This window comes from Sorex araneus, chromosome 1 (assembly GCF_027595985.1).
Source record: "Sorex araneus isolate mSorAra2 chromosome 1, mSorAra2.pri, whole genome shotgun sequence".
Classification (NCBI taxonomy): Eukaryota; Metazoa; Chordata; class Mammalia; order Eulipotyphla; family Soricidae; genus Sorex; species Sorex araneus.
Window position 1 is genome coordinate 440130123 of NC_073302.1, and position 66319 is coordinate 440196441.

Consider the following 66319-nt stretch of genomic DNA (forward strand, 5'->3'; position numbering starts at 1 on the left):
GTTCCTAGGGCAGTTTGTTGCCCCATTTGGTGACAGAGTCCTGCCCAGTGGTAGGTCCTGAAGACATCTTTCAAAGCAGTCAAGTAGTTACAAAGGGCTACTTCAGCGGTTAACCCTTAACCTGCCCTTCAGTTCTTGACTCTTAACTTGCCCTCTGCTTCAACTTGACGGGGAGTAATATTAGCAAAGTCAAATCCTAGACTAGAGGAGAAGGCCTCAATCACATTGTTTCCCTCCAAACCTGTGTTCCCTTCACCATGCATCATAGTCAGACCCTACTCTTCTTTTTTCTATAGCCAGAGAGGGTTTGGAAATATTATAAATCTTACACGATATCCCAGCTCTGTCCTTGACATTAAGGACCACACGACTCAAAGCAAAGGATAGCCACTGATGGCCTTACTTCAGGAATGTAGTTCCCTGCACTGCCATCGCATGGAGCTGGCCAGCGTCCACCCAGGAAAGAGACTATCTGGTTTTCAGATGTGCTTTCTCAACTAACATCTGAGAAAACAAACAAAAACATTAACAAATTTGCATGAAAAGGTGCTTGATTTGTGCGTAATATAATTACCGTGAAGCAAATGAACATGAAGAAAGATTAACATTTTAGTCATCTGTCACACAATGTTTTGCTAATAAAGTAGAACAAGGCCTGGGAGTGGGGTGAAGCTGGTAATCCTTGAGGGCTTCTCCATGAGTCTGCGGGATGTCAGTCACCAGGGGGCGCTGTGCACCCACTTACTGCCAAACACCCTGGGAGGGAGACAGGCTGTGGCAGAGGAAGTCACATCTTCTCAAGGTAGGAGTGGTTTGAGTCAATGCTGGTGTCCTGGGGCTAGAGGGGCTAAATCACTGTTAGCATCTTCCCCGGACAATGCAAATATCTCCAGCATCTCAGTCTGCAGGAAGCCGATCACCTCTCTGGGCTGCACAGGAGCTGGAAAGAGGAAGACTGGATGAGCAGAGTAGGTAAGGAAGGCTGTGCAAGGGGCAAGCAGAGGAAAAGAAGTGCATAAAGTGATGTGGAAACCAGCTGGAACCCAGCGTCCACATGGTTTAGGGCTGGTTAAGGCAGAAAAAGGTACTGAGTGGTCCTTACTGTCCTGTCTAAGGTAGAGGAAGTCTGCAGGCAGGGAGCATCACACAGTGACATCACACAGTGACATCACAGCACAGGCTCCTATCAGCACCAGGAGGACAGAGCTTGGAGCCTGCCCTGGCCTAGGGCTGTCTGGGCCCTGAGGCTGCCATGGGCTCCAGGCTCCTCTGCTGGGTGGCCCTTGGTCTCCTGGGAGCAGGTGAGTCCTGGGCACAGGGTGGGCCTGGGCTGTGCTTTGCCAGGCCTGGCAACCCCCTGCCCACCCTGAGGGCTGCAGCAGGAGGCGCCCCTGGGTCTGCCCTCAGCCCTTTCTCTCTGCTCCCCAACAGGCCCTGTGGATGCTGAGGTCACTCAGAGCCCCAGACACCTGGTCACAGCAAGGGGTCAGCCAGTGACCCTGAGATGCAACTATGAATCCGGGCACGACTCTGTGTACTGGTACCAACAGGCCCTGGGCCAGGGACCCAAGTTCCTCATTCAATATTTCAATGAGGCAGTGGGAGAAAGAGGAGACATCCCTGCGCACTTCTCAGTGCAACAGTTCGGTCAGGACTCCCGCTCGGAGCTGAACATAAGCTCCGTGCAAGGGGCCGACTCTGCCCTGTACCTCTGTGCCAGCAGCCTCACAGCCCTGCCTGCTCAGCTGCCTCCTGCACAAAAACAGCCCTGGCCAGCCCAGGAAGTGGCAGTGAGGGAGGGAGGCTGCCAGCCAGTCACTCTCAGACTATACAGAGGAAGGTCTCTGTGTTATGTACAGAAACCATAATCATGTAGGACACTTGTTTCACCTGTTAACATGCTTGATGAGGAGTAATATTAGCAAAGTCAAATCCTAGACTAGAGGAGAAGGACTCTATCACATGTTTCCCTCCAAACCTGTGTTCCCTTCCCCATGCATCATAGTCAGACCCTATTCTTCTTTATTCTATAGCCATATTGGGATTGGAATATTATCAATCTTACACGATATCCCAGCTCTGTCCTGGACATTAAGGAGCGCAGGACTCAAAGCAAAGAATATCCACTGATGACCTTAATTCCAGAATGTAGTTCCCTGCACTGCCGTCATATGAAGCTGGCTAGTGTTTACCCAGGAAAGAAGCTATTTGACTCATTTTAGATGTGCTTTCTCAACTAACCACTGAGAAAAAAAATAACAAAATTACAAAAAAAGGTGCTTGAAAACTACCACACCCAAAAGGAGAGAGAACAAAGGGGAATGCCCTGCCACAGAGGCAGGGTGGGGTGGTGGGGGATGGGGTGGGGGTGGTGGGAGATATACTGGGATCACTGGTGGAGGTGAATGGGCACTGGTGGAGGGAAGGGTAAATGATCATTGTATGAGTAAAATTCAGACACAAAAGTTCATAAGTTTGTAACTGTACATCATAGTGATTCTCTAATAAAAAATTTTTTTAAAATGAAAGAAAAAAAGAAGGTGCTTGATTTGCACATAATATAATTACCAAAAAGAAAAGGAGCATGAAGAATTATTATCATTTTAGTCATCAAACATTTCTGTTCACACAATTTTTTGCTAATAAAATAGAACAAGGCCGGGGCTGGAGCAAAACCACGGCGGGTAGGGCATTTGCCTTGCACACAGCCCACCCGGGTGTGATTCCCAGCATCCCATATGGTCTATTCAGCACTGCCAGGAGTGGTTCCTGAGTGCAAAGCTGAGAGTAACCCAAAAAAATCAAAACAAAAACATTTGAACAAAGCCTGGGAGTGGGGTGAAAGAGCTGCTCTGGGCACACACTCAAGTCTAGGATAACAGTGGTTTGTCCTTTCTCCTCCACCCTTTCTCCTCCAAGGCAAGGAGCTTAGGTTTACTGAGTAACACCCATCACAATGCTCCTGAAGCACTCCTATTTTCTCATTACTCATCCTTAGCTTCTCCTTTGGTTCTCTGGTCCCCCTATCTGTTAATCACTCATTTCCCCTAATCAGAAACTCTAACTTGTAAAGTCAGATTCTTCAGAGGTTTGGATTTTTTATTTGTAAGTGAAATATTGCTTTTTTCTTTCCCTTTTTGTATAGACACCAGAAGACAATTAATGCTATATGCTTTGGAAACTTGGGAGTTAATTGACTCTGAATATTTATTCCTGGGCATGTGTCATATTTATTCAACTTAAACCTCAGTTGCCCTTAATTCCTAGCACCCCCAAAGCAGGGTCCCGACAAAGGGACTTAGATGGACCAAGAGCAAGCTGTAACCTACCCTGTCATCAAAAATGGGACAGGCCAAGTGTTAATAATAAGTTAAGAGCTTGGTCATGGACAAATACTGTCATAACCCAAAGAGAAGTGACTGGACAAGGACCCTGTAGGGATTAGGAAGGACTAATCTGGCTAGGAAGTACTCAGGTACTGTGGTCTGGGATCTATAGTGAGATGTCCCCAGGAGAGCCACCCTCTAAGCTTCATATATCTCTTACTGTGCCATACAAGATGGCTAGAAAGATTATTAAGTAAATCTAAGATGATTGTTTATGGACTAAGGGAAGGAGAAGTAGGCCTTACATGAAACTCTACCCTCGAGCTGGTCTCCTAGCAGGATGAGATATTTGTCTTAGAAGAGCTTCCCTGGAAGGAAGGGCTTTATAAATGTTGATTGTGCTATCCGACCTATCACTATTTGCTACCTCAAACTCCAGGGGATTGGGTCTTTGACTAAGACTGTGAGACTGTAGGCACAGAGAGACTAGCATGGGGGGAGGTAGAAGACGGGAATGCGGGGCAGTGTGAGACTGGAATTGGCGACCAGTGAGATTGGAATAGGAGTGTGGGGAGAACGGAATCAATGGTGGGACAGAGGTTGGAATAAATGCAACTGATTACCAACCAGCCTGGAGGCCCTGTCACTCCTTCATGTGTCTGTTGGTGGTAGCAGCAGGCTGGAGTGGGGAAGTGGCTCATGGCCACCAAACGCACGTGGCAAGCCCCCCACACAGCTATTATTACACACACACACACACACACACACACACACACACACACACAGACCAGTTTCCACGGCAGAAACTGTGCTTGTAGGGACATTCTAGGTCCTCACCTGTTTCTCACATTCCTGTCTCTGTTTTTCCTCTCTCTCTCTCTCTCTCTCTCTCTCTCTCTCTCTCTCTCTCTCTCTCTCTGAAGGAATGAATGCTACATTCCCAGACAGACACCCAAGGAATAAATATTGGGTCACACACACATCACACATATACACACATACACACACACACCAAACACCCAAGGAACAAATGCTGAGTCTCTCTCTCTCTCTCACACACACACACACACACACACACACACACACACACACACACACCAAAACCCTAGGAACAAATGCTGAGTATGTCTGTCTCTGTCTCTCTGTCTGTCTCTGTCTATCTCCCTCCCTCCCTCCCTCCCTCCCTCCCTCTCTCTCTGCCTCTCTCTCCCTATCTCCAAGACTATTCCTTTAGCTAGTCTGGGATCGAAAGTTCTGCCCAGGGGTACCAGTGCATGGGAGTGGGACTGCTGCTTTGAAACACAGGCCCGTCTTCCCTAGAGGACATGACAAGTGGACACTCCCGTGGACACGGTTTCCAAGATTATAGTGACTTTGAGGGATGCAATGGCAGAATATTGAACCAAGCACTGTGTATATTTGCAACCACATTCAGTATTTCTGGATTCCCTTATATTTGTATATCATTTGTACCATGGATTTTACAAGATGTAGAAATATGATGTCGCTAATAAAACCAGCATTTTTCACTGGGCTACCACTGTTTTCCTCATCTTCCCACCTCTTTTCACCAGCAAATCCTTTGCATCCGCACATCCTCTGCTTCTGATGCATTGCACAGTATTCTTCTTCCTCGAACACAGCAGACTTGAAGAACAGTGAGTTCTCATATGGAGATCACCCATGTCTGAGGCTCAGAAGGTGATGGATACCCGGAAGGAAATCCACAGCAGGTGCAGGGACAGTTTCAACCCCATGCTCAGTAATCAAATCAGAAGAGGACTCGAGCCCTGGGACGCAGGAGTCAGGGCACTGGGAGCACATATGTTCCTTACTAAGTTGAACAAACGAGACATATTTGCATGAAGAAATCTGGGGCGTTATGAAAATGACACCATGTGATTGAGATTGCTAAGTCACAAATTGGCAAAGAAAATGACAAGGCATCTTATTTCAGACAAATGTATTCTTCACTGAAAGCAGAACATTTGTGCATGAAGTTTTACCTTCTGAGAAAAGGCGGGGCCTTGGCACGGGCTGGGGAGGGAGGGACCAGACCAGGAAGGTGACACCTCATGGTGTTTCTGTGAGGAGACCATCCCCCCTCACCACCCCACACACAGCAGACCCTCCTCTCCCTGCCCCTGCCATGAGCGCCCCCCAGCTGTACTGTGTGATCCTCTGGATGCTACAGCCAGGTGAGTCCTGGACAAGGTCCCTTCATGGTGAAAATATCCCCCTCCCCTGCTCAGCCCTCTGCTGTGTCTGCAGGATCAACTTCTTCTTCCACAGGTCTGGGCCAGGCTGGTGTCACTCAGACCCCCACATTCCAGCTCCTGAAGGAAGGACAGAGTGTGACACTAATGTGTGCCCAGGATATGGATCATGACTACATGTGCTGGTACCGACAAGATGAGGGACAAGGGCTGAAGCTGGTCTATTACTCAATCACAACTAAGAGCGTGGAGAAAGGAGAAGTGGCTGATGGGTACAGCGTCTCTAGAGAGAAGAAGAAGAGCTTCCCCCTCACGCTGGAGTCGGCTGTGCCCTCCCAGACATCTGTGTACTGGTGCGCCAGCAGTCTGTCCACAGCGCTGCAGGGCTGCCTCCTCTCTGCACACAAACACAGGGCGCCCTGCCCCCATGGGCCCCAGAGCCTTTGCAGATTCTCAGCGGCATCAGCCTGGAGCCCTGCATTTTCAGCCATGCACTGGGAACTCACGTTGCTTTGGTTCTGTGGGGAATCTTAGCCAGACACGGCTAAGAGGAGAGCTTGGCAGGGAGATGGCTATAAACCGTTTTCCCTTTTCCAGTATTGCTCCTTTGGACACCTTTGGACCTGTCACTGGTTCTCACAGTCTGAAATCAACCTTCAGGAATAAACTGTGATTCCTTTGCTTTTTTTTTATATTTCAAATTGCATAGCAATGTCTCCTAGACAAACAAATGAACCAGGCCCTGAAAGGAAAGGGTATTCTAGGAAATGTGACTCTATTTTCTCAGCCAGGTAAGTTTCCAATCTCGAACATCATGGATTCATGGAATTGGAGCTCACCAACTCTGACCAGAGGACAAATGAGAGTTTCATCCTTGGAGTTGAGGGATTAACCATAATAACTGGGGTGATAGCAGAAAAGAGTTATAAAGATACTTGCCCCAAAAGTATACCTGAAAGGCCAGAGAGATTTATGGTGACTATGGCACTTGCTTGCATGAAGCCAACTTGGGTTTGATCTCCAGCATCTTGTATGGTCCCAGGCACTGAACCTGGTACAAAAGTGATCTCTGACTATAGAGCCAGGAGTGAGCCCTAAGCAGTGCCAGGTGTAGCCCCAAACAAAACAAAGTTTTTTTAAATAAAGAATATACTTGATTCCTGACAAAATTTGAGCAGAGAGGGGCCGGAGCGATAGCACAGCGGGTAGGGCGTTTGCCTTGCACTCGGCCGACCCGGGTTTGATCCCCGGCATCCCATATGGTCCCCCAAGCATCACCAGGAGTAATTCCTGAGTGCAAAGCCAGGAGTAACCCCTGAGCATCGCTGGGTGTGACCCAAAAAGCAAAAAAAAAAAAAATTTGAGCAGAGAGCCAAAAGAGTAAAAATCATGTCAAAAAATTCCCCCCCAAAATTATCTTAGATATTCTTCCCCTCTACTGGAAACAGCTTGTTCCCTTGAGAGCAGATACTCTCCATCTTTTTACAACTAAGAGCTCAGGATCTCAAGTCTTCTAGGATGAAGTTACAACACAGCAAATATGAAAATCCCTGGTCCTGTCCACTCTGTGATCACATCTGGAAAAATGGCCTTCCTGTACATTTTCTCCTGAGCATGTCTTATCTAGCAGAATCAATTTATGAATCATGGAGCATTGTAAAGAATAAGATCCAGAACATTTGATTTTAAAATAATATTGCTGCTTTGTAAAAGTCAGAAAGACGTATAAGAGAGAACTGCTCCCCGCTAGTCTTCAATTGGCTGGTGATGGAAGGTAGCTGGTTGGTGTCCTGTGATGGCATATTGAGTTCCGTGGTAGGAATTCAGAACACTTGAGGGTGAATTTGTCCCTCCACAACTGAGATGTCAGTCTTAGTTTATAAAGGAACATTCACTTGTTGATCAAACATCAGAAGTTGTGTGACGTCATAGTTAACTGCTATGGGACTAACACTAATATAGTTTATTCTCCAATCCGGATAAGTATAAAGTCAATATATAAATTCCTGATAACTAGGATATTTTAAGTTCTGCATGAAGGGAAAAAGGGTCAGAAGAGGAGATTTTTAATATTAGTAATATTGTCTATTCAGGCAAAGAGAACAAAAGGTCAGTGCCGAATGAATTTGCCTGAACTCTAACAAAAGCCCACTAAGTCCGCTGATAGGGATTTAAGAATCTATGAATTCAGAAAAATAAATGAAAAATACATGCTTATTCTTCATAGAGTGAACTATCTGAAATGTAGAAATGGCATAAATATATAAATGTGACATTTGTAATTGAGAGATTGGGAGAAGCTTTGGAAGAAAGGAATCCTACATGCTCACAATTGAGAAATTTTATTTTCATGGTTTGAATGTCTTTTCAAACCCGCTGTTTGGTGTCTTTCCATCCTGCAAAGGACTAACAATGATGCATCAATTAATTCCATTATCAAAACATTCCTTTAGAAATCTTTGGTTCCAGAGACTTAAAGTGGATTTTGAGATGGTCCAATTGGGAAAGCAGAAAAATGATCCTTGAAAAGGAGTAACATAAGGAGTTGGTGGAGAGGGACTTCAAGGAAATTTCTGTGCTGGAATTGGACACACGTGAATCAATCAGGCTGAATGCAGGCCACTTGGAGGTGCTATACACCCACAAACTGCAATTTGATTTCCTCCTTCCATGGGAGGCAAGTGTCACAGGCTCAGGAGGAAAACAGATTCCATAGCAGACTAGGCAGGTGCTTTGGCTTCACCAGAAGATTCTGGAATGTACATGGCTAACCCAGACTCCTAAACCCTGGGAGTGTAAATGCATCAAGAACGTCAGTCAACAGCAGAGAAGCTGGATCAGAAATGGAGGGAAAAGGAACCGGGGCAGCTGGAATGAGAAACTGGGCTCAGACAAAGCAGGTTCCAGAATGAGGTGCATGGAAGGAAAGCACCCACCTTACTTTGAAGGACTTCACAGTAGGAAATGACACCTAGAACCTCCTGACAGGCCAGTGGTGCCCCAGACCAGGACCCAGCCTGCAGGCAGGGCACATCACACAGAGACGTCACACAGTGACATCCCACAGTGACATCACAGCAGAGGCTCCTATCAGCACCAGGAGGACAGAGCTTGGAGCCTGCCCTGGCCTAGGGCTGTCTGGGCCCTGAGGCTGCCATGGGCTCCAGGCTCCTCTGCTGGGTGGCCCTTGGTCTCCTGGGAGCAGGTGAGTCCTGGGCACAGGGTGGGCCTGGGCTGTGCTTTGCCAGGCCTGGGAAGCCCCTGCCAACCCTGAGGGCTGCAGCAGGAGGCGGCCCTGGGTCTGCCCTCAGCCCTTTCTCTCTGCTCCCCAACAGGCCCTGCGGATGCTGAGGTCACTCAAAGCCCCAGACACCTGGTCACAGCAAGGGGTCAGCCAGTGACCCTGAGATGCAACTATGAATCTGGGCACTTGTCTGTGTTCTGGTACCAACAGGCCCTGGGCCAGGGCCCCAAGTTCCTCGTTCAGTATTACAGTGGGGAAGAGAGAGAGAAAGGAGACATCCCTGCGCGCTTCTCAGTCCAACAGTTCAAGGACAGCTCCAGCTCTGAGCTGAGCGTGAGCTCCGTGGAAGGGGCCGACTCTGCCCTGTACCTCTGTGCCAGCAGCCTCACAGCCCTGCCTGCTCGGCTGCCTCCTGCACAAAAACAGCCCTGGCCAGCCCAGGAAGTGGCAGCAAGGGAGGCAGCCAGGTGGCCAGGCCCAGCGGTACAAGGACATTCTCTCTGGGCTTATTTATGAGACAGAATTTAATGTCCAGAGCTACTCAGGGAAAATGGTTGGGCACTAATTCAAACTTTTCTAGGATCATACTTTAAACTAGAGTAGCCGGGAATCAAAGATGCTTCGTCCCTCCACCAGTGCGACTCCGCCTCACCCTGGAGAGAGTCCTCACCTCCTCTCATTCCTTCCAGGTCCAGATGAGCAAAGCTGGAAACCTTATATGTTTTATGTGGTTTTCACAGGACTTCCCTGAGAACCCCAAGAAACATGACTAATGGATACGAATAGTCACTGATTTCTCCTTGCAGGTAAATGGAATCTGAAATTTCCACATCTTTTTCTCCTGTGAAGGCGGCCAAAGGATCACTTTCCTAAAAAGTTTGAATATGAGGCTTTCAGATGATCATGGTCATTCTAGGCCACAAAACAAAGGGATTGGGCTGTTGGGGGAAAAAAATAGTGTTTGTATGTGGTACTATTTGCAGGAGGAAAGGAGAAGAAGAATTTGTATTCATTTCTCTTATCCTTAAATGACTGCACTCATCAAAAAGAAAATAAATGTGTTGCTTCCTTTAGAGAATTTAAATGTCTTCAATATTAAAATTTTGGTGTTTATTCAAATATTTATCTGGAAACCACCCATTACTGTGTGTGGGATAAATATAAATAACAAATGCTGAGTATATTAAAGCACATGTTGATTCTTCTCCAGACAGATAATTCATAGGAAACTAGGGCTATGTTTATTGGCAATTAGTTATGACAAATAAAACCATACTTTTAACTTTAATTACCAGAGTAGCACTGTAGTACTGTCTTCCCGTTATTCATCAATTTGCCTGAACAGGCACCAGTAACGTCTCCATTGTGAGATTTGTTGTTACTGTTTTTGACATATCGAATACGCCACAGGTAGCTTGCCAGGCTCTTCCGTGTGGGCAGGATACTCTCGGTAGCTTGCAGGGCTCTGCCAGATGGCAGAGAAAACGAACCCCGGTCAGCCGCATGCAAGGCAAACGTCCTGCCCGCTGGGATATTGCTCTAGCCCAACAAGTCTCACAATGGAGAAGTTATTGGTGCCTGCTCGAGCAATTACCAGAGTAAAGCCCAAAAAGATAGTTTTACTGCTTTGAAATCTAAACTGAAAAAATTTGTTCTTAGGTAATTAGCAACTGTGAACAAATGCAACTGTGACTGGGTCACAGAGGTTGATTCTAAGCTCTCTGTCGGCCTCGAAGTACCACGGATAGATATAACTCTGCCCTCACACACACCCACAGAGAGAGAAACCCCCTCAAAGTCAGACATGTTCCCTGTGAGCCTGTGGTGAGAAACAGAGGCAAAGACAGCGCCATGACAGGCTCATAAAGAAGCCAGAAGAAGCTAGGCCTAGGATTCGGTTCCAGAATTCCTGGAATTGAGTATAGATTCCTGGAATTGAGTCATGATTTCCCCAAAGTGAGATTGCCATAGTGAGAGCAACTAAAGTTACCAATCTGGTGCAGGTAGAAAAGCCCCAGCTCCATACGCCTTAAGTAACTCTATGCAGCTCTGACTTACAACCCATCAGCTACGTACAAGTAGTGAACAGCCCCTCAGACTGTGGCCAAAAGGGTGGTCCACCAAAAGGGTGGTTCAGGGAAAGTCCGTGTTATATAACGCTATGGTACATAAAACCCCTCACTTTCGAGACTCAGGGCTGCTTGTTCTGAGAAGGCTCCTGCTGTGTCGGTGAGTTGGACGAGGGCCCTCGCTCCAGCTAGCCGATAAAGACCTTTTGCTTATTGCATTGCAACCTGTCTTCATGTGACTCCTTCAGTGGGATCTTGGGCCGGTTTAATGGTGACCCATTGCTCCAAGAGTCACAGACACAGGTGGGCTCACCCAGGAGACCGTGGGGCAAGGAACAGCTTTCTTCTGCTCTGCCTCTGCTGCTTCCCACATCCCTGAGGAGCACCCAGCTGTCTCCCAGAGCAGAGAACCCCAGACAGGCAGGCTGCAGAGCAAGGAAAGTGTTTGTCAGGAAAGCTCAGGATCCTCCCTTGGTGCTGATTTCGTCGATGTCCTTTTTGTTGCAATTGTTATTGATCGGGTGGGGTCACACCTGGTGATGCTCAGGGTGTATTCACCATGTGTTGCTTCAGGGTTACATCCAGAAAAGAACAGTCTGTCCAAAGATGCATCACATGGAGGGGAGACTGATGACTGGAAGCATAAGGCCCTCCTCAATTTGAACATATGATTAGGGGACATTGTTTCAAATATCCTAATGGGTTTGATCATCCCAGCAGTCAGGCATGTACAGTGATTTCCCAAGTGTTTGATTCTGTGTCCCCAGACACAGTGTTACTGAGCACCCAGGGTCTTCCAGTGTGTGACAAGAGTGATGAAGATATCACCCTGGCAAGTGTAATCGTGAGGACACAGTTGCTAATTAAAACAAAGAGAGATGACTTCCAGTAAAGCATACTTTGATTTCAGAGTTGAGGGTGATTGGTACCTAGATCATGTTGCTGCTCTTAATTTTTGCTCTTGTTCCTGAGACCACACTCAGTGGTTCTGATGGGTGTGAGCTCAGTGGTCACCCCTACACTGCTCAACATCCGACTGTAGGCAGTGTCAAGGACCACGTGAGGGCCTGGAACCAGTGCTCTGCCTCTTGAGGCATCACCCCAGTTCACTAACCTGAGTTGTTCCTCTGCACTGTTCCAAATCGACTGATGGAGAACAGAGCTTTCATGCAACACTTGTGGATAGTTTTGGCATCCCAGTCCCCCAGTTCAGTGTCCAGATTAGATGAGGGGAAGTGGGGCTCCAGGTCTGACAATGTCAGCTTTGACTTTAAAAGAGAAGATTTCTTGCCAAAGATCAAAGCAACATCTTCTCTGTAAGCTGGCGGTCAGCAGAGTTTCCAGTTTATAATACGTTGTGTTACTTCTGTACATTAACCTGCAGCAGATTAATTTGCAAAATAAAAAACTCATAACTCATATATTTCTAGACGTGTTTTGCTAGAAAAAGCAGTGGGGGAGGGTGTGTCTATAGGCAGAGAGATGTGACCAGTTATTTCTAGGTAAAGAGAGAACATGTTGATCTATCTCTAGATGCTGATATTATATTTACCAATTGATTTCAAAAAATTATAAATTAAAGGGAAATATTTAAAGTACATAAATTTTTAAAAATTAAGCACACTCTTGGGATCTTTTATAGTTGCTTTATGGGCAGGAAAGATAGTACGTCTGTAAGGTGTTTGCCTTGCATGTGGTTGACCTGGGTTCAATCACTGGGACCACGTATGATTCCCAAAGCCCCTCCAGGAGTAATGCCTGAACACATGAGTAAGCCCCATGCACAGTCTGGTGTGTAGCCCCAAATGCTCCTCAAATAATTGCTTTATGTTCAAGATATGGAAGTGTTTTATTCTGCTTGATCCAAAAGAGCTATGGAATATATAACATTTAATACAACATTTCTAAAACTCTGGACCAAAAGACCATACGTGGTCTAAAGGGTTCTGGTACTTTCACCCATGTTAAAGTCACAATTTCAAGGGTGCAACAATGAATCACTTGTCAGTGGAATTCTGGCTTGGAGAATCTTTTCCCTTCTCGGTCAAAGACTGAATCTGAAAATCAACCTAAATTCAATAGGTAAGAGAACCAGGAGGCGGCTGGCTGGCATCTTAGGGGCTGGAGGGAATTCCTGTTATAGATCAGACATCCATGAGGAGGCGTTGTGGGCCGAGGTGCTCGGGAGAGAGGAGAGCATGTCCCATTAGGGAGTTGCAAAACTCTTACCCAGGAGTTGATGCTGTGAAAAGGGAAGCCGACACATATCCACAGTGCGGGAGAGTGGAACAGCACCCAGCACCTGACTGGTCGAGGAAGCCATGAGGGTGCACTGGAAGTAGAGGGAGAAGAAGCTGGTACCGGAGGCAAGGGAAGGCAGAGACACAAGGTACCCGAGGGTACTTGGGCACAGAACATTGACCCTTGGTGGAGGGACCACACAGCAGGAGATGGCTCCTAGAGTCTCTACTGACACGCCCAGGGAGAGCCGGGTAGGGACCATCACGGCAGTGACTGTAGCACGCAGGGAGAAAGGTGGATCCCGGAAGTGCATGTTGGGGAAAAGCTGTCAGAGACTTGAAGGAGGCATAAAGATGCTGGGTACTGCAGACCCATCCGCAGAGCCCAGAAAGCCACTGAGAGGCAGAATTCCGGACCAAGTCCAAGAGAGGAGAGTGGGCTGGACCCCCAGGGAGACGCTCCAGCACTAGAGTAAAGAATATCAATAGAAGACCATGAACTGCTCTCCCACCCCTCGGCAACCGCCCTAGCATTGGAGGCGCGGGGGGACGGCTGGAGAAAGCGTCTATAAACCAGGCAGAGGAGGAAGCGGGAATCACTGGGCATGCAGCCGCCCGCACCACCCCTCCACACCACATGTGAAGTTTCAGACTTTGACTTCGGGATGTTCTCTCTGCTCTAGAGAAGCCTGTGTTCGCTCCTGAGCATGTACTTCAACCTTCCTCTCCTTAGCTCCCTGAAAAACTTGCCATACCTGACTATTATCTCCTCCTGAACTTCTTTTTTATGAGGGAAATGCAACAAAGGCAGAAGGCCTGGGGAAGAACAGGACTGACTTTCCTGCGAAGAGTAACTCCTTGTCCCCGTCTTGGTCTGGACTTCCGGTGCAGCTTAGAGGCTGGACGTGAGCATCTGTGTCATTCAGGGGTTCAGAACTGACTGACTCATCCTTCCTAAATCTCCCGCACTACCATGGATGACGAGCAGAGAGAGAAGACAGTAGATTCCTTTATTTATTTATTTTTTTGGGGGGTGACACCCAGCGATGCTCAGGGGTTACTCCTGGCTTTGCACTCAGGAATTACTCCTGGCGGTGCTTGCGGGACTATATGGGATGCCGGGGATTGAACCCGGGCCGGCCGCTTGCAAAGCAAATGCCCTACCCTGTGCTATCACTCCTGCCCTCTAGCTTCCTTTATTGAGGCTGCTAAAATGCCACCTCCCTTGTTCACATAAACCACCTGAGGAACAAGATGACAGTGTGACATCACAGCAGAGGCTCCTATCAGCACCAGGAGGACAGAGCTTGGAGCCTGCCCTGGCCTAGGGCTGTCTGGGCCCTGAGGCTGCCATGGGCTCCAGGCTCCTCTGCTGGGTGGCCCTTGGTCTCCTGGGAGCAGGTGAGTCCTGGGCACAGGGTGGGCCTGGGCTGTGCTTTGCCAGGCCTGGGAACCCCCTGCCCACCCTGAGGGCTGCCGCAGGAGGCGCCCCTGGGTCTGCCCTCAGCCCTTTCTCTCTGCTCCCCAACAGGCCCTGTGGATGCTGAGGTCACTCAAAGCCCCAGACACCTGGTCACAGCAAGGGGTCAGCCAGTGACCCTGAGATGCAACTATGAATCCGGGCATGAGTCTGTGTACTGGTACCAACAGGCCCTGGGCCAGGGCCCCAAGTTCCTCATTCAGTATTACAGTGGGGAAGAGAGACAGAAAGGAGACATCCCTGCGCACTTCTCAGTGCAACAGTTCAAGGACAACTTCAGCTCTGAGCTGAGCGTGAGCTCCGTGCAAGGGGCCGACTCTGCCCTGTACCTCTGTGCCAGCAGCTTATCACAGCCCTGCCTGCTCGGCTGCCTCCTGCACAAAAACAGCCCAGGCCAGCCCAGGAAGTGGCAGCAAGGGGAGGCTGCCAGGCAGCCGGGCTCAACCTGAACCGGGAACTCCTTACCCCTTCCTCACCCCAGAGGCAGCCCTGCCTCTGACTTCCTCTTTCCAGGTTCAGATGAGCATAACTGGGAACATCATTTGCCTTTCATGATTTGACAACATGTCTCCTGAGAACTCCAAGGAGCCTATGACTCAGGGCAAAAAATACCCACAAATTTTGTTGGGCCAAAAATGAACCTGCAATTTCTTCTTCTAGTTGCTTTTTCTTTTATCTTTCTTCTTCTTCTTCTTCTTCTTTTTTTTTTTTTCGGTGAAGGTGGCCAAAGGGCAGTTTTCCTAAAGTCTTGTCGAATGAGATCATCAGATGGTCTTTTCAGGAAAGGCTGTTAGCAAGAAAAATGCGATGTCCTGCACATGCAATTAGCACCAGTGAAAGAGCCGGAGTACCTCCGATATTAATCTTAGTCAACAGATATTGGGTCCCATCATTGTAAATTTATACATACACAATATAGAACTGAAATAAGTGTGCTTCTTGCTTCATAGATTTTCAGTTTCTCAAAATTCAAATTTATTTGCTCACCCAAATATTCAGCCAGTTCTGTGAGTGTGCAGGTGAAAATAAAGAAACAATGCTGACACATTAATGCACATTCATACTTAATTTTCTCCAGGCAGATAATTCATAAGGAAGAAAATCCTATTTTAATGGACAGTTATGGCAAGTATAAACTATTCTTTATGTCTAAGCTAGCACATAAGTTGATGTGCTTACTAGTTGAATTTTTTTTTGGTTTTAGGGTCACACCTGGCAATGCACCTGGGTTACTCTTGGCTCATGCACTTAGGAGTGCTCCTGGCAGTGCTCAGGGGACCATATGAGATGCAAAAACTCAAGTCAACCACATGCAAGGCAAACACTGTACCCACTGAACTATCACTCCAGCCCCTATTAGCTGAATTTTTAATGGAAAGAATTGAAGACTGCAGCAAGGCTATAGCGGATAGGGCGCTTGCCTTGTGGGTTGCCAATGGGTTTTGATTTTCCTCACCATATGTGGTTCCCTAAGCATTGACAAGAGTGATTTCAGAGCACAGAGCCAGGAGTGAGCCCTAAGCATTGCTGGTTGTGGCCCCAAATCCAGATATAAATAAAATGGGGGAATTTGTCCTTATGGACCAACGTAAACAAAGAAAATAGCTATGAGGGCACAGAGGAGAAATCGAACCCTGCTCTGTCTGTCTCTAACTCTGATGTCACACATTTCCACAGGTGAGAACCCACCTTCACACCAGACCTTCTCACCTCTATCCTGTGGCCAGCTGTCCCAGTGTAGTCACAGGCAGGGAATGGCTTACCCAGGACACCACTTGTTTCTGACGAACCCTTGCTGGGAGAAGGACCAGGACCCAGGGCCCTGCTGTGTGTCCTTCTGTCCCCAGGTACCATCCTGAGCATACATGGACATCCTGAGCATACATGGACAGGTAGGTTCCAGTGCAAGGAGGACGTTTGTGGGAATAGTTCTGCGTCTTCCTTTGGAGAATGTTTGTGTGTCCTTTTTTGTGTGTTCTATTTTAATAGTCATATAAAAGTGCTCGTGGACTATTCCTTGTTCATTGAGATACTCAAACTTTATTTGCAGGACCAGGATCCTAATGCTTGTCTCATTCCCTCTAATATAAGAATTGCAATGGTGCAACCAATAATTTCTGACATCAGAATGATGCTACGTATGTCTCTGACGCTGGACACAAAGAAGGTACTATAGGATCAAGCACATGGGACAGCATTAGGAGCAGGTGTGATTTATTGCAAATCACAACATCTAATTAGAGAGAGAGAACAAAAGGGAAGACCCTGCCACAGTGGCGGGGGGGGGGGGGGAGATGGGATTGGGGAGGTGGGAGGGATGCTGGGTTTATTGGTGGTGAAGAATGGGCACTGGTGAAAGGATGGGTTCTCGAACTTTGTATGAGGGAAACATGAGCACGAAAATGTATAAATCTGTAACTGTACCCTCACTGTGACTCACTAATAAATAAATTTAAAAAATATATATTATTGACCAAAAACAAAAGAGAGGGGTGTGAGAGAAAGGATCTTGGGCATTGCCTGGAGGGCACAGAGAGGATGTGTGCCCTTCATTGGAAAGAGAAATCCAGAAGAATGTTTGGTGGCCACTTGGAGGCGCTGTACACACTCTAACTACAAGACATCTGGCAGGAGGGGGACCTGGCTAGGGAATGAAGCTCTTGAGGGGGAGGGGGCAGGGGGTTAGACTTCACAGTGATCTTGGCATAGACAGAAAGTATTCTGGCCACCTCTGCCCGGGAATGCAGCTGTATATGGAGCCAGAGTCGACCCCAAAAGGCACCTCCCCAAGGCTTCACAGGAAGAGATGGGAAGGGGCCTGGGGCAGCCAGAGTGAGAGAGGGTCAGGGAAGGGCACATGGGGCCCTCCTATGTGCATCCTTTGTTAAAGGGCATACAATTGAGGAAATGGTACCCAGAGTCTTACTGACATGCTTCACGTGGTCCAGGGCCCAGCCTGTAGCAGGGGAGCATCCCACAGTGATGTCACACAGTGACATCACAGCACAGGCTCCTATCAGCACCAGGAGGACAAAGCTTGGAGCCTGCCCTGGCCTAGGGCTGTCTGGGCCCTGAGGCTGCCATGGGCTCCAGGCTCCTCTGCTGGGTGGCCCTTGGTCTCCTGGGAGCAGGTGAGTCCTGGGCACAGGGTGGGCCTGGGCTGTGCTTTGCCAGGCCTGGGAAGCCCCTGCCCACCCTGAGGGCTGCAGCAGGAGGCGCCCCTGGGTCTGCCCTCAGCCCTTTCTCTCTGCTCCCCAACAGGCCCTGTGGATGCTGAGGTCACTCAGAGCCCCAGACACCTAGTCACAGCAAGGGGTCAGCCAGTGACCCTGAGATGCAACTATGAATCCGGGCATTATAATGTGTACTGGTACCAACAGGCCTTTGGCAAGAGCCTTCAGTTCCTCATTCAGTATGACAGCGGGGAAATGAGAGACAAAGGAGACATCCCTGCGCGCTTCTCAGTGCAACAGTTCAGTCAGGACTCCCGCTCGGAGCTGAACATAAGCTCCGTGGACGGGGCCGACTCTGCCCTGTACCTCTGTGCCAGCAGCTTATCACAGCCCTGCCTGCTCGGCTGCCTCCTGCACAAAAACAGCCCAGGCCAGCCCAGGAAGTGGCATGAGGGAGGCTGCCAGGAGGCAGGGCTCAACCTGTACAGCAGACAGGCTCTCTCGGGATGTAAGGGAAGATTTATTGCCCCAGAATCATGAAGGAAGCATATTCATTCACTTGCTTATTCACATAAAGCATATCTATTTCCCCGGGTCACATTTTCAAGTAAAGGATCTGGGAGTCACACACATTCTGTTCCCTCAAGCTGGTGTACCCCTTCCTCACCCGAGAGACTCCCTCGCCTCTGACATCCTCTTTCCAGGTTCCGATTAGCATACGTGGGAACACCATTTGCCTTTCGTGATTTGACAACATGTCTCCTGAGAACTCCATGGAGCCTATGACTCAGGGCAAAAAATACACACTGATTTTGTTGTGCCCAAAATGAACAAACCTGAAATTTCTTCATCTAGTTTTGTTTTGTTTTTAAAGGTGGCCAAAGAGCCGTTTCCCTAAAGGTTTGTCATATGAGATCGTCAGATGGTCTTTTCAGGAAAGGCTGTTAGCAAGAAAAATGCTATGTCCTGTACATGCAATTAGCACCATGGAACGAACAGGAATACCTTCTGTATTAATCCTAATCAACAGATATTTGGGTCCCATCATTGTAAATTTTTAGAAAATTTTTTATTGAATCACCATGTGGAAAGTTACAAAGCATTCAGGCTTAAGTCTCAGTTATACAATGGTCGAACACCCATCCCTTCTCCAGTGCCCATATTCCACCACCAAGAATCCCAGTATACCTCCCCTCTCATCCCCATCCCCTTGCCTGTGTAGCTGATAATTTTCACTTTAATTTCTCTTCACTTTGATTACATTCAATATTTCCACCAAAAAAAACTCACTATGATTGTTTGGAGTTCCCCACCCCCAAAAAATCAGACCTGCTGAAAAGGAAGTATTTGATAATTTATTTTCCATGCTGAGAATGAAGAGATATGAGGCCGCATCGCAGCTGTGCGGCTTTTGGATTTCTGTATTTTAGTATTTTGGTAACTAAGTCCAGGGAAATACCTGCCAGAAATTGCATCATTGCAAGCTCGTACCTCTCTTTAGTGGTCCTTATGAGATGGTGGTCACCATGCCTTTCTCCCCTGGAAAGGAAAAGCAGAGAGAGAAAAACCTTTCCCCACTTGGGGTGGCATGGGGCCTTGACTTAGTTCACAGTCTAGAGACATTTCTGCAAGAAGCTACTGGTACCAAAAGTACTTTAGCTGGCCTCCAGGATCATGGTCATCTAACAACGGAGAGGCCGCACACGTGTGGCCACACGGGTCACATCTCGGCGAAGAGCCACATCACTGTGAATTTTTATGCACACCAAATAGAAATGAAAGAAATGTGCTCTTACTTTAGAGATCTTCAATTTCTCAAAATTAAAATTTATTTGTTCACCCAAGTATTCAGTCAGTGTGTTAGACCCACTAGCTGTAGAACTACCATGTCAGGCTTTGGGGCCTTCTGAGTGACCCTGGCTTCTTCCAGGAACAAGAAAAGCAGAAAAGCCAGATGCTTTTGACAAGATTACATTTTGTCAAAGACAAGGTCGACTCTGGAATGTAACTGTCAGGTGGGCCAGATGTTGTGGGCCAAACAACAACAACAACAATATATGTGTACTCTGTAGGTAATAAAAATCTGCTGAGTAATGCTGACCTTCCAAAATGAAAGTATAAGAACTTGCTGAACCGAGTGCTCAGATTTCTTTTTGAACCCCGCAGCGTTGGGGGGACACTTGGACCCCAGCAAGCTGGAACAAAAATTAAACTTCACTATGTGATTTGCATAATTGGTTCATTTCTCCCCCCTTGAGGGTGGTCGACTCCAGACTCTAACAAGTTCTGTCAGTGTGCGAATAAAATATAAAGAAATAATGCTGACATGTTAATTCACGTGCATGCTTAATTATCTACCAGGCAGGTAATCCCTAGGGGAAAATCCTATTTTTAATGGACAGTTATGGCAAGTATAATCTGTTTTAAGTCTAAACTAACCCATAATACCCTGAATGTTTACTAGTTGAATTTTTAACGGAAATAATTGAAGACTGCAGCAATGGTACAGCAATAGGATGCTTGCCTTGAGAGCCGCCTCTGGGGTTTGATCCTCCTCACTATAAAGTGATTCCCTAAGCATCAATGAGAATTATTTCTTTTTAAAAAAAATCATTTATTTATTTATTTATTTATTTATTTATTTTATGAATCACTGTGAGATACAGTTACAGAATTACAAACTTTTGTGATTATGTTTCAGTCATTCAAAGATCAAGCACCCATCCCTCCACCATTGCCCATTCATTCACTAGCAACAAAGTTCCCAGTATCCCTCCTGCCACCCCTCCATTCCCCACCACACCCCATGGCAGACACAAAGCCTTTTACTCTCTCTCTCCTTTGGGGTGTTATGCTTTGCAATACTGGTATTATGTGGCCTTTGTGTTTGGTCCATAGTCTACTCTCAGCTCGCATCTCCCATCCCGAGCAAGCCCTCCAAGCATCATTCACTTCTGGTCCCTTCTCTATATAGCTGCCTTTACACTCATCATGTGAGGCTGGCTTCTAAGCCATGGAGAGATCCTCCTGGCCCTTATCTCTACTATCTTTGGGTGTTAGTCTCCTATTATGCTACTTAATATCCCACAAGAGAGTGCAGTCATTCTAAATCTGTCCCCCTCTCTCTGACTCATTTCACTTAGCATGATACTCTCCATGTAAGAGTGATTTCTGAGCAGAGAGGCAGGGGTGAGCCCTAAGCACTTCTGGGTGTGGCCCCAAATCCAGAAATAAATAAACTGGGGGAAAATGTCCGTATGGATCAACGTAAACAAAGCAAATAGCTATGACGGCACAGAGGAGAAATCGAATCATACTCTGTCTGCTTCTAACTCTGCTGTCAAATGTTTCCACAGGTGAAAACTCACCTTCAAACCAGACCTTGACCCTCATGTGCTGTGGCCAGCTGTCCCCATGTAGTCACAGGCAGGGGATGGCTTACCTAGGAGACAGTGGAACAGAGGAAGAGCATGTGTCTGATCAGCCCTTGCTGGGGACCCAGGGCCCTGCTGCATGTCCTTCTGTCCCATGAAACCGTCCTGAGCATACATGGCCAACTGCTCAATGACAGGCAGGTTCCAGTGCAAGGATGATGTGTGTGAGGAAAGTTCTGCATCTTCCTCTGGGGAATGTTTGTCTCTGTCTTCCTTTCATGTCCTTTTTAATGGTCATACATAAAAGCACTCGCTGATTATTCCATGCCCATTGAGATACTCAAACTTGATTTGTTTGGCCTGAATCCTGATGCTTGTCTCATTCCCTCCAATATAGGGATTGCAATGGTGCAACCAATAATTCCTGACATCAGAGTGATGCTACCTTTGTCTCTGATGCCAGATGCAAAGCATGTGTCATACGATTGAGCATCTGGGACAGTAGTAGAAGGGGGTGTGAGAGAAAGGATTTTGGGCATTGCCTGAGTTGGCGCAGAGAGGATGTGTGCCCTTCATTTCTATCACTGGGAAGATAGAAATCCAGGAGGCTGGTTGGTTGGCCACTTGGAGGCGCTGTACGCCCACTAACTGCAAGGTTCCTGGCAGGAGAGAGACCTGGTTTGGGAATGGAGGTCTTGATGGGGAGGAGGCAGGAGCTTTGACTTCACAGGGATCCTGGTAGAGACAGAAACTATTCTGGCCACCTCTGCCCGGGAATGCAGCTGTATATGGAGTCAGAATTAACGCCCAAGAGGCACCTCCCCAAGGTTCACAGGAAGAGATGGGAAGGGACCTGGGGTAGCCAGAGTGAGAGAGAGTCAGGGAAGAGCACGTGGGGTCCTCCAGGGTCACATGCATCCTTTGTTAAGGGGCATACAATTGAGGAAATGGTACCCAGAGTCTTACTGACATGCTTCACGTGGTCCAGGGCCCAGCCTGCAGCAGGGGAGTATCCCACAGTGACATCACACAGTGACATCACAGCAAAGGCTCCTATCAGCACCAGGAGGACAGAGCTTGGAGCCTGCCCTGTCCTAGAGCTGTCTGGGCCCTGAGGCTGCCATGGGCTCCAGGCTCCTCTGCTGGGTGGCCCTTGGTCTCCTGGGAGCAGGTGAGTCCTGGGCACAGGGTGGGGCTGGGCTGTGCTTTGCCAGGCCTGGGAACCCCCCTGCCCACCCTGAGGGCTGCAGCAGGAGGCACCCCTGGGTCTGCCCTCAGCCCTTTCTCTCTGCTCCCCAACAGGCCCTGTGGATGCTGAGGTCACTCAGAGCCCCAGAAACCTTGTCACAGCAAGGGGTCAGCCAGTGACCCTGAGATGCAACTATGAATCCGGCCATGATAGTGTGTACTGGTACCAACAGACTCTGGGCAAGGGCCCTCGGTTCCTCATTCAGTATTTCAGTGGCACAATGAGAGAAAAAGGAGACATCCCTGCGCACTTCTCAGTGCAACAGTTCAGTAAGGACTTCAGCTCTGAGCTGAGCGTGAGCTCCGTGGAAGGGGCCGACTCTGCCCTGTACCTCTGTGCCAGCAGCTTATCACAGCCCTGCCTGCTCGGCTGCCTCCTGCACAAAAACAGCCCAGGCCAGCCCAGGAAGTGGCAGCGAGGGAGGCTGCCAGGAGGTAGGGCTCAACCTGTACAGCAGACAAGCTCCCTTGGCATGTAAGGGAAGATTTAGTGACACAGGGCCATGAAGGAAACATTGACTCACTTACTTATTCACATAAAGTATATCTATTTCCCAGGGTAACATTTTCACGTAAAGGATCTGGGAGTCACACACATTCTGTTCCCTCAAGTGGGTGTACCCCTTCCTCACTCCAGAGACAGCCTCGCCTCTAACTTCCTTTTTCCAGGTTCAGATTAGAGTACATGGAACATAATTTGCCCATCGTGATTTTACAACATGTCTCTTAGAACTCCAAGGAGTATATAACTCAGGGCGAAAATTACTTACTGATTTTGTTTGAAAAATGAACCTGCAATTTCTTCATCTAGAGTTTTGTGTGTGTGTGTGTGTGTGTGTGTGCGCGTGCTTGTGTGTGTGAAGGTGGTGTAAGAACAGGTTCGTGAAGACTTGTCCTATGAGATTGTCAGATGGTCTTTTCAAGAAAGGCTGTTAGCAAGAAAAATACTATGTCCTGCACATGCAATTACCACCAGGGAGAGAACAGGGAACGATCAGGAATACTTTCTATATTAATCCTAATCAACAGATATCTGGGTTCCTTCCTTGTAAATTTTTATATACACCAATAGAAATGTAATAAATGTGTTTCTTGCTTTAGAGATTTTCAGTTTCTCAAAATTAAAATGTATTTGTTCACCCAAATATTCAGTCAGTTCTGTGATTGTGCAGGTATAATATAAAGAAATAATCCTGACACATTAATGCACATGTATGCTTAATTTTCTTCAGGCAAATATTCCTTAGGGGAAAAAATCCTATTTATAATGGACAGTTATGGTAAGTATAACCTCTTCTTTATGTTGTTAGAGTCCGGAGTCGATCACCCCTCAAGGACAGAGATTAGAGCCAATAATGCAAGTCACATAGCGAGGTTTAATGCTTCATCTAGCTAAGGTCCAAGTATCCGCCCAACACAGCAGGGTTCAACAAGGAACACTAGGTTCAGCAAGTTCTTATACTTTGATTTTGGCAAGTGGGCATTACTCAGCAGATCTCTATTACCTATGCTGTCCACTATATTTTTGTTGTTGTTTTGGCCCACAACATCCAGCCAACTCCCTGACAGTTACAATCTGGAGAACTAATCTCATTCTGGGGATGTAATCTTAGACAAAAGCATCTGGTTTTTCTATGTTTCTTGTTCCTGGAAGAGGCCCAAGTCACTCAGAAGGCCACCAAGCCTGTCAGGGTAGTTCTTTGGCTAACGGGGTCCTAACAATGTCTAAACTATCACATAATACCCTGAATTAATGTGCTTACTAGTTGAATTTTTAACGGAAAGAATTGAAGACTGCAGCAATGGTACAGTGGATAGGGAGCTTGCCTCACAGGCGAACAATGGGTTTTGATCCTCCTCCCCATATGTGTTTCCCTAAGCATCGACAAGAGTAATTTCTGAGCACAGAGCCAGGGTAAACCCTAAGCACTGCTGGGTGTGACCCCAAATCCAGAAATAAATAAACTGGGGGAATTTGTCCTTATGGATCAGCATAAACAAAGCAAATAGCTATGAGAGTACAGAGGTGAAATCGAACCCGCTCTATCTGCCTCTGACTCTGCTGTCACACCTCTCCACAGGTGAGAACCCACCTTCACACCAGACCTTGTCCCCCATGTCCTGTGGCCAGCTGTCCCAATGCAGTCACAGGCAGGGAATGGCTTACCCAGAAGACAGTGGAACAGAGGAAGAGCTTGTGTCTGACCAGCCCTTGCTTGAACTCAGAACCCTGGTGTGAGTCCTTCTATCCCCTGGAACCATCCTGAGCATACATGGCCACCCACTCATGGACAGGTAGTTTCTAGTGCAAGGACGATATTTATGGGGAGCGTTCTGCATCTTCCTTTGGGGAATACTTGTCTCTGTGTCCTTTTTTTGCGTTCCTTTTAAATGTTCATACATAAAAATAATTGTGGACTGTAAGATAACATTGGTTTGTCCTTTCTGCCTTGCCACAGGGAGCTTAGGTTTATTGGATTACTCCCATCACAGTGCTCCCATTCCTCTGTGTTTTCTTGTAACCTCTTTCTTTGTGCTCTGCTTCCCCAACCAGTCACTCACCTTTATCTCATAATCAGACTCTGTTAACTTGTAAATATTGCTTCTCTCTTCTCCTTAAGTCCTTTGCATAGTTCATTCAGAGCAATGTCCTTTTTCTATGGACACAGGAAGACAGTTAATGCTTTTGTAACTTGGGAGTTAATTGATTCCTAATGATATTCACTCCTGGGCACTCTGTTCTCTGGACTCAAGCCTCAGTTGCCCTTACTTCCTAGCATCCCAAAAGCAGGGTCCCATCGAGGGACTGGATGAACCCAGGGCAAGCTGTGAATTATTCTGGCTTGAAATGGGCCAGGCCAAAGTGCCATAATACTTAACACTAAGTTAAGAGCATGGTCATGGGCAAATTCTGTCAGGATCCGTAAAGTAACAGCTGCATTAAGACCCTGCTAGGGTTTAGGAAAGATTAATCTCACCTAAGCACTGTAGTCTGAGATCTATAGCGAGATATCCCCAGGAGAGACACCCTACAAGCTTAATATATCTCTTACTGCGTCTATACAAAATAACTAATATTAAGAAGTAGAATTGAGATGTTAATTATGATGTTAATTAGGTTATGGACTAAGGAGAGGAGAAACACCATTACGTGGTATTTCTGCCCTTGAGCCTGATCTGTGATCAGGAAGGGCTTTGATATGTTGATTCTGCTACACCCAGTGGAGAGTTGGAGAGAGACTAGAGAGAGACCACGCTGTGAGTGAGAGCACAGAGATGAGCGGAAGAGACAGAAGGAGCCGGGAATGAGGGGCCGGGTGAGACTAGAATGAGCGGCTCAGTGAGACTGGAACAGGTGCATTGGGAGAATGGAACAAATGGCAACTGATCACCAACCAGCTTGGCCCTCGATTGCTCCTTCATCCATCCATGGCACCAGCCCTCCTGGGTGGGGATGTGGCCCGAGACCACCGAACGCAGGCGGTAAAATGAGAGTCTTGGGAGCTCCCTAGTCGCCTCATGAATACACAGTTCTTGTCCATTGAGATACTCAAACTTTATTTGCGTGATCTGAATCCTGATGCTTGTCTTATTCCCTCTAGTATAGGAATTACAATGATGTTGCAACCAATAATTCCTGACATCAGAATGATGCTATGTCTCTGACGCAGGACACGAAGGCTGTATTGTACATACGATTAAGCATCTGTGTGCCCTTCATTGGGAAGATAGAAATCCAGGAGACTGGTTGGTGGCCACTTGGAGGTGCTATACACCCTCTAATTACAAGACACCTGGCAGGAGGGGGACCTGGCTAGGGAATGGAGGTCTTGATGGGGAGAAGGCAGGAGATTTGACTTCACAGGGATTCTGGAATAGACAGAACTATTCTGGCCACCTCTGCCCGGGAATACAGCAGTATCTGGAGCCAGGGTTGACCCCAAAAGGCACCTCCCCAAGGCTTCACAGGAAGAGATAGGAAGGGGCCTGGGGCAGCCAGAGTGAGAGAGGGTCAGGGAAGGGCACATGGGGTCCTCCTAGTTCACATGCATCCTTTGTTAAGGAGCATACAATTGAGGAAATGGTACCCAGAGTCTTACTGACACACTTCACGTGGTCCAGGGCCCAGCCTGCAGCAGGGGAGCATCGCACAGTGACATCATACAGTGACATCACGGCACAGGCTCCTATCAGCACCAGGAGGACAGAGCTTGGAGCCTGCCCTGCCCTAGGGCTGTCTGGGCCCTGAGGCTGCCATGGGCTCCAGGCTCCTCTGCTGGGTGGCCCTTGGTCTCCTGGGAGCAGGTGAGTCCTGGGCACAGGGTGGGCCTGGACTGTGCTTTGCCAGGCCTGGGAAGCCCCTGCCCACCCTGAGGGCTGCAGCAGGAGGCGCCCCTGGGTCTGCCCTCAGCCCTTTCTCTCTGCTCCCCAACAGGCCCTGTGGATGCTGAGGTCACTCAGAGCCCCAGACACCTGGTCACAGCAAGGGGTCAGCCAGTGACCCTGAGATGCAACTATGAATCTGGGCACGACTCTGTGTACTGGTACCAACAGGACCTGGGCCAAGGCCCTGTGTTCCTAGTTCAGTATTACGGTGAACAAGAGTATGGAAAAGGCAGCATCCCTGCGCGCTTCTCAGTGCAACAGTTCAGTCAGGACTCCCGCTCTGAGCTGAACATAAGCTCCGTGGAAGGGGCCGACTCTGCCCTGTACCTCTGTGCCAGCAGCTTATCACAGCCCTGCCTGCTCGGCTGCCTCCTGCACAAAAACAGCCCAGGCCAGCCCAGGAAGTGGCAGCGAGGGAGGCTGCCAGGAGGCAGGGCTCAACCTGTACAGCAGACAGGCTCTCTGGGCATGTAAGGGAAGAATCATGAAGGAAGCATATTCATTCACTTACTTACTCACATAAAGCATATCTATTTCCCAGGGTCACATTTTCAAGAAAAGGATCTGGGAGTCACACACATTCTGTTCCCTCAAGCTGGTGTACCCCTTCCTCACCCCAGAGACTGCCTCGCCTCTGACTTCCTTTTTTTAGGTTCAGATTATTGTAAATGGGAACATCATTTGCCTCTTGTGATATTACAACATGTCTCCTGAGAACTTCAAGGAGCCTATGACTCAGGGTGAAATACCCACTGATTTTGGTGTGCCAAAAATGAAAGAAACTGCAATTTCTTCATCTAGTTGGTGGTTTTTATTTTGTTGTTGTTGTTTTGTGAAGGTGGCCAAAGGCAGTTTTCCTAAAGGCTTGTCGTATCAGATCATCAGATGGTGTTTCAGGAAAGGATGTTAGCAAGAAAAATGCTATGTCCTGTACATGCAATCAACACTAGGGAGAGAGCAGGAATACCTTCTATATTAATCTTAGTCAACAAATATTTGGGTCCCATCATTGTAAATTTTTATGCACACCAAATAGAAATGAAATAAATGTGCTCTTGCTTTAGAGATCTTCAGTTTTTCAAAATTAAAAGTTATTTGTCGCCCCAATATTCAGTCAGTAATTGTTAGGACCAACTTAGCTGTAGAACTTCCATGACAGGCTTTGGGGCCGTCTGAGTGACCTAGGCTTCTTCCAGGAACAAGAAAAGCAGAAAGGCCAGATGCTTTTGACAAGATTACATTTTGTCAAAGAGAAAGTCAACTCTGGAATGTAACTCTTAGGTTGTGGGCTGGATGTTTAGGGCCAAAACAACCACAACAACAATATACGTGTACTCTGTAGGTAATAGAAATCTGCTGAGTAATGCTGACTTGCCAAAATGAAAGTAAAAGAACTTACTGAACCTAGTGCTCTGGGTCTTTGTTGAACCCCGCTGCCTTGGGCAGACACTTGGACCCCAGCAAGCTGGAGCATTAAACCTCGCTATGTGATTTGCATTATCGGCTCAGTGTTCTCTCCTTGAGGGTGGTCGACTCCGTACTCTAATAAGTTCCGTCAGTGTGCGGGTAAAATATAAAGAAATAATGCTGACATGTTAATTCACGTGAATGCTTGATTTTCTCCAGGCAGATAATCCCTAGGGGAAAATCCTATCTTTAATGGACAGTTATCACTTGTATCACTTGTCATCCCGTTGATCTTCGATTTGCTCAAGCGGGCTGTGGTACAGTCTCCATTTGTCCCTGTCAAGTGCTAGTGTAGCCCAATGATATCTGCTCACTCCAGCAACTGGAAGAGCCTCAAACTGGTCATTCAGGGTTTTGACGAAGAAGTCTGACCATCTCGTTGGTGGTCTCACCAGCTCGTTAATGGTCTTTTGACATCCCGTGGAATCCACTCGGTAACAGCTCTAGTCCAGCAGTTGTCTCTGAATCAAATTACGTATCTGGCCCATCTGATTTTTGACGCCTTGACAAATGAGACAGCGTCCCTGATTCTTGACCATTGACAGAGGTCAGAACTCCGGATTCCTTCTCTCACTTTAGTGAAACATGATATTCCTAGCATAGCTCTTTCCATTCTCCTTTGGGATACCCGAATAGCGTTCTCATCCTGTTAAGGCACAGTTATGGCAAATGTAAACTATTCTTTATGTCTAAACTATTCCATAATACCCTGAATTGCTGTGCTTACTAGCTGAATTTTTAACAAAAATAATTGAAGACTGCAGCAATGGTACAGCAGATAGGATGCTTGCCTTGGGAGTAGGCAATGGGGTTTGATCCTCCTCACTATAAAGTGGTTTCCTAAGCATCAGCCAGAATGATTTTTTTAACTATTTATTTATTTATTTATTTTATGAATCACTATGAGATACAGTTCCAGAATTACAAACTTTTGTGATTACATTTCAGTGACTCAATGATCAAGTACCCATCCCTCCACCATTGCCCATTCACTCGCCAGCAACAAAGTTCCCAGTATCCCTCCTGCCACCCCTCCATTCCCCACCCCGCCCCGTGGCAGGCACAAACCCTTTGGCTCTCTCTCTCCTTTGGGGTGTTATGCTTTGCAATACTGGTATTATGTGGCCTTTGTGTTTGGTCCATAGTCTACTCTCAGCTCGCATCTCCCATCCCGAGCAAGCCCTCCAAGCATCATTCACTTCTGGTCCCTCCCTTCTCTATCCCAGCTGCCTTTCCCCCAGCACGTGAGGCCAGCTTCTAAGCCATGGAGAGATCCTCCTGGCCCTTATCTATACTGTCCTTTGTTGTTAGTCTCCTATTATTCTACTTAATATCCCACAAAAGAGTGCAGTCATTCTAAATCTGTCCCCCTCTCTCTGACTCATTTCACTTAGCATGATACTCTCCATGTAAGAGTGATTTCTGAGCACAGAGCCAGGGGTAAGCCCTAAGCACTTCTGGGTGTGGCCCCAAATCCAGAAATAAATGAACTGGAGAAATATGTCCTTATGGATCAACGTAAACAAAGCAAATAGCTATGGTGGCACAGAGGAGAAATCAAACCCTGCTCTGTCTGTCTCTAACTCTGCTGTCACATGTTTCCACAGGTGAGAACTCACCTTCAAACCAGACCTTGTCCCCCATGTGCTGTGGCCAGCTGTCCCCATGTAGTCACAGGCAGGGGGTGGCTTACCCAGGAGACAGTGGAACAGAGAAAGAGCTTGTGCCTGAACAGCCTTTGCTTGAACCCGGGGCCCTGGTGTGTGTCCTTCTGTCTCCTGGAACTGTCCTGAGCATACTTGGCCACTTGCTCATGGACAGGCAGGTTCCAGTGCAAGGATAATGTCTGTAGGGACAGTTCTGCACCTTCCTTTGGGGAATGTTTTTCTCTGTCTTCTTTTCATGTCCTTTTTTAATGGTCATATATAAAAGTGCTCGTTGACTATTCCTTGCACATGGAGATACTCAAACTTGATTTGTTTGGCCTGAATCCTGATGATTGTCTCATTCCCTCTAATATAGGGATTGCAATGGTGCAACCAATAATTCCTGACATTAGAATGATCCTTCCTATGTCTCTGACACCAGATGCAAATCACGTATTATACAATCGAGCATCTGGGACAGCAGTAGAGAGAAAGGATCTTGGGCATTGCCTGAGTTGGCGCAGAGAGGATGAGTGCCCTTCCTTGGGAAGATAGAAATCCAGGAGACTGGTTGGTTGGCCACTTGGAGGCGCTGTACACCCACTAACTGCAAGGAGTCCCACCTGGCAGGAGGGGGAGCTGGCTAGGGAATGGAGGTCTTGATGGGGAGGAGGCAGGAGGTTTGACTTAACAGTGATCCTGGTATTGACAAAAATTATTCCAGCCACCTCTGCCTGGGAATGCAGCGGTATCTGGAGTCACAGTCGACCCCAAGAGGCACCTCCCCAAGGCTTCATAGAAGGGGTGGGAAGGAATCAGGAGCAGCCAGAGTGAGAGAGGGTCAAGGACAAGCACGTGGGGTCCTCCAGGGTCACGTGCATCCTTTGTTAAGGGGCATATAATTGAAATACATGCTTCAGGTGGTCCAGGGCCCAGCCTGCAGCAGGGAAACACCACGCAGTGACATCATACAGTGACATCACAGCAGAGGCTCCTATCAGCACCAAGAGGACAGAGCTTGGAGCCTGCCCCACCCTGTGGCTGTCTGGGCCCCGAGGCTGCCATGGGTTCCAGGATCCTCTGCTGGGTGGCCCTTGGTCTCCTAGGAGCAGGTGAGTCCTGGGCACAGGGTGGGCCTGGGCTGTGCTTTGCCAGGCCTGGGAAGCCCCTGCCCACCCTGAGGGCTGCAGCAGGAGGCGGCCCTGGGTCTGCCCTCAGCCCTTTCTCTCTGCTCCCCAACAGGCCCTGCGGATGCTGAGGTCACTCAGAGCCCCAGACACCTGGTCACAGCAAGGGGTCAGCCAGTGACCCTGAGATGCAACTATGAATCCGGGCACCAGTATGTGTCCTGGTACCAGCAGGCTCTGGGCAAGGGCCCCCTGTTCCTTGCTCGTTATGTGAATGGAGAAGAGGAGTTAAAAGGAGACATCCCTGCGCACTTCTCAGTGCAACAGTTCAGTCAGGACTCCCGCTCGGAGCTGAGCGTGAGCTCCGTGGAAGGGGCCGACTCTGCCCTGTACCTCTGTGCCAGCAGCTTATCACAGCCCTGCCTGCTCGGCTGCCTCCTGCACAAAAACAGCCCTGGCCAGCCCAGGAAGTGGCATGAGGGAGGCTGCCAGGTGGCCGGGTACCACGGTATAAGGACATTCTCTCCCGAGCATTCTCGGAGAACCCACTCGTGACTGGCAGCCTCTGGGGCCAGGACTGTGCTGGGGAGGACACTGGGGCCCAGACACTTGGGTTCCGCCGGCAACAACATGTCCTTTTCTTACCCCACAGAGATGCTCCTTTGCCTGGGTCAGGATGTACAGCTCTGCCCACAGGTACAGCACATGGAGAGGCGACTGCGGATTTGAGACACAAACATATCCTCCATTTGGCCACACAATTAGGGGACAGTGCTATCAGCAACATAATGGATCTGATGATCCCATCAGCTGAGCACGGTCCAAGTACAGTGTGTTTCCGGGTATAATATTCTTTGCCTCCAGACACGGTGCTCTGAGCTCCATTATATTCACGACTCGAGCCTGCTTCTAGTTATTTCCTTTTATCCCACAGAGATGCTCCCAGTGAAATGTGACATTGGAAATAACTCCAGAATTTGTCACTGAAATGCAGCTGCCTCCCCTCCCTCCAGTGTCTGTGCACTGGGTCCTGAGGTCATCTGCGCCCTTTGACGCTGCCTTCTTTTCACAAAGAAAGCAAACGATGGGTCTTCTCAATGTCCCCTGCTGCCCCCGGCTCATAGGGACAGGAGTCTGGTGAGTGTGCAGGTGCCCTGTCCCTCTGGACATTGTCCCCACCTCAGGGACTTGTTCAGCTCAATGACTCATCAAATGTTCACAAGCCCTCCCCCGAGGTTTCACAGTCAAAACTCCCTTGTACTTGAGAAAGAAGAATGTGGCCAGTGAAGCAAGCCAGGAAAAGACAGCCAGCGCAGGAGAGTCCTTAGGCACACAAGGATTTCCTCAACAATCAAAACTGAGAAAGACAGGAACATAAAATCCATGGATCGGGGCTGGAGTGATAATACAGCGGGTAGGGCGTTTGCCTTGCACTCGGCCAATCCGTGTTTGATTCCCAGCATCCCATATGGTCCCCCAAGCACTGCCAGTGTAATTCCTGAGCACAGAGCCAGGAGTAACCTTCGAGCATTGCTGGGTGTGACCCAAAAGGAAAAAATATCCATGGATCACGAGGAAATAAATCACAGGTATGGACTGTGCATACAACTTCAGAGTTTTTCTAAAGAGTTTAAGGCTCACGTGCACTCTTCATTCAAATCAGCTCACTGATGCTTAGTTCTTCCACCCTCTGTGAAAGGGGCGTGGCCTCTGGACAGGGTGGGTTTGGGGCCCAGGCAGGAAGGTGACACCTTCCAATGAACTCGTGAGCCTGCCCTCCCTCAGCACCACACACACAGCAGACACTCCTCTCCCTGCCCCTGCCATGAGCGCCCCCCTCCTGTCCTGTGTGACCCTCTGGCTGCTGCAGGCAGGTGAGTCCTGGACAAGGTCACTTCGTGGTGACAATGTCCCCCTCCCCTGCTCAGTCCTCTGCTGTGTCTGAAGCTCCTTCTTTCCACAGGTCTGGGCCAGGCTGGTGTCACTCAGACCCCCACATTCCAGCTCCTGAAGAAAGGACAGAGTGTGACACTGATGTGTGCCCAGGATATGGGTCATAACTACATGTACTGGTACCGACAAGATGAGGGACAAGGGCTGAGGCTGGTCTATTACTCAGTCGGACAGAAAGTCATAGATAAAGGAGAAGTGGCGGATGGGTACAGCGTCTCGAGAGAGGAGACCGCGAGTTTCCCCCTCACGCTGGAGTCGGCTGTGCCCTCCCAGACATCTGTGTACTGGTGCGCCAGCAGTGAGTCCACAGCGCTGCAGGGCTGCCTCCTCTCTGCACACAAACACAGGGCGCCCAGAGAGTCTCAGCGTCAGTCAGCAGCCTGGAGCTCTGAGTTGACCTTGGATTGGACAAAAATGAATGGAGTTGGGTTATCCAGAGTTTTCAAACATTGTGTGTGTGTGTGTGTGTGTGTGTGTGTGTGTCTGAGTATGTGTGTATGGGTGTGTGAGAAAGAGAGACAGACAGACAGACAGACAAAGAGGCAGAGAGAAAGAGAGAGAAAGCATGAAAGCATACATATATGCACACATGTTTACTTTCTACTTTCTCTGAAGGAGAGTAAGCAAATGTTCATTTTTCTTAAGATTCATGTATTCTAATTTATGGAGGAAGAATCATCATAACAGAAAATCAGAGTTTCCTCCCACCTGAATACCCCCCCCGAAAGCATTTTCTGATTCTGGACCCATGGGGGTGTTTAGCCATCCAGAAAATGACTTGCAATTCTCAGGCTTGTGCATTTTGGACTTAGAGTTGAGATACTTGCAAGAAGTGGAGACTTTAGGGCTAGAGAGGTAGTCCAGTGGGTAAGGAGCAGAGCTTACATACAGCTGACCCGGGGTTTAATCCTGGGGACCACACGTGGTCCCCCAGCACTGACAGTGATCCCTGTGCACAGAGCCTGGAGTAAACTCAGATCACTGCCAGGTGTGGCCCAAACAACACAACCCCACACACACAAAAGATGGGGACTTTAAAATTCTCCTGTCAAGCCTTTCTTCTCAGGAATTACATATTAATGTGAAATTAGTATGCGATAAACATACTCCCAGCACCAAGAATATTTTAATTTTTTTATTAAAATAAAAGCCAGTGACTAATAGCAGAAATAGTAAACATTTGAAACAGCCATTTGGCCTTCTCAGAAATAAAGGTTTGAACAGCTAATGTAAAGGGAAATCAAAATAGGAGCAAGAAAGAAAAGATTATCATAAAATGTGAGGCAATTTCAAAAAGTACCATAGAGAGTCCCTAACATGATTAATCACTAAACAAATGGACATTAAGCAGTAGATTAAATACTCTTAAAGAGATTTTTAGGACATAAATGAGCTATGAAGAAATTCACTAAACTGAAACACAGAAAATTAAATTTTGATGCATGAAAAAGAAATGAAAGGACAGAGAAGAAAAAATGGAAGCTCCTAGTTATTAAATCAGATTTAATATTTTATTAGAACTTCAGTCCTTTTGTTAAATCTAATTGACATTTTAGAAAGAGAACATAGGGATGATTATCTAAGGAGATATTATATGAGATGCTAGCTGAGACTTTTCCAGAGATAATTACAGACAAAAATCTCCAGTTTCAAGAATCTAAATGAATTCTAAGTAAAGAGATATGCCATGATAAGAGTGTAAAAAGCAAATAACAGGATATCTTTTAAATAGTCAAAGAGAAAGAATATATTTCTCCCTAAAGAGGTTAGACTGAGCAATAGCGAAAGTCAAGAGAGTTGATTAAAAATGACATTTTACCCAGAATTATATTCTTCCTTCAGTATTGAATGATATTCAGAAAAAGACATCCTCGGAGGGGAGAAAGCAAAACTTTAAAAGCTTTTCCCTAATATATCATCAACACATTATAAAAAGGTAGATGGCAAGTGATCCCATGGTTGTAACTCACATTATATTCACACTAGGGGAACACAATTCTGATACCCATCTGATACCAAAATAATACTCCAGAGACCAAAAGACAATGTTAAAATCATGAACTGACAAATTGACCACCTGGTAGATTTTAACAAGGGTTTTACTACTAGCCAGAGAACCATACAGAGAAATAGTGAAAATATGTAACAGTTAAATAATACATTCATAAGGTCAGGAGAAAGCATACAAACCTGAAGCCCAGATTAAGATTTGAAAAAAAAAATCTCAATTAAATGCTGAGAATTTGCATCAAATAATATCTATTAGGTCTGCTAGGAGCTATCAACCTGTTCTAAAGACAACACTCTGACAAAAACGCATTAAAGATGAAAAAAGCAAGGATCCTCGCTTTGAGATGTTGGTAGCTGATGCAGTGCCCCACGTGGCCTGCACTCCATGCTGAGTGTCACCTGAGCTCCCGGAGATGCGTTTTTTCATCACCACGTATTTGTTGTGGGAAATCGTCCTTTAACAAAAACACCAAGGTTGGAATAGTCCCCAGTTTAGGTCTTTTAGAATATTATAATCAGGTCCAGCAAAAATGCAACCAGGAAAAAATAGAATGGATAATCTGGCAAGTAAAAATGTACCCAGGAGGGGCTGGAGTGATAGCACAGCGGGGAGGGCGTTTGCCTTGCACGCGGCAGACCCAGGTTCGAATCCCAGCATCCCATATGGTCTCCTGAGTGAGCACCGCCAGGAGTAATTCCTGAGTGCGTGAGCCAGGAGTAATCCCCGTGCATTGCCGGGTGTGACCCAAAAACCAAAACAAACAAACAAACAAACAAACAAAAAAATGTACCCAGGAAAGGATAGAATTAAAACAACTCAGGATCTCTTAGACTCTTAGACATAGAGGGTAACATAGGTGAAAATAGAGTAAGTAAAGTCATGACTTGATGCTTTAAGGACTCCTGCTGACGGCTATGTGAAATATCCAGATCTTAATGTACCCATTGAATTTTAATGTGCTTTTAACTGCCCTTAATGTCTCTGTCAACTTAATCAAGGACTCACTGGCTGGGAACCAGGGTGGAGAGCGACAGCGTTTTAAACAAATGTTCAGCCTGTAAGCTATGTTTGCCTCATAGTCTGCAATAGACCTCCCCGCTGGACCAAGGTCAAAGGTACCAATTCAATTGGCTTTAGTGTGATAAATTGCTGCAATTTATAAAAGTAAAAACATTTCAAATGACTTTTATCAGAAATCATGCCAGAATCCTTAAAATATTTGAAAATAGATAATGGGCCTATTACATATGCCATAATAATCCTATTGAGACATGCTGTAATAGTCCTATTTAGATATGCTAACTACATAGATATGCTGTTTCTATTTTTTTTTTTTTTTGCTTTTTGGGTCACACCTGGCAATGCACAGGGGTTACTCCTGGCTCTGCACTCAGGAATTACCCCTGGCCGTGCTCAGGGGACCATATGGGATGCTGGGATTTGAACCTGGGTCGGCTGCGTGCAAGGCAAACACCCTACCCGCTGTGCTATCTCTCCAGCCCCATATATGCTGTTTCTAAAACTCTACACTGAGGGGAAGTTTTAGATGTAAAGGACTAAAGGATTAAGGAAAATAATCATATAAATACAAAACTTAGTGCATAGGAAAAAATACAGGTTAACCTCTTCCCTAAAGTAAAAGAAGTAAAATCATAGATATAAAAAGAAATAAATATTGACAAAAGAAATAACTAAGTGTACAAACATTGCTTTGGAAATGCATCTTATTAGAAACTTGAAAATATAAATCTGATGAAGGAAAAATGAACAAAATAAACATTAAAAATGTAGGAGATAAATAAAAACGAAACAGATTTTAGACTATTAGGAAGTACTATAAAAAGCACTGGATGCAATTAGGGGAAAAAAAAGATAATTTATGAAAAATTTAACTTCATACTCAATAGTTGACATAAATGCACAACACTAAGCTCAGGCATTTTTCTGGGAGAAATTCTTCAAAAGGCAAAAATAGAGCATGCAATTTTAATACAGAAGTAGAAAATAGAGCCCTTTTGGAATTAAATTAAGTAAGAGGAAAGGAGAAAGAATAAAGTAATTATGAAAAGAAAGTACAATTTGACTATAGACCATTATAGATTTCATAGATCATGAAATAATAGATCATTTCAGTTTCATATAAAATATCCAGACATAGACAAAGACATACATTTCCTATTATAGTTTGAAGCTCTTATAAACAATCTTTGATGCCACCAGGTCCTGGGGCAGAACACAGAGAGAGGCAAGATAGAGAAGTGGGTGCTGAGCAGGGCACGTCGTCCTGTGCCCGTCATGGTGTTGTCTGTAGGTTAAACAACAAGAACAAAAAACAAATCTAGCAAAACGGTGCCTCATCCTCTCCACCAATCAGCTTTTCTCCGCCTGCAAGCACTCTCTACTCGGAGTTGCAGGACTTGCTCTAGCTGCCTGTCCTTTGCCCACGGGCTCCTTGGATGGAATCACTGAGATTCCAGGACGCCCAAACACAGGATGGAGCGAACAGCACCTGATAGAGGTGAGTTTGTGCACCCGACTCTGACACACTCAAACCAGTCAGCCAAACGGTCCTCTCCACACAATGGAAAGGGGGCCCCACGTATGAGGGTGGGCACGGTGTCAAGAAGACCCAGAGCTAACAGAATGTCTTCTGTAACCCTACACACACACACACACACACACACACACACACACACACACACGCCTCTTCCCAACATTCTATGGTGAAAAGTGGAGGTTTTCAGCTGCAGTTGACCTATAGCAAAAAGTGATCGGCCAGGGCTGGAGCAATAGCACAGCGGGTAGGGTGTTTGCCTTGCACGCGGCCAACCCGGGTTCGATTCCCAGCATCCCATATGGTCCCCCGAGCACCGCCAGATTAATTCCTGAGTGCATGAGCCAGGAGTAATCCCTGTGCATTGCCAGGTGTGACCCAAAAACCAAAAAAAAAAAAAAAGTGATTGGCCATTAATGTATATGGGACAGTTAATTCAACACTTTGGTAGAAAGGAGAATTGAAATTCCAAAAGCACAACTTCTTAGGTGTCCAGAACAATTAAATTTATTATTGTGACCATACATCACTCTCGTAAAATGTCAACTATCGTTCACTTTTTTCTATAAATAAGCAATAGACAACCTCTATTATTTATTTATTTTTTTAATTTATTTTTTAATAAGTGAGTCATCGTGAGGGTACAGTTACAAATGTACCCATCTTCGTCCTTGTGTTTCCCTCAAACAATGTTCAAGAATGCATCCCTCCACCAGTGCCCATTCTCCACCACCAAGGAACCCAGTATCCCTCCCACCCTCCACTCCCATCCCCCCCACCCCACCCTGCCTCTGTGGCAGGACATTCCATTTTGTTCTCTCTCCTTTTGGGTGTTGTGAACTTCTATTTTTTAATATGTGTTGACTGAGAGTGACCTAAGGCTTTGCCCTAGGCTGGGGGGACAATTTAGCGAAGAGATAAGTGAACTTAGAGAAGTTGTTGGTCTAACCTATAGGAGGAGGACACAGGAATACCCAACTTACACACTTGCTCAGGGCATCATCTAGTTTTGCGTATCTTATTATTATATCAGAGCATTTAAATGGTTTTGAGCACAAAATAGTCCATCTTCAATGCTCACCCTTTTCCAAGAAATGGAAAAAGTTGAGTATTGTGTGGCTGGGATTCTGGAGGGCTTGTGGCTAATAGCTCACCCACAGACAACCCCACCATGCAGATCAGACAATCAGTATCTTGATTTGCTCTTGATGCATTTTACTGAGCATGCCCAGAACACAGGAGAAATTGGTGAGGAAAGATCCGAACAAAGATGCAAAAGTTTCCTGGTGAGACCTCTGTGCTCAGGCAGCTCTGAAACCAGAAGGGAAGCCCCCATGCGTGGATATTGTTAAAAAGGGGATTTTTGGTTTTTTGAATCACCGTGAGATACGGTTACAAAGTTTTCATGTTTGACTTTAAGTCATACAATGATCAAACACCCATCCCTCCACCAGTGCACTGTCTACCACCAATATCCCCGATAGACACCCTTGTCCCTCCCCCTGCCTCTATGGCAAACAGCTTCCCCCATACTCTTTCTCTACTTTGAGGCATTATGTTTGCAATACAGATACTGAGAGGCTATCACATTTGGTCTTTTATCTACTTTCAGCACATGTCTCCCATCCTGAACGATCCCTCCAACCATCATTGACTTAGTGATCCTCCTCTATTCCAGATATCTTCAGCCCCAGCTCATGAGGCAGGCTTCCAACCATGGGGCAATATTCCTAGCCCCCTGTGTCTACTGTCCTTGGGTGTCAGTCTCATATTTTGTTATTTTATATTTCACAAATGGTTGCAGTTGGAAGGGGATTTTTAACTTTTGTTAGACACCCAGGTGCCTAGCAATACAAACCACGTGTTCTGTGGTGATGTGGTGCCATATAAGAACTGCTTTGTGGGGACAAGAGACGTCCCTCACCCTATGTTCCTGCTCACAAGGACCCTCCCATTTCTGTTCTGAGCCTGCCATGGGCACCAGGCTCTTCTGCTGGGTCGCCCTGTGTCTCCTGTTCCCAGGTGAGTCCTCAGAAAACTAGGCAGTTTCATTGTATGAGTGTGTGTGAGTACGTGTTTGAGAGTGTGTGTGAGCATGTGAGTATGTGCATGTATGTGAATGTGTGTTTTGAGAGTGCGGGTGTGCTTGAAAGTGTCTGAGAGTATGTCTGTGAGTGTGTGTATGTGAATGTGAATGTGTGTGTGATTGTGAGAATGTGAGAGTGTGTTTGAGAGAGTATATGTGTATGTGAGTGTGTGTTTTGAGTGTGCATGTTTGAGTGTGCGGGAATGCATGAATGTATGCGTGTTTGAGAGAGTAAGTGTGTGTATGTTTCAGTATGAGTGTGTGCATGTATGTGAATGTGAGTGTGTGTGAGTGTGTGTGTGTTGTAAAGGTGTGTTTGAGAGTGCATGTATTTGAATATATATGATCAGTTTTGCATTCCTCCTCTTACCCCAAATCCTCTCTCTCCAGATCATGAAAGTGCTGGGGTCACTCAATCTCCCCGAAACAGGGTCACAGGGCGTGGACAGGAAGTGGTTCTCCGGTGTGACCCAATTTCTGGTCATTTTGGACTTTACTGGTACCAACAGGCCCCGGGGCAGGGCCCACGGTTTTTGGTGATCTTCCAAGGAGATAAAGCAACGGACACATCAGGGATGCCTCCGGATCGGTTCTCTGCGGAGAGGCCCGAGGGAAGCTATTCCACCCTGAAGATCCAGAGCACGGAGCCCGGGGACTCGGCCGTGTACCTCTGTGCCAGCACCGTATCCACAGAGCGACACTGTCACCTCCTTCCTGCTCACAAACCTCACACTTCTCTCTCCTGGGAGCTCTTGCAGACATGTGTGGCTCTTCGCTCTCCATTCTCTGCTGGAAAATGAAGTATTTGGAAATGAGCTCTCCTCTCTGGACACACCACAGGTGACCTTCTGAGCTGTGGCCGCTGCTGCTGGTTCGGGCTCCAGGAGACCAGAGCTGCCCCCAGCCCTCAGCCAGGACAGCGTGTCCTGCAGTCTGAAGGATTAAGGAGAAGGATTAACCCAGATTACTGTGTCCCAGATTACAGTGTCTCTTCCCAGGCTGACTTTATATACCACCTCTCAGTATAATTCTCTGGCCTCTGTCTTTCTCCTTCATTTTCACTGCCTGGTTGACACTTCCCTTATTTTTTAATTTATTTTTTAAATTTATTTTTAATGGTAATTTTTTATTTTATTGAATAACCAGGAGATAGAGCCTTACAAAGCTGTTTATAATTGGGTTTCAGTCATACGATGTTTCAACACCCATCCCTCCACCAGTGTAATTTCCCAGAACCAGTGTTCCCAATTTCCCTCCCACCCACTCCTCCAGCCACCCCCTGCCCCGATTCCCATTTGTTTGGGTTTTGATTTCATCTTCGCTTGATCCTGAGAGACTGAAATATTTCCCCACATTTTCTCCAGTTTCATCTCATTTATTAAATAAATTGAGTTTCAAAGGACTGGGCATGCCATTTGGTGCCCTTGTCTTTGATTGAAAATATTTTCCTGAGGTCTTTAACTTTGGATTGAATATTTTCCTTAATAGCAATTTCCCTATTCATTTTTTAAATTGAGTTTCTGTTTTATAGACCATATTATCATACATTGTTACAAATAATTACTCTACAAATCACATTTCCTACCTGTGAATGAAGATGACATTTGCATCAATAAAAACTAAAGCCACAATCAGAGTGAATGTACTATAATGTGGGTGTGGAGAAGGATTAACCCAGTAACATAAGACTGGGCTTGGGGTATCCCAGATTCAGGCATTATAGAGGTGCCCTGAGAATTACAGAGATTTTAAGTGGAGTGACAGTGTCTCGTATCAAAGTATGTACTGGTTCCGATCCCCAGCTTCCTTTCCCCATAGAATAGTCGCCTTAGGAGGGAGATTTCCTGGTCTGACTTTTCACCATGACATCATTAAGCACACCTGCGTGGTGCCCTGTGTCTCCTGGGTGAGAAGGTACTGGCTCTGCTGGATATTCCCAGATCTTGGAATCCAATCCAGGGGTTTCTTTTTCCAACCATATCTCCAAACTTTTCCACCTTCCTCCATCCACCCCTGGCGGATTCCGTTTCCTTGGAATACTCTTTTTCACTGGTAACTTCTTATCTCCCGGATCCCCTCCCCTGCCTCCTGCGCTATGTTAGCAGCTGCTCTTGAGTTAACATTTGTTTCCTGAAGATGGTCCTGGTCTCTCCTTAGTTTTTTTTGCCCTTGTTTGCTCCATTAGATGCTACTTCTCCCTTGATATACTGTTGCCTTTATACTCTGCCCTGTGTATCCCCTTAGACTCCAATTTTACAATGTATTGATGTGTCTTTGAGTTCTTCCTGTAGGTTACCGGATCCTTTCCTTAGTTCTTTTCTGATGTATTTATTGGGGTGGGGGGTTTGGACCCCATCCAGCATGCAGTGGTGCTCATGGCTTACAGGGGTCACTGCTGGAGATGCCCAGGCAACTATATGCAGTGTTGGAGATCGAAACAGGGTCAGCCATATGCAAAGCAAGCGCCTTAGCTGCTGTACTATCTCTCTGGCGCATGTTTTGGAGGCAATACGGGTGGTCATTGCAGGAGGTCAACAATTTTGCATAATTTTAGCAACGTAACTTCCAAGCACTTTAACTATTTTTTCTTTATTCCTGTTTTTAGATTATTTTTTTCTTCATTTCTTTTTGTTCTATCCCTCTCCCTTTCATTGTGGGATGGGACGGGGTCCTGAGGGAATCTCAAAGTGCCTGAGATTCAGTTGGCTATTCTCAACCAACGGGCAATGATTCTACACAAGGGCACAAAATCCAGTCCTGCACTGGGCACCTCGTGCTCTCCTGGGCAGCCCAGGGCTACACCCAGTGGTGTTTGGGGGAACATGTGCCCGGATTATCCAGTAAGATCAGGGCACATGCCATAAGCACTCTGTTAGCTCTCCAGGTGACCTCTCCTTTTCAGAAGATAGTTCTAAAATCAGCCCATCGCTGACAAATAGATGATTATAGCTGAGTAGAAGCACTGTAGCACTGTCGTCCTGTTGTTCAGCGATTTGCTCGAGTGGGCATCAGTAACGTCTCCATTGTGAGACTTATTGTTACTGTTTTTGGCGTATCAAATACGCCACAGGTAGCTTGCCAGGCTCTGCCATGCGGGTGGGATACTCTCAGTAGCTTGCCGGGCTCTCCGAGAGGGACAGAAAATTGAACCCGGGTTGGGTCGCTGCATGCAAGGCAAACACCCTATCCGCTGTGCTATGGCTCCAGTCCAGCTGAGTAGAATAAGAAGAAAATATTAAGTAGGGAAATTCAAGTAAATAGAGGCAGGGTGTTAGGATTAGAACTTTGGGATGGGGGGGTGAATATAAACTCTGCAGATTACTACCTCAGGAATTTCTTCCTCTGTCTGGGTAGACACTCCAGTATCCCTTGAGGCAATAGCAAAGAAAACAAGATGAAGTTTCCAGGACCGGCCACAAGATGGCACCATGACGCCACGGTAATCCAGGGAGCTGGGTGGGGGAGTTTGGGAAGAAAAGGGTTAAGAAAAACTTAGGCATGGATCCAACAGCTGGCAGATGTTGACGTTTGCAGTTATTGCTAGACTAGTTAGGCTCGGAGAGGTGGGAGGTCCCTGTAAACTCATGAAATCCACAGTTGAAGGTTTTGGATAATTCAACCTCAATGCCAGGGGCAGGTGCAGATGGAGCAACTGTCTCAGGAAAACGTGGGGAAGGGAGAGGGTGGTTGGTGTGCCCCTACACGCAGTGCCTGGGGGCCACGTCCGGTCCGCCCCACAGGCTGTCCTAAGCGAAGGTTCAGACTGGAGCAACTGATTCTGTCTGAGTCCAGTCGGGATGGGCCCTGGACCACTTCCCCAGGGCAGCGGCCTTGGCGCTCCCGCCCCCAGTCCTGTCCACTAGAACGCTTAGTTGGAACGACCCTCACTTGTCCTGCCTTGCGCCGCCCTCTTTGGTGAGACCCTGTGTCACCTGCAAGCAGGGGGAGCTCTGGACTCCACCGGGAACCACTCTCTTGTGTTCTCCAGGTCCTGCCTCCAGCTCTTCCCCTTTGCTTTGCAGAATCTCGTGACCCCTAAAGCCTGACCTTCGCGTCTGTCTCTGCAGCAGATATTCCCATGGACGTGGCCATCATCAGACACCGAGAAAACAGATCACACAAACCCAAAACAAGAAACTCCCGGGTGTTTGCAGAATGTAACCCATTTCGTCATGTTCTGGTGCCCAGCAGGGGGCTAAGACTGGTCAGTTATCCGGGCAGTGTCGACAGTGTGGCCATCAGAGGTGTCTTGGACGGGAGGGGCTCCTGCAAAAAGAATGGGCATTTGCTCGATCCTGCCATCAGCTAGAGTGGCCAGCACTGCCATGCCTGCCGTTATTCCCAGATTCCCCCGAAATGGAAGCTCAGTCCTTGTGGAGGGCATTGTGAGGCCTATCTTAGTGGGTGTACACATATGTGGGCATGTGTGTATAGCCGGGTATATGTGCATGCACATGTTATGTGTGAGTGCAAAAACATGCACAGAAGTGCGTGGGAACATGCATTAGTTTGTGTGAAGCACATACTAACATGGGCAGTGTATCTATATCTGAGTACTTAAACACAAATGTGCACCCGAACATGTATTGAAGTGCACACATGTGTGTGCCTGCATCGGCATGTTTGTATGTTTATGCACATGTGCGTGAGTGCACTGTGCATAAGTACACAAGCACATGTAAGTGCATGCACATGTTTGCAAGTGCACATATGCAGACACATGTTTGTGTGTGCACACATGTGCGTATATATGCGTGTCTGTGCATGTGTAGATGTGTGCATGTGTATATAAGTAAATACAAATAGAACCCAATGCTATTCTCTCTTTCTGTGATATCCTAGCGATTGAGTAAAGCAGAGGATCAGTAGCACCAAACATACCACATGCATTCACCTTTCTAGTGGAGAAGAACAAAGTGTTAAATACCTGAGCAGCTTCAAAGTCCCTGAGAGACAAGGGATATCCAGGCCTTCAACTATTAAGTGGCCTAGTGATTCAAAATGATACACAGTAAATATTAGTTATCCATTCTTTTCTGGGTGAAAAGTAGGATTTTTGCTGGAGCAATAGCACAGAGGGTGGGGTTCTGCCTTGCATGTGGCCAACCCAGGTTTAATTCCTCCATCCCTCTCAGAGAGCCTGGCAAGCTACCGAGGGTATCTCGCCCACATGGCAGAACCTGACAAGCTACCTGTGGTGTATTTGATATGCCAAAAACAGTAACTACAAGTCTCACAGTGGAGACATTACTGGTGCCCACTTGAGCAAATCAATGAACAACGGGCGACAGTGCTACAGTGCTACCAAGCAAGAAACTTTTGAAAGAAAGGAATTCTCAATAACAAGTTACAAAGCACACCAAAAAGAAAAGCACTTAGAGGAAATGTTTGTAAAATCATCAGACAGCAGGCTTAGCCCTGAGGACGGTAAGCCAGTGGAATTATCAAAAAGACACAGCCAGCGAAGTCTCTTCTGGGAGCTGAGAGAAGTTTGTGGCATGCTGAGATATCGGAGAAAATATTAAGAACCGCATTCTTACCGTTCCCTCAGCTTGAATATGCAGGAACTCTTCAGGTTTTCTCTAATTAAAATTTATAAAGCATGTTAGGCAACAATTTTATCCCCCACCCCCCCCCAACATATTCTCTCCTTAGCATTTGATAAGTAGAAGCTTGCACCCGGCGGACGAGACTTCTTGACTTGGTCCATTGATCATAAATCCTGGGGGGAGGGAGTCGGTGTCCTCAGATGGACTTAATAGGAACGAGAGAGCCCGCGTGCCTGGACCTCTTGGCTATGCCATGGTCCTGAGAACTCATGGGCCTGACGAGGGTGGGGAAGCTGGTCCACCCAGGACCTCCTGGCACAGAGGGTGGTAGGCTGCCTGCTTGGCAAAAAAAAAAAAAAATCACTATTTCTATTTGCCTAACAGTCTAAAATATAAAGAATCAAATTATGAAATTAATAAACAACAAGTTTACCAAATAGCAAAGTTTGCTTTTCAGGATTCATGGAATGATTTACAAGAGCTTTTGAGAACTTCTTTCTTTTTAATTCTTTTTAGTGTTTTGTTTTGTTTTTTAAGTTTTGAACCCCACCCAGATGTACTCAAGGCATATTCCTGGCTCTGTGCTCCTGGATCACTCCTGACAGGGTTCTGGGGGACCAAATGTGGTGCTGAGAATCAAACCAGGGTCTTTGATTTACAAGGCAAGTACCGTAACCTGTGTACTATCTCCAGCCTAAAGATTTTGTTTAAGTTTTTATTTGGCAACAGTTTTTTTTTTCCTCCAGCCATTCATGCTTAGCTGCTTTTCAGCAGAATTGTCAATCCAGCTATTTTTAATGCCAAGTTTGGATGTATATTTCAGTCATTGGGAGCCTGTCACATTCTCAATATTTATGTGAGTGTTGTTCTCTACACGTATTTGTGTGTGATTCATTTCTAAATCTGGATATATCTGGAATGAAAACATGAAATTTGTTTGGCTCTATCTTGTACTCATGCATCCCTTTATGCTTCAACAATTCATTATCAGGGAATTTAAAGGAATAATGCCCAGATTACTACAGATATAACTTGGCAAATGATGTGTCAATACAACCATGACCAAAATAACGATATAAACATTTTCATCAACCAAGACTTCTCAGACTCCTTCCCAATTGATTTCTATCCCAGAACCAACCACTTTTCTGACTTTCACCACCATAGTTTTATCTAGTATTGATTTTCACATAAATGGAGCCATACCATAAATGCTGTGTTGATTGACTTTTTTCCCCAGAGTTATAGTTAGTTTTTCTGAAGGGAATCCACAATGTGAGTAGTTTATTCTTATTATGTCAGTAGCTAACTCTTTTTTTATTTCTGGATATTTTATTGTATGCCATAATTTATCCATTCTTTTCTGGATGAATAAGTAGGGTTTTCTATTTTTCAATTTAGGCAATGCTATAAAGCTGCTCTAAACACCCTCATGCAAGTTTTATGGATAAATACATTATTTTCCTTTGACTGTAGGCATAAATGGAAGTATGTAATCATAAAGTAAAAGCATTTTGGCTTTGTTAGAGAGAGTGCAAAGTTTTTTTCTTAAACCATTTGGTGTTTGTATGAATTCACAATACCTAGAGACATATGGTCTTGCCACCAAATAAATGGCTATTCCCATTCCATTGGGTATGTAATGGCATGTCATTTGCATTTCACTTGTAATTAACCTATTTGCCTTTCTGTTATGTTGTTATTGGTAGTGGTGGCTTTTGTTTTTATTTTTGCATGTCTGTCTTCCTATCATTTTTGTAAGTGCTTTTTAAAATCCATTGATTAAAAAGTCAGTTTCCTCATTTTTATGCTATTGCTTTACTGCAGATCTAGAGGAGTTTGTAGACTATTAAGTATAATGAAACTGTCCTTTCCCCAGAGGGTCTGACTTCTCATTTTCATGCTTTTTTCCCATCACCTGAAGGTTTAAAGTCGAATTTATAACTTTTCCTTTTAACATTTTAATACTGTTTGCATACTGCCTGAGGCATGTCTATCTCTCCTCAAGTTATGAGTCTTCCCTTTCTATTTCTTGCTCTGCTGTCCCACTTTGATAACATCTATCCTACTTCTTTGTCATCAGATGAAATTGTTCCACCTCCAAAATTACAGATTAATCATCCCACTCCCTACCCACAGCTTCTTATTTTACCACACCTGTTCTTTGACATGACTGGGATTGGCAAGCGGCACTTCTGATTCCTTGGGACCCTTCCATATGACCCCGTGGCAGAGCAACTTACAGCGATGTTGCATTCTTTTCTAAAATATTGCCTTTATGCTAGCTTGCAGATAGTCTTCATCGTTCTTTTACCATAATCTTCTTAGGTTGCCCTGACATTGCAAAACCCCGACACAGCATGACGGTTGGGCCTCTCTTTTGTTTTTTTTGAAAGTAGCTGAGCACTGTCAAATAAATTACACAGAAGCATGAAGTGATATACTGGAAAATCAATAGTCACTGATCTCACCCGCTTTTATAGCACCACCTCAACTCCAACATATCATGCCTTGAGATTCCACTTTGGGTCTCTTAGGTTCCACACATGAAAGTCCAAAGGTTTAAAACTTATCCCACTCCCCTTAACATCTCTAAAATCAAAGAAGAGCTCGTCAGCCGGGGACAGTGCCTGGGGAAGAGTACATCTGGAGGGAGATCAAGGGATAGTCACCGACAAGGACCTGTGTGGTATACCAGATGTCCACTACGATCATTGGAAAGCCTGCCATCTGAAGACTTGGCCAAGAAGGGCTGGGGAGGGCACCGTTCCTTGTCTCTGGCTCCTTTTCATATTCGTATTCTATGTTCCCAAGTTCCTCTGTTTCCTATTGTACCCTGCTTCTGCTGACTCACCCTACAGCACTAATTGCAGAATGTTAGAACTGTGACGACTGTTAATTGCTCAGTGTTAGAACTTTTGTGAATGCTAATTGCAGCAGGCAAACACCCTTGTTACTGTTAATTGCAGAACATTAGAACTTCCCTTACTTTTCCAAAAGGCAAATACAGCACCCAGTCCCTGGTGCGGCCTTGCTGTGTCAGGGCCTGGCAGAGTTGAGGATGGACAACGCAGGAGCTCTCACAAAGGTGTGGCCAGTCTCGGGGAACCGGTGAAGGAGAGAGAATCAAGCTGGGCCCGGGACACGCAGGTGGCTATTGTTCCCACTGGGCTGAAAGAAGAGGGGCAGGCGTGGTTCCCCAGGAAGCTCAATGCTGCATGTTAAGGAGCCGCCAGGTGTCCATGCTGGGTTCTCTGTAGCACAGAAAGGGAGATTCTAGAACATGCAGCAAGCAGGAAGAAAGTCAAGGGAACAGACACTGCAGACCAGGACACAGGTGACCTTGCCTGTTTCCTTTCCAGCCTTTTCTCCCGTAAGCAAACTCAATCACAGGGCAGGCCAGGGAGGGATGTAGGCAGGTAGACAGGGTAAGGCCCTCGGCAATGAAACTTAGGTCAACAAAACTTCTGGGAAGGAAAAGTCTAAGGCTGATTCACCCTGTCACTGTCACTGTCATCCCTTTGCTCATTGATTTGCTCGAGCGGCACCAGTAACGTCTCCATTGTGAGACTTGTTACTGTTTTAGGCATATCGAATATGCCACGAATAGCTTGCCAGGCTCTGCCGTACGTGCAAGATACTCTCAATAACTTGCCGGGCTCCCCGAAAGGGGTGGAGGAATCGAACCCGGGTCGGTGGCAGGAAAGGCCCTACCCACTGTGCTATGACTCCAGCCCACCTGTGGATATTATGGATAATGGAAACTAAGACCTGATAAGACCTTTAGCAGACCTTGAGAAGATTGGACCCTTCTTCCTGAAGGTCCTCAAAAACCCTCAGGCCTCTCCCTTAATCTGATTTACTTTAGTGATTCAGCCCAAAGACGATCTAGCAGGACCAAAGGTCAAGAAAAGGAGTTTCAAAGGCAGCACCCAATTCTACCCACTTAGCAACACCCTAGCAATGGACTCTCATTGGGGTAGAAGCCCCACGTGGCAGCAGGTTGGAGAAACCCTATAAAGACCACCTTGAACAAAGGAAGAGGAAGGGCACGCATATGCTGCCCAAGCCCATATTCTACTTGTGTCCACATGACCGAGCACATGTGGTGCCCGAGCACATATGTCGCCCGCATCTCCCCTCTTCAGATGTGTACTTTCATGCTTTCATGTCTAATGCTGGGGTGTGTGTAGAGGATCTCTCCGTCCTTGGGGAAGCCCGCGTTCTCTCTTGAGCACGTTACTCTCCACTCTCTCTCCCACTTTCTCTCTCTTTCCCTTCAAAACTTCCAAATAAAAACTGTCATTTCACTGCCCGTCTACTCCTGAAATTCCTTTTTGTAACGCAAGACAAGAACCCAGTAACCCCCTGAGTTCCTAGTGGCAGAGGCAGATCAGGAGAAAGTGACCGTCTTTCTCCTCCCCACTTCACAGGACCCACCCGTGGGGCCCACCGCCCTCAGGAGGAGCACACTTCCTATAACCACAGAGGCCCACACCCGCCTCTCCAGGCAGGCTGGACCCGGAGATAGAGCAGAAACGCCCCAGGACACCACACCTGGGCTGGGCTGCTCGGAAGCGAGTCGCAGGTTGACCGGCTCTGTGCTGTCCGTCACCGGGCCAGGCAGAATCGGTGGGGGCAGGTCTCTGCTTGCTCAGGATTTCTGGGTTCCTCAATATTTTCATCCTTGAAAATATTGAATAATAAAGACACCCAGACTCAGAGTTGGGAAGTACTGAAGTTTATTGGAAAGGAGAAGAGAAAAGAAAAAGAGGGCCCCAAGTGGGGAGGAACTTAGTATAGGACTTAGTTAGAAGTAAGGGGTTGTTGGGGCTGGAGCAATAGCACAGCAGGTAGGGTGTTTGCCTTGCATGCAGCCAGCCTGGGTTCGATTTCCAGCATCCCATATGGTCCTCGAGCACCTCTAGGAGTAATTTTTGAGTGCTGAGCCAGGAGTAACCCCTGTGCATCACCAGGTGTGACCCCCACAAAAAAGCAAAAAAAAAAAAAAAAAGCAAAGGGTTGTGTAGATCTTTTATATGGCTCTTTGCATCGATCAACAAGCATCACAGGAGTGTGGGGAATCTGCTGCTTTGTCTTTCTGGTCACCTGCACCGGATATTGTTTATTTTCTTAGTCTTGTGACTCCTAGTTCTGGGACAGAATAGTATGGTCCTGGGCAACGCCAAGAGTGTTAAAGATAAGGCCTGGGGGGGGTGAGGTGTGGTGGGTCGCTGAGGGGAAAATATGGGCTCCCCACTTGTTGGCAAGAGAAACTCAGGCTTCGTCTTTCCTCAGGCTGATTCCCCCCCTCCCCCACCCCCACCCCTACCCTCCTCCCAAACACATAGGAAGGGCTGGAGGGCTGTCCAGGGAGAGAATCTGAAGACTGAGCTTACTAAGTTTGCTCAGTACAGGGTAGGTTGGATCTGAAGGGCACAGACAGCAGGAACAGCTGTGCCTGGTCAGTACTGCCCGCCCCCAGCAGATGTCCTGGTGGGCAGATTCCAGCATTGTCCTGTGCAAGGGGGACGAGAGCCTGGTCGAGCCCTGCGGGAGGCCACCCAGGAGGAGGCAGGCATCTGGGTGCTGGAGGGATGGGGCAAGGGCACAAACAGTGCAGCAGATGAGGTTCTGTCTCAGACAGATACCTCACCGTCACAGCTGGGCTCGGGCATGCAGACTCTTGGAGATGTTTGGTTCTCTGAGCTATTATCTGCACCAACCATCATTCCGGGCCCCAGGGCCAGAGTTTAGAGAATGAATGAATCTGGAAGACCGTGGAGGTGCCCTTTGGGCCATCCCAGGACTCTGGTGCTTTCATCCATTTGTCCCTGGGATCAGGTGAGTCCTGGGAAGACGTGGGAAACCCTGAACCCCCAAGAGGGTCACCGGATCACAGGACTTTCTTCACAGCTATCTCTCTCCCCGGCATCATCCGCCATCGTCCCTTCTAGCTTCTCTGCGTAGGAGCCTCACGGGTGTGAGAGTCCCCTGCCAAGGCCACCTCATCACTGCGGAATGACCAGATTCAGAAGGTCCAACACTGGTACTCACAGGTGACACGGAAGGAAACATAACTTCGGTGCTAAGCTGGAGACAGGTTCTCTGGGTACATAAATTCCTTGGGTAATTTAGACGCCATGAGACTTAAAAACCTGAACTGTACTGGCAACATCCACTTCCCTGCATCTTTGCGCAAAATCAGAATCATGGCTGGGAGCCACTGGGCCTCTGTAGGCCGGCTATGTCCTGACAAAATTATCCCACCCTGGCGGGCTCTGGCCTGGCCCTCCTTCCACTGTCACAGGGGAAAGGCAGTGTAGAAAAATGAATTCTTAGAGAAAGGCCATTATAATCCCTGAAAAGTTTGCAAGAGCCTTTCTGGGTAGAAACAATCAAGTATCCAATCACCTAAGAAGCCTTGACGCTAGACCAGAGCCCTCATTTCTCCCGAGCGATTCTCATCATGCTCTCAGGGCAAATGTCACTTCATTTTCTTAAGTGGTAAAGACTAAAAATAGACTACTGATTGCAGACTCTGATTTGCAAAGGACAGCTCTGAACATGCCCCCTATGGGCATCTTTCCTTGCCCGCTTGCTGGAGCCATATTTAAGAAAGCTGTGACCTGTGGGTGGACGCTGGACTATCATCACCAGCCACCTCTAAGGACCCAGCTACTTGAGTTAGGAGCAAACACAAGCATTTGGACAAAAGCATTTGGTGGAAAGGGAAGAAATGGAACTGAACTTCTACTGAGTTTTTGAGGTGCAGACACTAGAGGGCGCACTTTTACCTTTCTTCCCAACAAAATTATTTCCAGCTGATTATGGACAAGGAGGGGTCAGACCCCTGACTTCCATAGGGCTGTCAGTGCTCCAGAAACAGGAGCGCATTCACTCAGAGTCTACACATGCTGCGTCTACACCAGAGGGGCCCTCTTCACATGCCCCTCTCCTAGCCACCCACACATCCCAAAGCTGGGCCCTTCGGCTCTCAGTTTATTTAACAAAAAGAAGAGCATCAACAGTGCTCCCATGCCTTTCTGTGCATGGCTCAATGAACGCAACCTGCAAATCCTTCAATGTAGTCAAAGGTCTGAAGTGAAACCTCCCAATCTTTCAGTTACGTGTGATAGCGAAAATGAAAAACAATGTATAAGAAAATGACAAACGTTAATAATCCTTTCTCTTCTCTTAGCATATACCTATGTAAAACCCCCATCAGTGGGATTCACTAAAGCCAGCATTTTGTTGTGCGTCTTGCTACCTCTCTTGTCTGTCCACATGCAGACACTCCTACTTACCCAAATGCTCTGACAAACACAGGGCCACCTGTACTTATGAACCACCACATACATGCTCTCTTCTCTGAACGCACCTGGACTTTGTTTTTCCAGAAAGGTAGCATAGACCTGAACTGTCCCTATATGAGCTGCCTCCTGTAGCATAATGGGGCTGGACATTAGTGCTCTGTTACCCTGTCATCTCTGTATGTGTACCTTTCCTGATGCAGTGTGAGATACTGCAACATCTTCTCAAAACCAAAGTGGGGTTGGAGCGATAGCTCAGCAGGGAGGGTGTTTGCCTGGGACGCGGCAGACCCAGGTTCGATTCCCAGCATCCCATATGGTTCCCCAAGCACCGCCAGGAGTAATTCCTGAGTGCATGAGCCAGGAGTAACCTCTGTGCATTGCTGGGTGTAGCCCAAAAAGAAAAGAAAAAGTCAAAGTATTTCTTTGTGCTATCCCACTTTCCTCATCCCAACACGTAGTGGATGAGTCCAATTCTGAATCAAGAATAGTCCAGGAGATCTGTGAGCCCCCATCACCCTCCCTGTGCTCAGGACCCTACCGCAAGGCAAGAGCGGACAGTTGGTTAGTTACCAGATGGCACAGTATCTTATGCATGATGGGCTGCAGGTCCTGTTGTCGAGGTGAGGAGGGTTGGGCTCCGAGGGTTTGAGGTCTTGTGCGTGGCTTCAGAGCTAATCCATGGCGGGGAAAGACCACGAAAGACGATCTGTTTGCATCACTATGGGAGGACAGGGGAGCCACCAACCAGTGTGACAAAGGGGAGGGAGGGGTGAAAGCCACTTGGCGTGTTGGTCTCCAGATCTGACACCAAAGAGCAGATTTTTGTGCTGCCTTTACCATCACTTGGATGAGTGCAGTGACTGCAATCCCCATGCTGTAAGAGCATGGGGACCATCTAGGACAGCCAGCAAGCCCCTCTCTCCTGGATGCACTGGGCACGCACTCTGGGACCACAGAGCTCAGCAAAGACCTTGCAAGACCTCCCGTTCTCAGGATTTTCTTATTTCCAGGTCCAACGCTCTCTAGAGCAGCAGGGGTTGTGACTATTGCTCCTTGTGTGAAGGGAACAGGAGATGAGACTTTGGAGGTCACACTGGGAATGAAAATGAGAGATTCATTACTCACCATGTAACCCGTCAGGAACCCCAAGATTCAGCTCACATCCCCACCCGCACTCCATTTTTACATTTCCCTTTTGTCAGATGGTTACGGGCAAGGCAGTTCTGACTCCTTCTGAAGACACAGTTTCAGAACGCTAATTTATTTTCGAAGTGACTTAGAAATACAGGCGACACCATGATAAGGAGTGGAGGGCAAAAAAGCAAGATGGAGATTAATGAGTTCGTGCAGGGAATGTTTTTCTGCCTTCAGAATTAATAGCAGATCCCAATTTAGATCAGTACCTGCCAGAGGCAACATTTCATCCCTGACACTTCTGAACTGCGAATTCAAACTGCCTTTAGGACAAAGACCTGGCAACCCACACAGCCCTTGCACCCCCCACCCCCCACTGCTCACCCCTGCCCAGACCATGATGCTCCCAGCATTGGGTTAGACACAGGAGATTTGGATCAAAGACAACATGATCAGTTCACACCTCAGATTTGAAATGTGTTGCAACAACCAGGTGGCCTGTGGCCTGATGATGTAAGAAAAAAGACTTTCCAGAGAGGGACCAGGGCCGCAGACAGGGAAATTCATAGGCAGGGTATGGAAGCGCCTTTGAGCGGTCGCTTCTCATTATCCCTCTGCCTCATAGTTATCTACCGTTAACATTTCTGCTGAAGAGCGAGGATAAGTTTCTCCCTTTTTCCCCGAATGATGCAAGAGAGTAGCATATGTCAGAGTTGCCAGGATCTTAGATTTAATTGGCGAATTGGCACTATCAAGTATTTCTGAGACTGTGATGTCACCATGGGAACTGCTTTGTGGGGACAAGGGTAACCCCTCCCCCCTCTGCTCTTGCTCGCGAGGATGTGGTCCTGCGGCCCCTCCCATTCCTGCTCCAACCCTGCCATGGGCGCCAGGCTCCTCTGCTGGGTCACCCTGTGTCTCCTGGGGATAGGTGAGTCCTCAGAAAACCAGGCAGTTCCATTGTGTGGGTGTTTGTGTGTGTGTGAGAGAGTGTGTGTGCGCGTGTGCGTGTGCGTGTATGTGTGAGTGTGTAGGATAATCAGTTTTGCGTTCCTCCTCTCACCCTAAATCCTCTCTCTCCAGATCATGCAAGTGCTGGGGTCACTCAGTCTCCCCGAAATAGGGTCACAACGCGTGGACAGGAAGTGGTTCTCCGGTGTGACCCAATTTCTGGTCATATTGGACTTTATTGGTACCAACAGGCCCCGGGGCAGGGCCCACGGTTTTTGGTGTACTTCCAAAACAAGGACGCAACGGACACATCAGGGATGCCTCAGCATCGGTTCTCTGCAGAGAGGCCCGAGGGAAGCTATTCCACCCTGAAGATCCAGAGCGCAGAGCCCGGGGACTCAGCCGTGTACCTCTGTGCCAGCACCGTATCCACAGTGTGACGCTGTCACCTCCTTCCTGCTCACAAACCCACTTGCTCTTTCCTTTCCACATAGTTTATAGAACCCTAAGCAGAGGAATGCCCAGTTTTCTGCTGATGAAGGGGAATAGGTGAGTTGCGTATGGGGACTTCAGCTCAAGTTTTCTCATCGTTAAAGGTCAGGAGATGACTGAAATATTATAATAGGTAATGTTTTAATGTAGTATAAGGGAGGAAGGAAGGAAGAAATGAGGGAGGGAGGAAGAAAAGAAGAAAGGAAGGAAGGGAGGAAGGAAAGGAGGGAGGGAGTGAAAGGGGGAGGGAGGAAGGGTGGGAGAGGAGAAGGGAGGAGGAGAGAGAGAGAAGAGAGAGAAGAAGGAGAAGAGAGAGAGGAGGAGAGAGGGGGAAGGGAGGGAAGGAGGGGAGAAGAAAGATTTAGTTGGAATCAAATTCTAGAGTTCAGTCTTAAGGATGGTGAAATAGGCTCTAATTAAACTTTAACATTTCAGCACATTTATAATCAGCTCTGTGTATCGAATGCCACAAACTCAGACCCACACTACCCAGGCAGGGGTCAGCCAAGACAGAACATTGTTAAGGCACGTGCACCCACCCACCAGCCTTACACATAAGTCCCCCAAACTCTTAGTAAGAATTTCCACTGACATTCATTACCCGAAAGCAACTGTCTAACAGTAATGCGCATTAAAATGAATCCATGTATTGCTTCTTTATTTCTTTTGGAAGTCTTGAAATTTCGTGTTTAATTTCCTTCTCTATTTTTTAACAGAAAGTCAAAGTAAGCTTGGTGTCATAAAAATATAACTTCAGAAGATGGTCAAGTGATGTCATTCAAAGATCTTCATGACATTTATATCAACCGCTTGGGATTTTTTTTTTTTAGGTTTCCATGTAGTTTTTCCATCTCATGCTCTCTTGAGAGGTGGATGAGAGTTTTAATTGGCATTAACATACACACATGCATTCATATATGCACGCACACATACAGTTACACCCACATGTGTACACACACACAAATGCACACACTTATGTGGGTTACAGTATTTTCTGTCTTAATGGCATCTTTTGATAAACAAAAATTCTTTATTTTTAATCTGGACTTTATTGATCTAATAAAATTACATTAAGAATTGAAATGAATTATACCTTATTGTGCTCATGTTTCCCCCATACAAAGTTCGAGAACCCATCCCTTCACCAGTGCCCATCCTCTACCAGCAGTAAACCCAGCATCTCTCCCACCCTCCCCAGTCCCATCTCCCCGCCACCCCACACTGCCACTATGGCAGGGTATTCCCTTTTAAACAAAAATTCTTAATCCAGAATCATTTTATGGTTCTTCTTTTGGGATTCTAAATTGCATATTTGCTATACAATTCAAGAAAGGTTTGCCTACTTCATAGTTGTTAGTTAGTTTCTTAAATTTTCCTTTTAAATATTCCATATTTTAAAAATTCACACTTGCACTGTGGTCTAACTGGACTTGAAACTTTGTGTATGGAACAAGGAGATCAAGTATTATTTTGCCCTTCTGCTTAGCCAGTGGACCCAGTGCTATTTGCTGAGAGATAGCACATCCCTTCATACTCTACAAAAACACCATTATCATGGATGTGTGCTCATTTTCTATAAATCTATTTTCTGTTACCTTGGTCAACTGGTCTATTTGTCCACAAAAAACATAATAAAACAGTTTTACGTATAATAATGTTATGACATTTTTACTAGCTGGTGGTCTAATTCTTCAAGCTTTGTGTTCTTTTTGGCTTTGTGTGTTTTATTATATCTATTTCAGATTCAGTTTGCAAATCCTTCTAGAAAAAAATATAGCCACAGAAAGTTTTACTTTTTACTACTTAGTAACTGCATCATAGAATAAAGCTACAATTATGAAAGCTGGGGACATCACATAGCGAGGAAGGCGCAGCTGACCTGGGTTCAATCTCCAGTGCCCATACACTCCCCCAAGTCCTGCCAGAATCATCCCTGAGCACAGAGCCAGGAGTAAGCTCAGCACGGCCAGATATGGCCAAACATCACAAGCAACAACAAAAACAAATTAAAAAATTCTTAGATAAGTGAGTAAGAATATTAATGGCTCTAAAGTATCCAGCATATACAATTTAATTTAATTTAATTTAAACTACATAATGGTTGGCATCCAATAAAAAAATTACATGCATATAAAAATATAGCATAACACACAAAATATACATAGGCTATGTGATTGGGAAGGTTTTCAATCTACTACAGATGATCAGTTCTTAAGTTTGGGGGAGTCAAAAGTTATAAATGAGGATTTTTCTTATTCTTTGAGGACAGTGTCTGACCCTAACTCTCATCTTGAGGGACTATTACATATTCATAGAAAAATAATGAATCTCAGAGCAGGAGTGATTGTACAGCAGATAGGGTATTTGCCTCGCATGCAGTCAACCCAGGTTGATGCCCAGCATCCCATATGATTCCCTGAGCACAGCCAGGAGCAATTCCTGAGCTCAGAGCCAAGAGTAACCTTGAGCACCACAAGGTGTGGCCGCCAAATAAACAAACAAAAATAACGAATCTCGATCCTGATATCACTCATATCTGGCCTCAGCCCATTTTTACACATCCCTAATGCAAACGGTGGATGAGTTTTTAAATTTTAAGTGGTTGAAAAATAACAAAATAACAGTATTTGGTGATCTGTGAAAGCTGTGTTGTACTTAGGTTAAGTATCCATAACCAGGTTTGTTTGAAACACAATCATGCCAATTTACTGTCAGATTTTTCTCTGACTAGTGTGTGTGTGTGTTTGTGTGTGAGTGTGTGTGTGTGTGTGTTATAGGAACCAAGCTGTGTAGCTGAGTCACAGAAGTGAAGACACAGGCTCTTCTGATAGTTAATATAAAGGCTAAGCTGACCTGGCCAGAAGCAGAAATGTATATGCAATGGCTTGACATCCTCAGTAATGTGTAAAACTTCTGCACTCTGAAACTCTTGGAACGAAGCATCACAAATTCTCATCAGCACCTCGGAGGATGTCAAGATCTGTTTACAAGGATGAAAAGCTCTGATCCTTTAAACAATTTAAGCTTTCTTTACAGTTTAAGATTTCTGTTCACCCAAAGATATCAACATTACATCTAGAACGGAACTGAGAAGGGACTTGCTGCCAGAATATAAAAGAATGCCCACAACAATAACGAAAAGAAACATGATATTAACCACATCGCAGGAGGTTGCAAAAAAATGTTATGTAAGTAGGCAGTTCTCTGCAGGAAACTGATGGGATTCTTTTCAGTGGCTTTGAAGATGTTTGGGTTGACAGAGCACCACTGTCAGATTCTCCAGGAAATTGTGTGTGTGTGTGTGTGTGTGTGTGTGTGTGTGTGTGTGTGTGTGTGTGTGTTGGGGCTAAACCTGGCTGATCTTAGGCTGGTGATGCTTAGAGGACCGCATGCGGTGCTGACTTGGGCTGCATGCAAGGCAAGTGCCTTGCCCCCCGCTGTGCACTCTCTGGCCACAGGAATTAGTTCCTGCTCAAGAGAGAATGCTTCTCTTTCCACCCCACTCCTTCCCAGGGCAGCAGCCATCTCCGAGCTGGCTGATCGCCTTTTTCTTAGAACTCTGGTGAGACGTGTTTGTTTTATGCTCCTACCTTGCCACCACGCTCAAGGAGTGTGCCTGAGATAAGTAAATATCAAATCAGGTCCCCAGGAGGCTGTGTTAGAGAGAGAATCTGGCTTCCCCGGGGCTGAGCTGAGTGCTGTTGCGCATCTGGCCACTAAGGGGCACTGTGGATCTGCCGCTGGAGGGTCTACAGAGGCTGGGCGGGGAGAGACCTCCTCCGGGTGGGACGCGGTGGATGGGATGAATCTGAATCCTTGTAAGCAAAGGGAAGGAGTGGGTCTGGTCTTCCCACGTCAACGGCCACGCAGGGAACTCACATTAGGGGGCAAGGCTTTGCTTGGACCACCTTGGAGTTTGCACTTGGTGGAAAGTGACAATAAGGTCTTCCAGGGGGGCAGCCTGGATAACCTCCACTGGGGGCGGGAAGCAAACCCTGACCCCTTCTAGAGGGGAAATAGAGACGTGGTGAGGGATGGTCAGCAGCCCTTTCCAGCTCCACACTGCCCACCCCACCTGCTCCGGGGGGGCTGAGCTCTGCCAAGGTCAAGAGTATAGGACTAGTAGAGATTTCTGCAAGACATATTGCAGAACGAATAGACATATTGCAAAACGAATAGAAGCTTAAGGCATCTTGCTTCCCTTTGGAATCCTTGATCTCCAGTCACCTCATCCTATTTGCCAGGTGCGGCTCAGGGATCAAAGGCAGGCAGATGACTTTCCCCCTGGCTCACTTGCCTTCCAAACGCATCTTCAGAAACGCAAATGTGAGATCCTGGCACTGTGTCAAGTGACACTCACTACCCAGATTTGCCTCTTCAGAGAAAATGAAAATGTGACCTAGCACAGCCCCGGCTGCTCGTCTGCTCGATGTTCAATCTGATTGTACCCAAAGGTGCGGGATCACACAGGGTTGCTGGAAGCAGGATTCGTTTCATCTGAAGAGGAAGCTTTCCTGGCTTCCTCACCTGGGTAGCAACAGGAGACAGTGTCACTAAAGGTGTCTCCGTCTCCCCGGTGCTGTCTGCACCCCAGCTCACAGGCATCCAGAGGCCCTCTGCGGGGTACCCGGGGCTGTCATGAGGCCTGGGAAGGAGGGCAGCCTGGGGTCCAGGACAGCAGGTGATCTTGCTGGAGCTGGGGACCACAGGTATGCACTGAGTCTGCCACTCGGGGACGCTGGGGGAGGCATTCTGTGCACTCCTCAGAAGGACCGATGGGATTTTTATTGACTTCATGGCTGTTCTATCCTAGGGTAGCTATTATTCTAGGGATTTGGGAAAGCAATACCTTCTCCCCTAAAAATGACAATCACTGTCACTGTTGTCCCGTTGTTCATTGATTTGCTCGAGCGGGCACCAGTAACGTCTCCACTGTGAGATGTTACTGCTTTTGGCATATTGAATACGCCATGGGTAGCTTGCCATGCCGGCGGGATACTCTAGGCAGCTTGCTGGGCTCTCCGAGAGGGACAGAGGAATCCAACTCGGGTTAGCCACGTGCAAGGCAAATGCCCTACCCGCTGTGCTATTGCTCCAGCCCTAAAAATGACAATACATTGAGATCATTTTTTTGTTTCATCAATACTAGATTTGAAACTTCATAACTAGTTCATGATTACATTACATTTTTCAGTTTGAACCTTGTTTTGTTGTTTCATTTGATACAAATATGATTAAACCCTGTCTTTGATAGGCTACCATTTGCCTGCCTGATATAATCTAACCTTTTGATTTGAGCCTGTACTTATCACGAGATTAACAAGGGTCTCCGTTATATAGTTTCAATTTTGTTTCCTGATCCATGGGGCCACTCTCAGCCTTTGGTTGGTGGTCTTGGGTCATTGATATTCAGTGCAGTGATTGATATAAAATAATTTTTTTTTTTTTTTGCTTTTTGGATCACACCTGGCGTTGCACAGGGGTTACTCCTGACTCTGCACTCAGGAATTACTCCTGGCGGTGCTCAGAATCCATATGGGATGCTGGGGATGGAATCCAGGTTGGCCATGTGCAAGGCAAATGCCCTACCCACTGTGCTATCGCTCCAGTCCCAGATATAAAATAATTTATTGCCAGTTTTTACTGTATGGATTTTGGATGCTTTTGAAATTTATCTTTGTGACTTTGTTCTCTCTTTTCGTTCTGTGATGTCTGCCTGGAGCAGCAGTCGGTTCTGTTTGTTTCTTCTGTTTCTTCTAAGTATTTTTGTTTTGAAGTTACCGTGATGTTGACATCTAGAGTTCTAAATTTATAATCCATTTTAAATTTCAAGAGGGTACATTTCACGTTTACACTCCTTCTTTCCCATACTTTATATTTATTGTGGGGGGAGAGGAGGTTTGGGGCCTTGCAAGCCATGCTCAAGGGTTAATTCTGGAGGTGTTTGGGGAAACATTTGGTGTTGGGAATCAAATCTGGGCCCCCCACAAAACAGAACTATCTTTCTGGTTCCATATTTCATGCTTTTAAGGTAAATTCTTACTTTTGGGGGAAGTCTCTTTTCCCCTTTGTAGATGATCCTAACGTGTTTCTTGTAGAATGAGTTTAGAGGCCAAGGATTCCTTTAATTGCTTTTCTAGAAATCCTATTTCACTCCTTAGAATCTCAGAGTAGCCTTCCCGAATAGAATATCTTTTATTGGAGTCTTCTCCATCCAATGCTTTTGATCCAGCATACATTCCTTTCAGGTCAGCCGATAGATCAGCTCTGAGTCTAGTGGATTCCATAATAGGCTTTATCTCTTGCTGTGGGTAGGGCTCAATTTCTGTTCTTTGATTTGCCATTTCACTACAATGTGTTTCTTTTTGTGATTAATTTGTTTGAGACTCTTTGGACATCTTGATTCTAGATATCTATTTTCTTCCTCAGCTTATGGAAGCACTCAGCAGTGATTTTTTTTTTTCAAGTAAGATGTTTACCTTTTTCTATCTTTCTTCTCCTTCTGGAACCCGTATCTATCATGTTAATATTGCTCCTCTTGATGCTGTCCCACAAATTTCATGTGTTATCCTCATTATACCCTTTTTCCCTGTTCCTTCGGGATTGTTTCCTTCATATTATCCTCAGGCTCAGGTCTCTGGAATCCTAAGCGCTCTACCTCAAAGAATGTGAATCCTGGCTTACAAACTCTCCTTTTGATCATTGCCCCAACTAGGGGCAATAGACAGCTTTTCTCTTGGTGTCCTGGGACCAGGTAAGTCCTTGGCATAGATGAGAAGGCCCTTCCAGTGTTTTCCAGCCCCCACCTTAAGTACTGTTATGGAATGCAATGGCTGCCACATCCTCGACTGGGAATTTGGGTTCTGGTACTCTCTCACTGGTGTGTGATGAGACGAGTTGCCATCCAATTTACATCAAGACATCCCACAGCCCGAAGAGGAAAACCTCACACTGAATAGAGCCTGTATGAGAAATCACAATGTGTGCTGATATCGACTCACTCTAAGCTTCAAATTACAGCAAATGTATGACTCAATCAATGGTCTCCCATTTGCTAAGGACAAACTCTCTTGTGAATGGAGAGAGAACATGTCCCTGTATGCCTGGAGGCATCAGACCTGTGTCCCTCAGGATTCATAATGTACTATGAATGCTACTGAGTTCCTTCTGGTTTCCATAGCCAGAAGAGACATGACGAGTAGGCGATTCCATGCTCTGTGGACTCACCTGCATGAAGGTAAGCATTGGCTCATCGAGAACCAGGGACCTGAGCACAAATTGCAGGCCCCCATCAGCCAGTGACTTGTCAGACAAAAGAGCTCAGGAATTCAAATCACAGTGCTCTGACCTGGAGACTTCCTGGGTGTCAGGTGAGATTTTTTAACCAAGGGGGCTCACGGTGTCTGACCTCTAGTTACAGCATTTAAGGAGCAATGGTAAAGCCCAGCTGAGTTACTTGAAGGCAAATTTATAAGAGAGAAGTCATAAAAGTTCTAGAATTCCTAGTGAAATTCTTCTTAGTTGTTATATATTATGGGGGGAAGTGATATCTATATATGCAAATAAGGGATTGTTTCACTGTGAGAACAAAATGCCACATTTCCTTACTCAAGTTTAGTGGCAGCTATATTTCAAAACCTCAGACAACATTTTTTTTTTTCCAGGGCCGGGGATGTAGGTTAGCCAGAAAGCACTTGCCTTGCAAATGTGATGTCCTGTGTTTAAGCCTCAATGGCGTAAAAGAGAATAAGCCAGTCTTCACCTTACCTGTGTGTGCTATTTAAGAAAGACTTTCATTTAATTATCCAGATTATCCATCAAAAGTATCATATCTCTAACTTAGCAGTGTTTCTCAAACTTTTATGAATTGAGATTCCTTCCAACTTTTGTTTCTGTCTTGTGCTCCTGTCCACCTTACAAGCTGGCCTTCTAGTCTTGTCCCATGCCTGACTGTCCCTTATTTCACTTGCGTCTTCTAGGAATATTCTGGAAACCCACTGGAGCCATATGGCCTCTAGTTAGGAATGGAGTTTACTAAATAATGTTATATATAATCAATCGCAAGTAGTATAAGACATAGATTACAAAACATATATTGCATAAAGTTATCTGTTGCTATCACTGTCACTGTCATCCCATTGTTCATCGATTTGCTTGAGTGGGCACCAGTAACATCTGCATTGTGAGACTTGTTACTGTTTTTGGCATATTGAATACACCACCAATAGCTTGCCAGGTTCTGCCAAGTGGGCAGGATACTCTCGGTAGCTTGCCGAGCTTTCCAAGAGGAGCAGAGGAATTGAACCTGGGTCAGCTGCATGCAAGGCAAATGCCCTACCCGCTGTGCTATCACATAAAGTTATACCTTTATAAATTATGTTTATTTGATTATTGCATATTTTGTGTTCATAGACATGATGTGTTTGTTCCTGTGAGAAAGGGGTGTGTCACATCAGCTCTGTGGCCCAACACCATGTCAGGGACATTGCTATTATTCAGTCGCTGACAGTTCAAGCTCAATTGTTCCAGAGCAGAATTGGAAGACCCAAGATTCCTTTCTGGACCTGGAAGGAGCCGCCCCTCTTCTTCCCTGTGACTCTTGGTTTCCTGTGGGTAGGTGGGCAGTGATCTCGGTTGAGTTCCTTCCCAAGACCAGTCTGCAAGTCTTCTTGGAACAGCAACCTCAGACTCTCACTCTGTGTTACGGGTCTCAGGGATGCCAGAATCATACAGAGTCCTGCTTACATGGTCACAGGGACAGGAAAGGCGGTGGTTCTGAACTGCCACCAGATTGAGAAGTACAACTCTGAGTATTGGTATGGACAAGACCCGGGACATGGACTGACGCTTATCCCTCACTCATACAGGCGTTGGTCAAGACATTCCAGATGGGCTCAGAATCTCTGGAGAATAGACAAAAAATCTTCCCCCTCCCGCTGGAGTCGGCTGTGCCCTCCCAGACATCTGTGTACTTGTGTGCCAACAGTCTGTCCACAGCTCCTCGGGGCTGCCTCCTCTCTGCACGTAAATGGCGATTAGACAGACTCGGGTGCCCTCACTCAGAGGCTTGGCCCCTCTCCTAGGAAGTCCCTGCCTCCCCGAGAATCAGAGAACCTGTCAGCTCAGGGCCAAGCTCTCCCCAGCAGCAAACTTGGCCTCGGTGGGGCTCACTCCAGTTCCCCAGCTCCCTGCTTCTCCCTTCCGCAGCTCTCTCTGCTCGGAAGAAATGAAAACGCATCCTTGGCTGAGGTTTAAGAGGGTTTCCTTCATTATCTCAAAGGGCCCACATTCCGTTTCCCCTTGTGAGCTTTAGGGCTTTCTTCTCTGTACCTTTGTTTCCCCTCCACTTGCTTTGCTTACCTTACAGGTCATGAGCCTGACCTCAGAGGCCTCTGCTCCTGAATGTCCCCCGGGCCTCCTGCATCTTCACTTGACACAGGACCTGGACAGGTTGAGTTTGACCTAGGGTTCGGGCACAAACGTCTCTCTGAGCACAGGGTCACCTTGTTCTCCTGTCTCAACACACTTTTCTTGTTTTTTCTCTACTTTCCATCCCACCCTCAGGGACTTTTTTTTTGCTTTGTGGGTCATACTGGCGATGTTCAAAGGTTACTCCTGGCTCTGCACTCATGAATTACACTTGGCAGTGCTCAGGGGACCATATGGGATGCTGGGAATCGAACCCTGGTTGTCTGCATGCAAGGCAAACACCCTACCCGCTGTGCTATCGCTCCAGCCCTCTCGGGGACTTTTCTTATCCTTTCTACTTCACCGCTAAGACAACGAAGGAATTGTGTTTACAGTTAAATGCTACCCATTTTAAGAGATTACACAGGCTAACCATCCCTATGTAAATGTTCGTGATATATTGATTTAAGATCCCAGAAGCTCTGTTCAATTTTGTACTTATTGGCATAGACCTCTGGAATAGAGTTTGCCTTTTGTTCAAATATCCAAACCCACCTTTCTTACAGTGATAAATCGGAAGGAGAAGTGGCAGCAAGAAAATGCATCATGAAGATTAGTAAAAAGCAAGAGGAAGCTTGTCTTTCTAGAGAGAGTAAAAGTTTATATTCAAATAGATGCCCAGGGCATCATGTTATCTCTTCCCCTTTCGTGGGGCCCAGTAGTTTATTGTGCTCCTGGGACAAGGCTGTGCCACTAACTCATGTCCCACGTTGCTGAAGCTCACGGGACTGCAAGTGTGGAGACCCTGCTAAGAGATGAAAGACCAGAGTGGAGGGGAAATGACAGAAAATGCAAAGATACCATGAGCTGAGGCCCCTGAATTTGATTGCCCTTGAACGATCCCAGGAGGGGCATCCCGTGGGAAATGAAGGGATAGCAGGGGTAGATAAGAGCATGACGCAAACACTCAGGCCCAGAGCAGAGCACCATGTCCTGGATGCAATCACAGGCTGCATTTCTGCCAGGCTGCCTTTAGGACCGAGTGGGGAGTTAGTTTCCACAACTGTGAGTACTCAGACGGGCTCTACGGGTATCGGAGGAAGAGTAGGGTTCGTCGGGGGAGACAAAGGGGTGCACCACCTCCTGTGCTCCTACACACAAGGACTCTAAACAGCGGCACCTGCCATCTCCGCTGGCCCCCGCTGTGGGCGTCAGTGCTGCATCACTGTGTCCTGGGGACAGGAGAGGCAGAAGACCAGCGACATCTCTGCAAGTTCTCTCTCCAGTGATTACTCCAATCATTTCCTTTTTTTTTGAATATTAAAATTCTGCGTTGGGGCTGGAATGATATTTCAGCGGGTAGGGAATTTGCCTTGCATATGGCTGACGTGGTTTTGATTCCTAGCATCCCATATGGTCCTCCGATCACTGTATCACTGTCATCCCATTGCTCATCAATTTGCTTGAGCAGGCACCAGTAACGTCTCCATTGTGAGACTTGTTGCTACTGTTTTTGGCATATCGAATACACCACGGGGAGCTTGCCAGGCTCTGCCATGTGGGCGAGATACTCTCGGTAGCTCGCTGGGCTCTCCGAGAGGGGCAGAGGAATTGAACCCGGGTTGGCCGTGTGTAAGGCAAACGCCCTACCACTGTGCTATTGCTCCAGCCTCAGAGCACTACCAGGACTAATTCCTGAGTGCGTGAGCCAGGAGTAACCCCTGTGCATCGCTGGGTGTGACCCAAAAAGCAAACAATAGTAATAATATTACTGTCACTGCCACCCTGTTGCTCATTGATTTATTCTAACGGGCACCAGTAACATCTCTCATTGAGAGACTTATTGTTACTGTTTTTGGCATATCCAAT

At 46.7% G+C, this 66319-nt stretch overlaps 7 gene segments (V, D, J or C); all 7 read left to right on the forward strand.

Annotated features, from left to right (window-relative positions):
- Positions 1-1252: 1252 nt before the first annotated feature.
- LOC101539852 (probable non-functional T cell receptor beta variable 6-7) lies at positions 1253-6076 on the forward strand. The segment is given in 2 exon segments: positions 1253-1301; positions 5619-6076. Coding segments are annotated over 2 exon segments (507 nt in total).
- Positions 6077-8686: 2610 nt separating this feature from the next.
- LOC129402764 (T cell receptor beta variable 9-like) lies at positions 8687-9302 on the forward strand. The segment is given in 2 exon segments: positions 8687-8747; positions 8878-9302. Coding segments are annotated over 2 exon segments (474 nt in total).
- Positions 9303-14447: 5145 nt separating this feature from the next.
- Positions 14448-15024, forward strand: LOC129402780 (T cell receptor beta variable 5-5-like). The segment is given in 2 exon segments: positions 14448-14496; positions 14627-15024. Coding segments are annotated over 2 exon segments (447 nt in total).
- Positions 15025-17654: 2630 nt separating this feature from the next.
- LOC129402796 (T cell receptor beta variable 5-1-like) lies at positions 17655-18288 on the forward strand. The segment is given in 2 exon segments: positions 17655-17706; positions 17837-18288. Coding segments are annotated over 2 exon segments (501 nt in total).
- A 3953-nt stretch (positions 18289-22241) lies between these two features.
- LOC129402812 (T cell receptor beta variable 5-1-like) lies at positions 22242-24609 on the forward strand. The segment is given in 3 exon segments: positions 22242-22293; positions 22425-22805; positions 24452-24609. Coding segments are annotated over 3 exon segments (588 nt in total).
- Positions 24610-26626: 2017 nt separating this feature from the next.
- Positions 26627-27230, forward strand: LOC129402828 (T cell receptor beta variable 5-5-like). The segment is given in 2 exon segments: positions 26627-26675; positions 26806-27230. Coding segments are annotated over 2 exon segments (474 nt in total).
- A 3699-nt stretch (positions 27231-30929) lies between these two features.
- Positions 30930-31551, forward strand: LOC101538799 (T cell receptor beta variable 5-1-like). The segment is given in 2 exon segments: positions 30930-30981; positions 31112-31551. Coding segments are annotated over 2 exon segments (489 nt in total).
- Positions 31552-66319: the final 34768 nt, after the last annotated feature.